Source organism: Barbatula barbatula (assembly GCF_947034865.1).
Source record: "Barbatula barbatula genome assembly, chromosome: 23".
NCBI lineage: Eukaryota > Metazoa > Chordata > Actinopteri > Cypriniformes > Nemacheilidae > Barbatula > Barbatula barbatula.
This window is the reverse complement of record NC_136786.1, coordinates 6,143,331-6,215,419: the sequence shown is the minus strand read 5'-3', so window position 1 is coordinate 6,215,419 and position 72,089 is coordinate 6,143,331. Positions and strand designations below refer to the sequence as shown.

At 39.6% G+C, this 72,089-nt stretch overlaps 2 protein-coding genes across 2 annotated transcripts; one reads left to right on the top strand and one right to left on the bottom strand.

The window, feature by feature from the left end:
• Positions 1 to 8,329: 8,329 nt before the first annotated feature.
• chst2b (carbohydrate (N-acetylglucosamine-6-O) sulfotransferase 2b) lies at positions 8,330 to 9,601 on the bottom strand (the record flags this gene model as incomplete). The annotated part of the gene is made up of 1 exon (XM_079447333.1): positions 8,330 to 9,601. The coding sequence occupies one exon, from the start codon at positions 9,599 to 9,601 to the stop codon at positions 8,330 to 8,332; it is 1,272 nt and encodes a 423-aa protein (XP_079303459.1).
• A 10,571-nt stretch (positions 9,602 to 20,172) lies between these two features.
• Positions 20,173 to 61,357, top strand: dipk2ab (divergent protein kinase domain 2Ab). The gene is made up of 4 exons (XM_079487535.1): positions 20,173 to 20,709; positions 33,006 to 33,887; positions 54,685 to 54,988; positions 59,582 to 61,357. Exons 2-4 carry the CDS (start codon positions 33,234 to 33,236, stop codon positions 59,911 to 59,913), a joined length of 1,290 nt encoding a protein of 429 aa, XP_079343661.1. The 5' UTR covers positions 20,173 to 20,709; positions 33,006 to 33,233; the 3' UTR covers positions 59,914 to 61,357.
• Positions 61,358 to 72,089: the final 10,732 nt, after the last annotated feature.

Sequence of the window (72,089 nt, the reverse complement as noted above, 5' to 3'; positions counted from 1 at the left end):
CTCAGAGCTTCTGAGGCTCTGTGTGCGGTCCAGACCGAGGCGCAGCGCGCGTACTGGACACAACACATAAAAAGGTTGGGTCTTCCTCTCCGGAGGGGAGCGCCTGCAGATTCACCACCTGGTCCCGGAAGGGAGTAGTGGGAAGCTTGGGCACGTCGTCGGGATAGGATCTCAAGACCACGTGAGAATTACCGATCCCGAGTTCCAGGCACCTTTGGGACACAGAGAATGCCTGTAGGTCCCCCACCCTCTTGATGGAGGTGAGCGCCACAAAGAGTGCATCTTTCATCCAACTGAGGAAGATTGGCAATACTTAGGGGCTCACCAGGGCCGTACCAAGGCCCTGTAGGACCGCATTAGGGTCCCAAGAGGGTACGGAGCGCGGCCAAGGTGGACACACCCTTCTCGCGCTCCTGAGGAACCTGGTGACCAGGTTGTGCTGACGGGGATACTTACCTGTGGGTCAGCACTGATCCGATCAGGCAACTCCGCGGGTTCTCCTCCCGGGGAGAACACCAGGACAAATTGGCGCCACTTAAAGGCGTATGACCGCCTAGTGGCGGGGCTCTAGCCTGTAAGACAGTCTCCCGGACCGCTAACGGGCAAGCCCTCGTCCCGTCCAGGGGCCAGGCATGGAGGTGCCAGAGGCCTGCGTTGGGGTGCCACAACGTGCCCTTCCCCTGCAACGGAAGGTCCTTCGTCAGGGGAATGGGCCAGGGGGGGCCGTCGTCAGATCTACCAGATCCGAGAGCCAGGTCTGGTTGGGCCAGTATGGCACCACTCACCAGAACCTGATGCCCCTTTCCCTGACCTTGCACAGGACCTGTGCAAGGAGGCTCACTGGGGGGAAGGCGTACTTCCGCTTGTCCCGCGGCCAGCTGTGTGCTAGGGCATCCGTACCGAGGGGACCCTCGGTCTGGGAATACCAGCGCGGGTAATGGGTGGAGTCCGGGGAGGCAACAGGTCCACCTGAGCCTGCCGAACCGCTTCCCATATGAGCCGGGCTGCACGGGGATGGAGTCACCACTCTCCGTGGGGAGTACACTGTCGAGAAAGCGCATCGGCTGTCTGGTTCAGGTTGCCCTGAAGAAACGTGGCCCGCAGGGATTTAACCTGCTGACTCCAAAGGAGGAGGCGTCGGGCGAGTTGTGATAACTGCGGTGAGCGTATGCCGCCTTGCGATTGATGTACGCCACGGCAGTCGTGCTGTCCAACCGGACTAGCACGTGTTTGTCCTGCACAAGGGGCTGGAGCCTCCTCAGTGCCAGAAGGACTGCCAACAACTCTAGGCAGTTGATATGCCAACGCAGTCGGGGACCTGTCCACCGACCCGATACTGCGTGCCCACTTGCACACCGCACCCCACCCTTGCAGGGAGGCGTCTGTCGTTACCACGACACGCCTCGGAACCCCCGCTCGGAGAAAAGGTCAAGTCTGACCAGGGTAACAGAGTGCGAAGGCACTGAGGCGTTACCGTAATCCGCCTGGTGCCGGCGTGCCACGCCGTCCAGGGAACCCGACTCTGTAGCCAGTGCTGAAGCGGCCGCATGTGCATCAACCCGAGAGGGATTACCCCCATCGAGGACGGCATGTGCCCCAGGAGCCTCTGAAAATTCTTCAGCGGCGTCGAGGGATTCTGACTGATCAACCTCAGACAGCGCAGCACTGACTGTGCACGCTCGTTGGTGAGACGTGCTGACATACGGACAGAGTCTAGTTCCATACCGAGGTAAGAGGTGCTCTGCGCGGGGGAGAGCTTGCTCTTCTCCTGGTTGACCCGGAGGCCTAGACGGTCTAGGTGCCGAAGCACAAGGTCCCTGTGCGTGCACAACACATCTCGCGAGTGTGCCAAGATAAGCCAGTCGTCGAGATAGTTTAGCACTCGCACGCCTTGCTCCCTCACAGGAGCTAAGGCAGCCTCCATTTGTTTGGAAAAAACACGTGGAGACAGGGCCAGACCGAATGGCAGAACCCTGTACTGATACGCCCTTCCCTCGAACGCGAACCGTAGGAACGGCCGGTGTCGGGGGAGAATAGAGACGTGAAAGTACCCGTCCTTCAGGTCGATCGCCACGAACCAATCCTGGTGACGTACCGAGCCCAGGATGCGCCTCTGCGTCTGCATTCTGAACGGCAGCTTGTGCAGGTGCTTGTTCAGGTGCCGCAGATCCAAAATGGACCGCAGCCCCCCGCCCTTTTTGGGCACGATGAAGTACTGGCTGTAAAACCCGGACGACATCTCGGTTATAGGGACGGGTTCGACCGCACCCTTTGCCAGAAGGGCGGCGACCTCCTGCCGAAGTACGGAAGCATTCTCTCCTCGCCCCGAGGTGTACAGAATGCCCCGAAACTTGGGGGGGCGCCTGGCGAATTGGATCGAGTAACCGAGACGGACTGTCCTCTCTATCCAGTGTGATGGGCTGGTGCGCTACCAAGCGCCCAAGAACCGCGACAACGGGACCAGAGGGACAATCTGCCTCACCGTGCCGGGGGAGGCTGGTTCGGTGGCTGACAGTACGGTCACCTCGCACAGGGGGGACCCCCCGGGAGGTTGACGGCTCTGTATGTTTACCTGCTTCAGGCGGCCTGACGCAATGTCCGGGGGAGATTGCGGTCGGCGGCCCGATCCATCCAATACACCGTCTGGACGAGAGTGTTGTGGAGGAAAACCCAGGGGAGATTTGTCTCTTTGTGAGTATGTGGGCGTCGGACTCTGAAAAGGGCCCAGACTCGATGGAACGATGCAGGCAGCGTCCTTCTCCGATCCGGCGTTGGAATGGCCGGGATTCGGGCCCAGTAAAATCTCCCCCTGGTTCGTCCCGTCAGGGCCTCTTTAAAGAACCTCTTGGCGGGCTGCTGACGGGGAACAGATGCCCTCTTCCGCGGGGGTCTACGTCTGTGGTGGGTCGTCCTCTGGGAGGTTCCTCAACCGGAGGGCCGCCGCGGGAGGGCAGGGCTGCTGGGAACCAGGCTGTGCCCGAGACCATGCCGACCTGTTGGCGGGCACGTTGCTGCGTGGCAGGATCTGTTCGATCGCCTCAGTCTTCCAGACCGCGGAGAACTTCTTGCCGTCCTCCACGGTATCACCAAGCAGCCCTGCATGTGAGATGGGCGCATCCAGAACGGGCGTTCTGGGCGCCGCTCACCTGCGCAAGACTAAGCCACAGATGCCTCTCTTGGACCACCATTGTGGACATCGACCGACCCAGTGCACGTGCCGTGGCCTTCGGCGCTCGTAGCGCGAGGTCTGTGGCAGTACGTAGCTCACTCATGCGAGTTGGGTCGAACTTCCCGCCGTCCAAATCCTTCAGGACATTCGCCTGAAAAACCTGGAGGACCGCCATGGCGTGGAGAGCGGAGGCGGTTCGTCCAGCAGCACTGCAAGCCTTCGACGAGTGTCGAAGAGCTTACATGCTCTGGACGGGAGTCTAGGTCGAGCCCCCCAAGTGGCAGCTGTCTGCGGGCACAAGTGGCCCGCGACTGCACGCTCCACGCGGGGAACGTCAACATAGACTCTAGCCGCCCCACCAACCAGGGAAGTCACAGCCACAGAGCCCTCCGCCCTGAAACGCGCCAAAACGGGCGCATTCCAGGACTTGGCGAGCTCGTCATGCACCTCCGGACAGCCACGCCCCCGAAACCGCGCATCTAGCCGCGAGCGTTCCGGGGAGGATGTTGTTACACCCTGCAACCCGATGCACGCGGCTGCCCGGGAAAGCATGGCCGACATCTCAGCATCAGTCTCCTCCGGAGCGCGACTGCCTGACGACAGGAGATCAGAGGAGTCTTCCGCATCCGATGCCAGCAGGCAGCTGTCCGACGCGGCGACAGAGATAGCGTCATCATCCGTGTGCGAAGTCTTACCACTATGAGACGGCCGTCTGCCGCTCGTAGGGGACGAACAAGGTGAGCGTGAAGGGGTATAGATGGTCCGCGAGCGTGAAGCTGACGGAGCAACATCTATCGGCATCCCTAAATCACCCCCGCCGCTCACCAAAGCGGTCAACCTCGCCGAAACGGCAGCTGAACACGCCTGGGAAACAGACGGGGTGGTGGCAGCGCTCGAAAGAACGTAGCCAACCGTGACCGCAACACCCTGATTGCTATGTCCGCACACACGGGACATTGCATCAGTGAAACCTGCCTCAGCATGCTTGAGCCCCAAGCAAGTGACACAGGAATCATGGCCGTCAGACTCCGGGATGAGTCTGTCGCACCCAAGGATACAGCAACGAGACATGCTCGTATCCAGAGGGACTTACCTCTTAAGGTCTGTAGCCTTCTGCCGAAACGCCCAGGGGAAGTCCACCGAAAGGAGAAGTCCGCTGCTCCGCGTCATAAATCCAGCAGGTTAAAAGTTTTCTCGAAGTCGAGTATCGCGTGTAGCATCAGCAAACACACAGGTTCCGAAGAACAAAGGATGAGTGAATGACCGCCGCCATCTTCCTTTATACCCGTATGTATGGGGCGGAGACTGGCGTGCGCGTGCCATTCGCCAAGCCCATTGTTTTTTTATAAATAATTATCTCGGAGAAGGTAGGTTCTCAAGATCAAACCCCAGTCAGTCTCTCACAACGTCTCGTTCTCTCCATCAGGGAACGGAGGTTACAGACGTAACCGAGACTATTTATTCTGCTCCTATAGCAACAAGACGACAGACTGCTAACTGTAAGTCCTTCCAGTGAAGCAAGCATCTGCTTATTCTTCAAAAATTAAGTTATAATTTGTTTTGTTCTGCTAAACATAAAATATATTTTTAAGAATGTAGGACAGCAAACAATTCTGGGGCACTTTTGACTACCGTCGTTATTTTTCCTATGGAAGTCAAATAACTACAACAACTGTTTGGTTACAAGCATTCATCCAAATATGTGTTTACCCAGACAAAGAAATGTAAACACAATTGGAAAAACTAGATAGTGAGTAATACATTACTGAATTTTCATGTTTGTGTGAACAATCCCTTTTAATCGTGTACTATACAAAAAACTGTCCTGGTCAATAGTTGCTTGCAGTGTTTGCTAATGTGGAAACTACCAGACTAAGACGAATGCAGTATACTCTATGTGGTTTTTAGTTCATGGCAATTCATGTTGTTAACTAACATTAGACAATAGCTGTACAAATCTGTTCCCCCTTTTTGTGCAATATTGGGTTTGGTTGTCTTCTTATAGATTTACTGTAACTGGCTGTTCAGTGCTAATCACTTTTTCACGCATGCAAACTCAGCAGCAGGGCTTGAGTTTTTAAAGCACTCTTATCATTATACTAATGTAAATAAACAATGTAACTAACAACCTTACCCTCGTTCCAGCTGGGAGAATAATCAAACATTATGTACCTTTTTGTTTGGTTTTGTATGTTAATATGCGTTGTACTGTAGTTTTAAAGGTTGGTTGTGTTTGTGAAGCACCATGACAGTTTAAATTATATTGCCCCAAGGGGATTAATAAAGCTCTAAATTGACATGAGCCTTTTTCGAAAGAAACCCCCACTCCCAGATTTGGTGTTTTATTCAGGACATTGAGTTATTCTCATTTACAGAAAGGAGTTCCTTTGAGTATGGGTCATTGGATATGGTCTGTTTGACTTATGTAGACTCATGTTTAAGTAAATTTACATTTGAATGAGTTACATGCTGGATGCAGTCATGCTTTATGTATACACAATAAAACAGTCTCTCTTGAAACCAGCAAAACACAACAAAATAAATAAAACCCGATTTAAAAAAAGTTGGGACGTTACACATTCCAAATAAGTCTAATCCTTCATGAGCAATGATGGACCAAAACTTGCCAACTTGCGCAATGATCCGGATTCAAAATTTTCAGCACTTTCAGAACAGCAAGATTTCAGACATGTATCTCTCTAGAATCAAATAATTGTCTCAATTATATTCCGCAGTATATTTGACCCATCTGTAAATGTTCCCTTAAGTTTCTCTTGATATTCAAGACCAGGTCCAGCGATGGCTCATCAAATATCACAGAAAAATATCACCTTTTTTAAGGATGTCTACACATGTCTTACTGAAAAAAAATACGGATTTATCTTCTATTGCATGATGTTAAAGGGTACATGGTAACAAATCTAGTTTCTTAAGTAAAATAAAAGTATGCTTTCATTTAACTTACTTCATGTTAGTTGACAAATGTGCCTAAAAGCTTAAATTGTCTCTCTTTGTATTTATTTAATTATTAAACTGGAGAAACAGGTCAACATAACAGAAAATATACTCTGTGTCAGACAAGGTAAAAGTATTTTTTAATGTAAAACTAATTAAATGAAAATTTGTGTTGTTGAAATGTTGTTGCTGCTGTATAGTCGCACAACGTGTAGCTGAGCCATATGCATTTGTAATTCAACAAGAAATGTAAAGTAGCCTACAAAGCATACCATATATGAGGAAATTAAACGTCTTCTTAGACCTTTCAATAAGTACTTATAATACTAATCTTTCTGTCTTTAAGTCTCCACCACCTGCTTCCATAGCTTCTACTTCATGCACAAATAATACAAATAATAGCTGCACCTTCTTGAGCTGTTGTCATGGCAACTGCACAAGACATTGTGTAAGGCAGACACATATGGTGTGGGTTGTGGTACCCAGTCATTATGATGTTCCAATGTACACCAGTGTACATTATACCTTTATAGGACAGCAGTATGTGTTTGTAGCAATCTTGCAAGATGTGCGATGCTTTGAACCTTACTATCCTAAAGGCTCACTCTTACCTGTCACTACAATGTTTGTTGTAAAAATGCATCCCCAGAGGAAGAACAAGGGTAAATTAGAAACACTGCCCCCTGAATTATGACTGCACTTAAATATTTCAAGATGAACATATTAACATTTTCACTTTTGAGCAGCAAATAAAGATGAGCGCAAAGTAAAAATAAATTCCATAATATATACAAAAAAAGTAGACAACCAAAAGTGTAAATCTAACTGATGGCTGGAACCAATGGCTGTATATATGGCTCCATTAAATGCGGAGATACTGTTTAGAAGTTTTGCCAATTAATGAATGATACTGAGCCCATGTGTCACATAAGAAAATATGTAACAACTTAATGATGCTATCTGACACCATGCCATAAGGGATACTGGTTAAGGTTATTGATTCTGCTTTAACTGAGAGGATCATACATTTTCTGCTTAATCGTTTGACATTCCATTAGCAGAAGCTTGCCATTGACATCAGCTTGTAGAAGATGAATTGTTTCGACTGTTGCAGTCGAATAAAGAGGGAGATCTGGTTCAGCTGCACAATACTGAGAATGTTCTCTCTGTAACGAAGCTCATGGGTCATTACTGTTATATTTCCATCACCAGTCAAAATCTTCCAAAGATTTACATCAGCTAAATATGCTACTATCTATCAATCAGTATTTATCGATTTGGACATTCTGTCTGTTGACTGTGTGCAGTTTAGCAGATTGTATTATTTATGTAATTTTCTGTAAGGTAGATATAGTATATTGTGCACTGCTAGCAAAAGTACTTAGCTACTTGCCATTAAAAACTTCAACATATTTTTTGTTATTGCAGAAAAGGGCACTTTTTTAAAGGCTTTCTTTTCATTTAGTAAAATGAGAAGTGTAAATAACACATATTGTAACACTGGCATTCATGTAGTATGTTAAGTGTGTGAAGTTTAATGATTGTCTTTTAATTGATTCAGAAGTAAAGAAATGGCATTACCCACACCTAACATCTCAGTTTTACAGTAGTGCTTATGTTTCTATTATTTTACCAAGGCTGTTAAACAATAAATCATGATTAATCGCATCCAAAATAAAAGTTTGTGTTGACTTAATATACTGTATGTCTGTGCATATTAACTTTGTATTATTAAACATGAACACATACATGTATACATATTTAGGAAATATTTAAATCATAGACAAACATTTATTACTTTTAATATTTAAATTTTTCTCAAATATATGTATGTGTTTATTAATACAGTATTAATATACGCAGTACTCCGGCATATATAATGTAAACACACAAACATTCTTGATTCGATTAATCACGATTAATCATTTGACAGCCAGACATTTGACATTTTCATCATTCACCTTTTCAGAGAGCCAATAAACTGAATATCAACCCTTGTTTCATTTAGAATTTGGTTTGAACAATAAAAAAAAGATTCAAATACTCTTAGTTCATAGTTGGTGCTTTTTTAAATCTACCGAAAACAATCGTGCTTGCATTGAATGACCACAAATTAAACAAAGTTCTATGACATTCCATAAAGAAATATTTGAGCTAAAACAACTCCTCAGTTACTGCTCCATTTCTTCTGTCGAAAGAACTGTATCACAGTTTGGAGGCAGTCAATAAAGGTTTACTCAGGTCCTTTAACTCCGCAGCAGTCCTTACACGCTCATAACCCAAGATGGCCATCGACTGATAGCAGTACTCCTCTACTTGTTTTATCTGCTGAATACTCAACACTGTTCTCCATGCACTGGCAGCCTGAGTCGCATTCCTGGCCGACACAATAAATGGCTTTGAGGAAGAGCTTGTGCCATTGGTCATGTTGAGAGCGAAAGATTCAATGTCCAGATTAAAACTCATATTGGCAAACTGATAAGCGTTCCGGAGTGCTTTCACAGGGTTATCCACTAGATCCTCATAACGCACCGCCATGTATTTCCCTTTCAGCCAGCCGGGTGGATTTAAGGCAGTCCTTAAACTTATGTACGTCCGATCGCATATCACCTCCATAGCCCCAACCGAGTGATAATCCGCTCCATCCTTTTTGCTCATTTTGTGTCCGGGATCGGTGAAGGGTATCCGGCGGAGTTTCGGATCCCTGCTTCGCACCACCTGCAAGTTCTCACGAATCAATCCGTGCCTAGATTTTATTCTGGAGTTAGCCACGGCCCGAGGGTCTCGCACGAGGTGAATCACTTTAAGATCCAGAGACGGATCCTCCATCAGGGGGACCAAAACGTTGACATCCAGAACACGCACCCCTTTAATGACAATAGTTTTGTACTTGAGGCATTCTTCCTCTAAGAGCCTGAGGCTTTGCGGAGGGCATTTTTTACACACTTTGTCATCCACCATCCCGACCACATCCCTCCTATAGGTGGAGCAAAGAGGATACGAACAGATTACTTTATTAAGGGTGGCCCCAAAAAGTCCAAGAGTGGTAAAGTTCTTGCCCCCGGGGCTGTTGTACAGCTGAAAAACAGATAGATCGCAGCGGTACAAGGCACTGAGCATGTCCCTCGCTGCTCCTTGTAGGGACACAGCATCACCCGGGTACAGCTTCTGCCAGATGTGCCACATAGGTTCATACAGAAAGAAAACCTCAGGGTGTTGATTGAATAGCTCACCAAAAAAGGATGATCCTGATCTCCACGTCGTCAAAACATACACAAGCTGTCTCTTCTTAGCGATGGATGGTCTGTAAAGAAATTGGATGTCTGGTCTGCCCTGATATGAAGTGCTTCTCATCTGAAGATTACACTGTTGAGGGTCCTTGGCCCACCTGTAGTTAGCCAAGTTCAGCATGGTGAGAACCAAAAGCAGAAAATATGCTATAAAGAGAACGATTCGTTTTCTCAGCAAAACTTTCATTGCGATTCCAGGCTGGACAATTATTTTCGTAGTATGGTGTGTTTTGAGTTTTCTGTCATAAGCAGCATTCTTGTCCCCCAATGCAAGAAACAGTTTGTCTCTCATCTGTTGTTGGAAGACAGAGCGGCTTTGGCCACTCAATCACATGAGATGAGCAACAGCATAAAAGATCTCGAATAAGATGACATTGGCGTGCAAGCAAACTGTCTTAATACGGATATGTCGACATGTATATTCTGCCGACATGTTTTCATCATCCGTCACATCCACAGTTCATGTGTTGATGGATGCATTGCGTTACGGCAGTGCGCAAGGCTCTTCCCTCAGCCCGCGTGAAAATATTACAAACGTTCACGATATTATTAACGTTACCTTACATATTAAACATCGGCGACGTCCGTGAAAAAAAATGTTTTGTAAATAACGGGTGCTTTCGATATTGCTGCCGCTGTAGACCACAATCACAACAGCACAATGGACGTTAATAATACATTCCAAAAAAAGCGGTGCGCTCCTCGCCGTCATGAATGAGGTCAGGATGTATGAAATACTCGCGTTTTATTCCTTGTAGTGCTGTGAGATTCTGCGAGATTCTGCGTCTGTTTTCCCCGACGATACTATTGTGTATTGATCCGTCTGTAGATTACTGTACTGAATTGAGTCTCATGCGGGGGTAATAAAAGACCCTCCCCTTCTCAGCCAGTGAAAATGCACCGGCGCGTCTCCCCTTTCGACTCCCTGCACCCGTTTATTAAAATAGCTGTCATGACTTGTGAAAAACAACAAGTGTCACGGTGATATACACAGACCGTTAGAAGGCATCAACAGGGTAATTTACAGCCAAACATTCATGAAGAAATCAGTTGAAATATTTCATAATTTCATTCCTAAAGAGATTTAAACAAGACCCTAATGGATAAAGTTATTTGTTAAAATGTATTATTATCAGCATTGTTTTTATGTTTATTAGGAATAATGTTTCTGCTGTGTTGGAAATGTTGTTCACATATTTATTCATACATGCACGTGTTTGTTTAAAAATATTGCGTAATGTCATTAACCTGTGAGTGACAATGCAGGTAGAAACAGCATTTTAAAACACAGCGGCCGACAAAGATGTCTTGAGGGGCATATTTGTACAATGTTTGCTCTCAATGATCAAAATATTTCATGCATTTAACAAAAAGGCCAAAACACTTAACTTTTTAGGTATTTAAAGAGCCTTGTAAATTATATTTCTCACAAATGTTTTGTGATTACCAAAATTATCTAAATCATGTATGAATGACTATATACACAGTACCTTTTTGCCACCATGTATCAATAAATAGAGAATTCCAATTCACACATCTGTTATTCCAAATTGACAAGTTATGAAAGCTAAAGTTACGCTTGAAAAACAATTTCCAGTAATCATTATAATAATAATTGCTGGTGAAAAGCAGACAGGTTGACAGGGGATTTTTAAATTTCAAAGTCACATTGTAATATAAACGTTATAGACCCACATTTTTTAAACAAAGACGTAGATATTTTAAACCAGTATGAGAATTTATTATTAACAAACGATTGTAGCCATTTGAGCTTGATTACTCCATTCACAATGTCAAAGTCAATCGCTTTAAGGCCTCCTTCTTCATAATCCTTAATCATATATGTTTAAGTATGTATTGACTTAGACCTTTACCCATAATCAAAGTTTTTTTGGAGGATTACAAGGATAATTAAATCTAGAAAGACTCTCCACTTTCGTCAATAAAATTCTTCCAGAAAAGGGTTATATCTCTCGAAGGCCAAGCAACTGCCATGACAACTGTCATGACAATGTGTCACATGCTTAATTTATATGTTAACTATAAGTTACCTGTTCAGCTCCCGTATTTGGGTGCCCTGCTGAAGAAAAGTAGAATTGATAACAGAACCATAAACTTTCTACCATTAAAACCATTACAATATTCCTTTTTCTAGTGTTTTGGGGATTATTCAGAGTTTACATCTGCCACAGTGGAGACCATAGTTTCCATCCCAACCAATACAATTTCTATTATAAGCAGTTAAATCCAATTGAATTGTTTATTTTTTTTCAGCAGGGGTATTAAAACATGTCATAATGGTGATCATATAGTGATAATAGTCATAATGTAGTTTAATCTCAGATAGTAATATGATTTATTTTGCTGTACTTTGAACTGTAACCTTTCCTTTTTCAACAGATGACAGGCTCTTCTACACCAGCCCTAAGAGGCAGTACATGCTTCTATTTGTCCTGTCAGAGGCACTCAAAACAGGGTTATTGCTGGCTACTATTAAGGGCTCGGCATAGTTTTTACGTAGTGTCTATTTACACGAAGTACAAATAGCCCGCCAGAGACTCTTTACACTAGCTCCGCCCACCAATATGTGATTGGAATAGTGTGTAAAGTCTGAATAGCGCAGCATAGGGGACCCGGAATCTAATCCCTCCGAAACCCCTCATTAACCTTTTTTACTTTACAGATCATAAAGACATTTGTTTTCAGTAAAATTGATTTAAGAATTAAAATTCATTATTTATAAACTTTAAATTTAGGGTAAGGTTAAAGGTAGGTATAGGGCTTTAATATCTCAAGTTGCCATCCTTTAAATCATTTTTATAAATATAATGATTTAATGTGTTATATTGCATAATGATTAATGCACAACAATACTTAGGTGCAAACAGTAACGTTATCTGCCACTATTTATAAGTAAAAAGCATCTTTAATCCAAACTACTTAATCCAAAGAAAATAGGCCCTACAGCTATTTTTGGTTAGTGTAAATAGAATATGCTGCTTTTTCTCACTAAGTGTAAACAGAACTTACTACTATTTAAACAGTGTAAGGGACCGCTGCCTTTTTTATTTTACTGTAGACCTTATCTGAGCTCACCTGCAAGAATTACTGCATCACTGCGGCGTGGCATGGAGCAAACAGTCTGTGGCACTGCTCAGGTGAAATGGAAGCCTTGAGGTCATCTGCATTGTTGGGTCTGGTGCCTCTCATCTTCCTCTTGACAATACCCCAGATGTTCTATGGGGTTCATGTCTGGCAGGTTTGCTGGCCCATCAAGCAAAGTAACACCATGGTCATTGTTTCCAATAATGTCAGAAGCTAACACTCCCGTCGTCTGTCGATCAGCAAACTGAAGCTCCGCCCGCACCAGCGATCTGGTCTTTTCTCATGGAACAGCTGTCGTTCTTTACACTGTACTCTCGCCGACATCGGCGGTACGTTTTCACTGTAGCTGCACTGATCCAATAAATAACGGCCACGGATCATTCAGATGTGTTCTAGACTTTTATTTCACTCTCTCTTTTCTGTGTCGTTCCGAAGATGTCACGGTCTAGGAAAGACTGTCAAAACTACAAAATAAAGATAAAAATTCTTAAATTAAATCTTATTCATCATTCACTTTCACAAATCACAATCCGTTAACAAATAGTCCCGTTAATCTCTGTTAAACATTCTTACAATACGGAACATATTACATTACACACGTGAAAGCAGATAAATGATGTACTATTGCTCATAATTGATTGCCTACCAGCAATCTCTGAATGGGGGAGATTTTTCAATTAAGATTAACAGAATTGTAGACTAGAAAGGAATATATCGAAATATCCCATGGAGATTATTACCACGATACGTAGGACAAAGGACATGACTCGGTAGGCTGCAATGAAGATGTGAAAGCCTTGATTGTCCACGACATGCTACAGAAGCCTCTATAACCTCTATAGACCACAATATGAGAATGAAGGCCTCAATGGGCCAGACAAATATAACAATGGCCTCGATAGGCCGCAACAATAAGCAAAGGCCACAGCATAGAAATGGATCTGCGATACTCCCATACAAAAACTAATGAGTAATAGAACGTTTAACTTAACGCTTTCATTCTATCAAAACTCAGAGGGCATTTAAACATTGATGAAATTAATTCCATCAGGGAATTACAACAACAGCACACTGCCCATTCATAAAATTTTGGTCTATTTTGTGATTGGAAGTTGTTTCCAGACACACTAAATTCATAAAGTATGCTTATCCGCGTCATCTGGACTGTATGTGTCTCACTGTTGAGGTCAATTTGGACATTTTCGCTTAAGGGTGAACTGACTTTTGTTGCCAGCGCTGAGTGATTTTGAGGGGACAGCTAATTTAACCTGGTATACAAGCTATACACTCACTACTTTACTTTGTAACAAAGTGTAATTTCAAAAGTGAGTGTCCCTGCTAATCTTAACCATCCAGTGGTGTGGTAAGGCATCAATTCATGTGATCACAATGAGAGGCTCTTCCTATCGGCCGCACAGGTGGTGGTCTTGTTACTCTAAAGGCGAGATGGCCGCCCAACACCATAAGGAGCACTGGGAAGTGCTATATCCTCACTGATGAAAAAGCGCTATGGAGACCACTTCTTACCGCAGGGAGGTGTTTTAGTGGAAACACGAACATGGTCCGCCCGCAGGGGAGAACTCATGGGAAAAATGTGCGGCCTATACCCTGACAGATGGGAGCCCACCTAGGGGAGGTCATGGGCAACCAACATCAACCAGCAGCCCTGAAGTGAGTCGTCACTGACAGTGGGCAGGGCCTCGGAGCGGTTGGCCAAAGTGACGGCATCCGTAATTGAGTGCACCAGTCTCTGCTTAGAGACAGCCTCCTCGCTGTATTCCAAGACAGAAAAAGAGCTGTTCAGAACATCTGAGCTCTGCATCCGGTCCAACAGAGGCACAAGGTTCGTGCTGGACACCATAAGTGAGGGTTAGGTTTTCCTCCCCAGGGGGAGCACCTGCAAGTTCTAGTCCCCGAGGGGGGTGGTGGGGCTTTGGGCATGTGGCCAGGCTGGGGTCTAACCTAGCTCTAGGCACTTGCTGGACACAGAGGGTGCATGCAGATCTCCCACCCTTCTAGGGACCGAGCACCAACAGGAGTACCGTTTTCATCGTGAAAGACGAAGGTCATGTCCTCCGAGGGTCTTGAACGGGGCCTTACGCAGGCCCACCAGGGCTACGTTAAGGCACGAGGGTGCGGGCGGACGGGAGGATTTTACCCCCCTGGCGCACCCCTTAGGAATATGCAATCTGTTTGGGCCATCCAAGATACTTACCTGAGGGGGACAGGGCAACACTGACTGCACCCCCAGGGGGAAGCGCACCAGTACAAGAAGAGGCATCACCCAAGCGTATAGCCACCTAGTGGTTAGTGCTCTGCCTGAGTGACCGTGCTCCAACTGCGGGAGACAGGTCACTTAGGATCTCCTCGTCCAACTACCGAAACGCCCAGGGGAAGTTGCAAAACACCAGAGGAGTTTTCTTTATTTGTTAATTGTTAACATAATAACCCTCGCCCTGTACATATGGGTATAAAAGGGAAGATGGCGTGCCCATTCATTCACCTTTTTGTTCTTTGGAACCTGCAAGGCTTATGCCGAGCGATTCTTCCTACTGGATCTACGACGAAGAGCAGCGGAACTCGTCCTGGCATTTGCGATTCCCCTGGGCACAATATCTACGTCACATGTCTGGGTCTCCGGCATGCTGAGGTAGTGTTTGTGGTAATAGTATTGCAGTCATGGCTGGCAGTGTTCTTTTGACGAAATAGCAGACGGAGGACATCAGCCTCTTCAATGCGACCCGGCCCCCGCCAGGGCGTAGAGGCAGAAGTCCCAACCCTTTCCCTTGGCCTTCAGTAGGTGCCCTCGCTCTGAGCAGCTCTTTGTCTGTGTCAGGGGACAGCAGGGAGGCTGTCTCCAAACAGAGACCGGCTCACTGGATCGTGGATGCCATCCCTTGGCTTAACGATCTCAGGCCCCTCCCCACTCCGCCGGGGCGCAGGCTCCTCATAGACACTGGCTCAGAGCGCCTCTCTGGCAGACATCTGCAGAGCTGTAGGTTGGGCTGCATCCAGCCGTTTTCGCACAGGCGTCAAACCTGTGTCGGACCGGGTCTTGAGTTAGACTGACGGAGGCTGGGCGTACACCTGCTAAGCACCTTCTCCCCTCTTCAGGTCAGTGAGTGCACTATTTCAGCCTCCCTACTTCCTCCACTCAACAAAGTATAGGCATTCCATCCATCATTATAATCACATGTATAATTAATATTGTGTTGGTAATATTGTTATAAATTAAAAGTTATCATCTTAACAAAACTGTAAATTTGTTATTTACTTTAAATTTGAGGTACGTTGAAAATGTACAATTTGCAATGATTCAAAGCTGTTGGATGACCATCAAGGTGGGCTTGAGCTGGGTCTGTTGGCCTTGGGTATCCCCGGGAATAATACATGGAGACAAAAAAAAGAGGGATTTAGATAACGTCTCACAATTTATTCATTTATCACATCACACATTGATTTACAATAAACCAAGTATAACATAACAGTGCATGGTGTTTTATTCACTGCTTTACTTAGAATGCTTTTCAATGTCAATGAGTATTTTTACATGTGCAAATATACAGTAAATAAAAAATATCTTAATTATACTTTCAATATTTTCAAAAACAGAACTGAATACGCTAAAAAAATTTATTACATTATAGACAATTTATTTAACATGGGTAGGGAAACCATTTAACACAAACAACGAGTTAATAAAAAATTAAGCACTACATTCAGGAAAAGTAAACAAAGTGACAAAAAGTCATTTAATTGTTATTTAACACAACCTCTATTTATGACTTGTGTTGAGGAAAGATCCGTTATTTTGAAACCATTCCCGCCTTTTGTGCAACGTATGAGAGCAATCGTACTGCAGCCGCCTCATACCACTGACAGATGTTTGACAACAGACAGATGTTTGACCACAGACCGATCAGTGTTTGACATCAAAGTACAGTGACATCTATTTGTGAACTGATCTGTATGCTTTAGAAATGCAGTATGCTTTATTTTGTACAGTGCTGTGGAGGGCGAGACTGTGCTAAAAACACACTGGAAAGCAGCGCTTTGTTTGGATGGAAAGCACAAAAATCAACGTTTACATTTTTCAACAGATTTCAGTGACTTGTATCTAAATTACGTGTAGAATAAAAATGTTTTGTATCCCATTAGTATAATCATAATAATAATAAATAACCTCCACTTATTGGTTCCCCCAATAACCCCATTAAATTTACATTTTACATTTATGCATTTGGGAGATGCTTAAAAGCAACTTACATTGCATTATACGAACTTGTTTCCAAGTATGTGCAATCCCCTGGGATCGAACCTTCGTGTTGTTAACGCCATGTGCTTACCACATTTTAAGGATTTCAATGTTTGACAACACAATGTCTGGGTGAATAAAACATGCCAATGACACATTGTTAAACTGTAAATGTCATTCTTAAGGTGTGTGTGAGATGCTCTGTGCATTTTAGGTCTAGCAGAATTCATGTACATGATTCAGAGTGCCCCATTAACATGCATCTAACATATTGCGATACTATACTTTTGAACATGACCCCTTCACCATCAGAAAGAAAGAAATAAGATGATAGCATCAAAATCGTTTGATTTTCTGTCACTGAGAAAATGGTGAACTGGGTAGATTCTCAGTGTTTTACAATAAAAGCTCAAATGAAGCGTGCTCTCTTTGGCTAAGCATTCATTCAGTTTAATTGCTCTTGCCTTTGAGAGCAGTTTGAACTAGGTGACCTGAGCACTCAGCCCTGGTTAGAGAGGCCAGAGGAAAGGAAATGAGCAATGTTGCTACTTTAATCTGGCCAAATGGCATTGTGTTCAAACTGTACTGTGTATTTTGTCTTGTGGCTTGTCTTGTCTACTGTCCTAACAAAAATGCATGACTTCACCCACTATCTACGCAAGCCAATCGGGTAACTTCCGGTATCTTTGACCAGTTATCATATTCCACAATACTTCCTGTTTGCCATATGCGAAATGCAGCATTTTACAAACGCAATTGCCAATTTCTACGAAACTCAGTATGGTTCATCAAGGTCATGTTCTGAGAGGCAGCCCATGGAACTGTATGGTAAAAAAGTTAGGAAATTTGACACACTGATAGAGGACAGTATTACCATTAACCACGGCAATTTGGAGTATATGACTCAAACATTTTTGCTCATAACTTTTAAACCGCAAGTCCTAGAAACAAAATTATTCTTCCCTATCAACCCTTGGCTGATGCCAAATCAAATGTACCATATGACGTCATATAACGTCACAGAAATATACTAAAATTAAAATTCTTATTTTTCAAACTCGTCCCAGAGCGTTTGTCCGATTTGCACCAGTTTTGGTATTTAGCATCTGAGACAGTTGCTGACCAAAAGCACCAAGGATATTTTTTTGGTTGGCCAATCCGTTCTCGAATGGTGTTTAATTTTTTTTAATATTTTATGAACTCAACAGCGTCTATCGCTAAGAAGCTTGTGTCATTAGTCATGACCACTTTTAAGTCAGCGCCCCCTTGTGGTCAAGCGATATAACGAAATGTGTTTAATTGCTTATATCAAATAAGCAATTCAACAATGTTATGTGATGACATTAGCATATTGGATGGCTCAAGCCATACTTGTCATATACCACAATACTTCCTGTGAGTCATATGGAAGAATCTACAGACACTCCTGACAAAACGTTATTGAAAGCTTTTTGATTGATCAATCACTATGAAACGTGGTTTGCTTCACCCAGGCAGTTTTTTGCCACCTAGTGGTAAAGAGATATAAAATTTATAAAAATGCTTCTAACATAAATAGTTCAATGTAATGTTATGTGATTCATATTACTAGTCAAGTACTTTGACATCAAATTTAGCCATGTTCCATCATACTTCCTGACCAACATACTGAATTTAAACAGTCCAATAGGTGAAAATGTTGGTATATATATTCCTGGCAAAAAGTTATTGAAAGCTTTTTGAATGATCAAACAGTTCTCTCCTCAATGAATTTAATGGAAAGCATGCCATGGTTGTATATTTGCAATACGATGGAATAATGACACGAAACTTTGTCTACAACATTAGGAGAACATCTTGTTCGCCTCATATGAATTCTACGACAGTGCTGTGCAGTGTCAAAAAGTTCAAAGCAATTTCTCTGTGTTCTAACAGCCTTTCCCTGTGTTTTTAAACTTGGTTTTCAATATATGATCAGCTGACATGTCCAAAATATTTCCCTTTCGGCCGTAGTTGGGCTTGACCCTGTGATTGCTGCTTGCAGCTACATTTATAGTTTAGATTTTTACTTTGTCATTTTTATTAATATTTTAAATGAGCTTTTATTTCGAGATTGGTATGTCAATTTTAGTTAAACATTTTATACTAACACGCTGTTGGATAAACATTAGGCCTACATGCCTTTTGTCATTTTATTATTTTTTGTTCACTTATTATGTTTCTCATTAATATGAATTAATATTGGTTTTATTTATTATTATCATTTTCGTGTTTTAAACTTAGTTCCATTTACTTCTAAGGCAATTTCTATTTTTTCTTAGTTTATTTTTTCCAATAATTTTAAAGCCAATATTTAATGTTTTAATTAAAGTAAACTAAAATCTTCGTATAGATCTATTGAAAATCCTGCCATGATAAATAGAAAACATGAAAACAGTGCTTAACCTTCAACTTGTCAGGACATAAACCTGCCTTGCCTTAAATATCGCTCACCCACCACTAGGTGACAGCACATACCAACTGCTCAAATTTAGAATCACCGTTTAGATTAGATTAGATTCAACTTTATTGTCATTACACATATACAAGTACAGTGTAACGAAATGTAGTTTAGGTCTAACCAGAAGTGCAGTTAGCAAGTGCAGGATATACAGTTAGAATACATACAGAATACAATATTGAGAAAATATTATACAGTTTTGAAAAAAAAGTTCCAGTAGGTATGTTCTATGAAAATATGACAGTAGGTATGTACTATGAACAATATATAGAGATGACTATATACTATGAACATTAACACTATGAACATTAATGTTATAAAATGAATAATTCAGAGCCGGTCCCATCTCTGTTTCCCTGTTTCAGCAGATGATTCTGTGTTTTTGGGAACAGGTCCAGATCTGCTTCTGGCTCTCCTGGCTTTGGCCCACATTCATCCTTAAGGAATATGGCCACATGCTTTTACAGACATCATTTGTGAGGAAATGAGTTTCAGGCCACGACTCAGAAGTACGACTCAGTTAGGCGGTTTGCCAGCAGAAGCTCTTCTTTCTCCACAAGGCCAAACATGGAGACTAAATATCACCCCAAAGAGACACTGCTAGCAGACATTTTCCTTGCTTTTATATCATTAATGCCATCCAATTTCTCATACGCATATCCTAAGACTTCTTTCTATCTTTCATTCTTTCTTTCTTTCTCAATTTATAGAGCACTGCATCACTAAGGCAAATGTCCCATTCACACGAATGTACTGTGGGTGAAAGCAGAAGCCAAATGCAATAATAAATCTAAATGATATTTTTTCCAAAGTTATTTGTTACAAATAATAACTGTCATTATGTATTTCACTGTCTTTTCATACATGTACAAGAAAGAATTAAACAGTGATAAAAAGAGGGCACTGCAGCTCTGTAACGGGAGGTGGGAGCGGGCACCATGACAACGCCCTCAAACCAATAACGTAAAGCGACGAAGGAAGTCGTAAATACTAATGGTTCGCTGTTGGAAAGAGTCGGTCGCTGTAGATCGTTGTTAGTGCTGGAGAGCATCAGCAGTGGCGGGTATGGAGACGGCGCTCGATCAAACTCCTGCCCTCGATAGATCGACACGAGAAACGGACTCGGACGCTCCGCTAGTCTTACGCAAATAAACGACTGATGCATATAAGAGGTTGAGAATTAGACGAGTTAAGAGGCTTAATCGCTGGTTATCTCTCTGGCTAGGTGGCTAACTGCCTCATCTTATGGAAAGACCTTCGGAGTTTTTTTGATCCGTGAATGTGAGCTGCTGTGCGTCTGGGATACAATGTTTTTCGCGTTTCTTCCGTCGGAGCGTCTTCTTACGCGCTACAAAGTAACATCAAAGCAAGCCATCCGCTCCAGTCTGAAGAATGAGACAAAGTAAACCATCCAAAAGAAACACTCCTGCGAGACCAAGTACAGAAACTCTCTGAGGTTTGTTGTCACCTTTTTCTTCATTGTGCTGGTCACATTTCATTGTAATTGATGGTTGATGTGATTTAAATGGAATTTAATGTAACGATAATAATATATCCTACATAAAACATCGAAACACGATCATTTCAGGGAGTTTTACAACTGTGAAAAGTCACGGAAATGTATTACACAGAGTCGTAGAAATAACTAGAGGAACCAACGTTAATAAACGCGATCGCAAACTACAGGAAAAATGTTAAATCTGAACTAGTAAAAATGATCTGCTTCAAAGTAGCCATATGTTTTCTATTTATATGCACATACTTGCTCGTCTAGGAATTGGGTCAAGTGTAACTCGATTATTTATGCTTATTTATTAATGACAGACGACTAAACAGTTATGGAAATTCTGGAATGACGTGAAAGTCCCTTTTTATTGTTTTGCCTAAGGAATATGACAGCGTGTGTGTGAACACATTTCAATATAAAGCGTAAGTTTTGAATTATTGTCACAAATTGTCTGTGGTACAGTACATGACAAGCATCTTGTATTCTGAAACCGCACAACTCAGGGTATCATGAAATCGCTATCGGATTTCTTGGCACAGATTTAACACTTGAAATAACAGGATAGGATTTAGCTGCTGACCTCAGACCAGTCCAAACGAGACCCGCATTAAAAATGAATATGCGCTGTACTGATCATGAAGACCATACATTTTTGCTTGGACCTTTTTGAAATGTGTCAAGCTTGGAATATATACATACGACTGATATTTAAGTGCATGGACATCAATTTTAAAGCAAACAAAAACATACTTTTTATATTAAAAGTGCGTATGCTCCAATCTTTCAAATAACGAAGTTATGTCCGGTAGGCAAGGTGTTGTCAAAACGGTTTTAGACTTTGAAATTGCTTGTCACGTTGCAGGCCGTGTCGTCTTTACAAACATTTCTCAGGTTTACAACGAAGTACTGTTTTTTTAGCACCTAGCAGTATTGTTTGAATGAAGGAAAAACATATCTTGCACATGTATGTCTGATGTAAGGCGATCATCAGTTTGTCAGGACAAAGATTGCTGAATGCGAGAACACCACATCTGTATGATAAACTGTGAGGAAAAAGCAGCAAAATCAATTCCACAATCGGGTGTTAACATGTTTTATTAAACAATATTTTTTAAGATGTCGGCAAAACATAACCTCTAGCAATACGAACAACAAGATGTCAAGCTTTATCTTGCACTTTCAAAGTGTAGATTGAAACTCACAAAACTGCCATAATAAACATTGTTGATAAAAATGAATGTACACTTTTACTGAAGCATAGCTCAGCTGTGAATCTTATTGGTGGCTAAAAGAGAGCGTCTTGTTTCTCAGTAATTGTGAACACAAGGTGAACATTGTGTCGAAAAGAACCGCAGAAATTGTTCGATTGTGTCGATACAATGAGCTTATTCGCCTTAAGAACTCTCTTGAAAAAAGATTCTCAATGTTTCTCTTCTGAAGTACAAACTTGGGGTAAAAGCATCTAGATCTATGAAGCTTCAGAGAAACTCGAGACATTGAGAAAGGAATCATTAAGGGAAAGTTTCAGGTGTCACATTCGAAAGCAAATGCGGTTAATCAGTTGTTTAGCGTGTTTGTATTTGTTAAACGTGTGAACGAGAGAATGTGTTTCCATTCATCATTGTCTGTGCGGTTTGCTGGACAGAGGCGGCTCGGTTGTGGATGGCTGTTTTTGTGATCAAACATTATTGACTCCTGAAGTCGATAACCTTGGCAACTGCACTTCTTCACCCGAGCGCCTGCAGCTCAGCATGTGTGAAGCTAATGACAAGGCTATTGTGAAATGCTTACCATAATGGGAATAAAGTTAGCTGAATTTATTCAGTTCTCTGTCAAACTTGGGCTTGAAATTGTATTGACTAGTCTCTGTAACCCTCATAGCCTTCAGAGAAACAGTTAAAACTACATAAACACATGTTTTATGCTAACATTGCACATATGTAAGATACAGATGATTCGTTTTTTATAGGTTTGCCTGTGAACTTGCAATTGCTATACTCTACTTGTGGTAAAGTCAGCTATATAGAAACTTTTAAAACTATTAAGGGCAAGTTTATGCCTTAAATTTTCAATCCGATCATTTTTTACAGTGAAATGTTCAATGCAGTTGTTTGGATAAAAATAAAAAAAATCCAGTTTCAACATTAATTGTTAATCAGAAATTAAGAAATGAAGCACCAGCTTTTATAAAATAATTATCATGAATCCATATTTAGAAGATCCTCATATCTCTAGGACTGAACCTTGTAGGGTTTTTAAAATGTAGTTCCCAAAAGAAAGTTGGTGAAGTACAAGAATTTAAAAGGACATTACAGAATCTCTAACGGTCCTGGAGTTAGAGGCATGGAAATTTAGCAAAAAAGGACACAAAAAATGCCCTTTATTCATTTTTGAGCTGTCCCCAATGGCATAACATGCATCAAGGATTGCCAACATGATCTGATTTACTAACAGATATACCGATCTCTTTAAAATAAAATGATGATGCTGGCATATTTCTCATGTCATTTTTACCTCCCATTTTATAGTGAATATTGCCATTTTTATCTCCCTCTTCAAAATAATTGATTACTTAATAACTATAAATCAGTGGCGCTTAATATTTTGGCTTTCACCACTACTGATGTTGGTCTTGCTTCTGTAAAAATAGAAAAAACGAATCTAAAATTCGAGCCTGGTTGAGTTGACACTAACTGCTCAGACGAAATGATAGTCAGTCCAAGTTGTTGAAAGAATTAAGGGACATTTGTTTATGTTGATTTACATTGAATAAAAGAAGCAGGTCTTACTTAAACATTTCAATATTATCCTGCAGAAACATTCATGAACAATTTAAATGCAGACACAAATGGAATATTGCATTACAATAAAATAGAAAGTTCATACCGATTTAATGGATAATAATACTTACATCTGTATTGTATTGGAACATTTTGTATTATTCATAAAGAATGTAAATTAAACTTAAAGTTAAACTTTTTCCCCAAGGTAGTAATTTTATTTAGGTAAATGTTTATTTTCTCCTTGAAAGCAGATGTTCTGTCAATGAAAGCCTTTTTGCAATACAATCTGACGATCAGCTCAAACTTATAAGACGATCTGATCAGGGATTTTAAGGAACAGCAACTACTCTTTTCCATTGTTTGTTCATATCCTTCTGAAGGATCCGAACGGAGACAAGTGCTACACTGAACCAAAAGAAGCAAAAGGTTTGATGGACTGCATTCACAACAAGAGAAACTAATGGTAAGTGTCAAATGCAGTGAAGAATAACGGTATCTCTTTACCTGTATCTGTGACTGGACACTTCTGTCACTCAGACATTGTTGTGTCGATATACAGTGTATCCGGTTTTCAGAGTACAATGTTCTCTATGAAAAATATCAAGACACAGGCGGTTTCATCGGACACGCACGTGCCCTGACTAGGGATGCAGCGATTACTGAGGTTCACTATTAACCGCACTTAAAAACGTCACGGTTAATTCATCATAAAGGCTCCATTACGCCATTGCACAAAACGGAAACGTTGCAACTTGCACAAAATGAAAACAAAGTTACACTATTTTAAAGAGCCGTGCTTAGAGACACGGAGGCCGCAACACCCACAAAATGAACTATGGCAGAGACACCAAACAGCAAATCTTACATGTACATTCACAATCAAGGCTGTAGCGGTGACGCTTGGGCTGTCAGTGCAACATAAACAAACAAAGCGGCATGTAGGCTAACGGAGTAGCACACCAGACAAGAAGCGTCGTGAACAGCTCACAGGATGCACAAATTCTACTCAAGTTGAACCAATTTAACTTATTTTGTTATTTTTTAGCGAATGGGCTTTATATTACGTTGATCAATCCATTATAGTTAGCTGTAAGCGAAAAAAGCATGTGATCTGTGGGTTTAATGCTCATCAAACAACCAAAAAAACAAATACAAAACAGACTCCCTGCTCCTGACTTATCCACTTTAAGAACTTGAATATGGTTTGATCTATATTTCAGTATACTGTGAAGACAACAAAGTGTTTAGTAAATTATACATTTTCTGTACCTAATAACACAACCAACATGAAACACCTAAAAAGCTGTGTTAAATGTATTCATGCTATTGCTCATAATTTGATCATTTGTTCTAATTTACTTACTAACTGATTGACTGTTACTATTAGTTAGACTAATAGTTTTATGGTATTATGAGCTTATTTATCAAGATTGACTAATAACTAGACATTATTATTTATTACTTTGTGGCGGGTGAGTATTATGGCCTTTTTGTCAGGGCCAGTAAAAATGTTGAAATTTAATGTATGTATAATCATCGTCATAATCGTGCAACCGTGATTATTCCAAAGACTATAATCGTACCAACAAAATCTATAATCGTTGCATCCCTTGCCCTGACCCAAAGTTAACTTCTGTTCTGTGTCTGTTTAACAGTCGGGCTACTGGCTAATAATATAACTATACTTTTACATTATAATAATTACACATTTAATGTTCAAATTAATGTAGAAACAACATATTTCTTTAACAGCATCACATTATGAATGAATGCCAACATTTTGATATTAATACTGCAACCGATGTCTCCAGTAAAGTGATTTATTTATTTTAACAATAATTGCAGCCATTCAACTGTATAATTGAGAGCTATCATGTCTAACAGGTAGGAAATATAAAGAAGTTCTCTTTGAACTCTTTTCATGCTAAATTCCAAAACACACTCAATTCCTATTTTTTGTTATATTAAAATTGGTGACAGCAGCTGGTTAAAGAATGTGTTCTCTTTGAACTCTCTGGTAGCCTAGCAACGTAGGGAGTGACAAGCTAACAGCCAATCGTGTAACAGTATCAAGTTTGGTTGCGCTGTTTCGTTGTCTCGTGCTGGTCTGCTGGATTCCTCTCAGAAACCGGCGACTGATAAGCAGAAAATGAGTGCCGCGGCGAGCGAGGAAATTGTAAATAAAAGAGGAAAAGTCAGCTCGCCAGTATGGCAGTTTTTTGGATATTACAAGTCTGACCGTAGTCAGACCAATGTCGTCTGCAAAGTATGCACGACCGTTGTCCCCGCCAAGACTGGTAATACCACAAACTTGTTTTACCATCTTAGTCGCGCTCACCCTTTGGAGTACAGCCGTATTCAACCAACAACTTCTGCAGCTGCTGCAACACCGCACAAGCAGCAGACGATCATGGAGAGGTACTCTGCATCAGTGCCTTATGACAAACAATCTAAACGGTACAAAGATATAACGGAGGCAGTGGCATATCATATAGCCAAAGACATGCTTCCGCTTAGCACTGTCGAGAAGCCAGGTTATAAAAAGCTCATACCTTTGCTCCACCTTTTCCGCTCCAGTTTGCTGAAAGTTAATGAGGGGGACACTCAGCTCACAAAAGAGCTGAAGACAAAGATTATGACCTATCTCGATGAGAAATATGCTGACACAGATGATCTCCTTGACATGGCTACCTTCGTGGACCCTAGGTTTAAAGGCCAATACGTCAGACCAGAGAAGGTAGGGGCCATTCAAATGAGAGCTGTGTCTGAGATCATGGATGAAAACCAGGGCCAATCACAGGCAGGGCCTTCTGAGGGAGCAGCAGAGCAAGGTGCAGAAGGAGGAGCTGTCAGCGGACCACCTCTGCCACTGGGCGTAAAGAAGCAACGCAAGTCATTGGGGAGCTTTTTCAAAAAACAGTGCCAAGAAGATGATGCTTTGCCTCTCACTGAAAAACAAAAAGTGGAGAGTGAGCTGGAAAGGTACCTGATGTGCCCTGATGCAGACAGTGAGTCTAACCCTCTGGACTGGTGGAGGCTACATGAACGCAACTTCCCCAGAGTGTCTCAGCTGGCGAAAAAGTACCTGTGCATCCCAGCCACCAGCACCCCCTCAGAAAGAATTTTTAGTACTGGGGGTAATATTGTAACATGCACCAGGGCAGCTTTAGACCCAGAGAAGGTCAACCAGCTGGTGTTCCTAGCACAAAACCTGGACTGAAAACATACTTTAATAGTTCAACTTCAAGTATTATTAGAGGAAGAATAACTTGAAGACTCGTTTGTTACTTTTTCATATTTCTGCAGGTTTCTAACAATGTTACTGTACTGTATCAGGTTTGTTATTTATGTTACAGATGTACATCAGTCTACCTCAGTTTTCTTTGTTTACAAAACATTGTACATATTTTAAAAAACTTTATTCACCAGAAGGTGAACAGCTAGTGAACTTCCTAGCACTAAGTTTGCACTAAATTCTCAGGTTTTTCTTTATTTATATTTAACACTTTGCACTATTGTATTACACTTTATTAAGCATTTCTTACATTTTATTTTCATTTTGCACCTTAAATGTTAAGAGATAATTGTTAAGTGTTCATTGTGACTTTAGACTTATGTTTACATTTTAATTATTTGAGTTTTGCATGATTGTGTTGACATTTCTGTCTCAATAACTGAGGGGATTATGATCAGAGGAAGTTTAAGTTTAAAATAAAAATGTTTAAATGTACAATATTTTTCTCCTGGTCCTTATTTTAAACGGGTCATAAAAATATCAATAATTATCGATATCGACCGATATGAAACACTGATATCGTGATACAGTTTTCAGCCATATCGCCCAGCCCTACGTTGAAGTCTGTGCTTACGAAACTGCTAGACAAAACAGGCTTTCTGGCATAATCTTGTGAGGTTTTGTTACTTTTGAACTTAATACTGGTACTGTCTGACAGTTTCTGACAGAGATTCACTGACGCAGCCTTTAGCCGGTGACACACGAGACTGGACCACTGTCGCATTGCGTTTGGCCGCGTCCCACAGCTAAAAGCTGTCTATGTACACTGAACGCGTCAAATCAACTGTTTGCGCTTAAGCCTTAACATGAATAAGAGCGTGATTATATAATATAGCGCTACATTATATTATTGCGTATTATTATATAATTGCGTTAAATATTTTTAACACGTCAAACTGAAAAAATGTTTTATCGCATGCATGAAAGCGTTAACAGCTAATTTTATTTAATTCATATTAATATTTTATTGAATAATAATTGCATTGCGCCTCCCTCAAAATAAGGACATGCAACACAAGCACGAAATGGGTGTTTCTTTATCATAACCACGCAAAACAATAATGCAAATGAAAAAAAACAAGCAAAGACGACACGAGTATGCAAGCAGAACGTTAGCTCTTGGAAAACAATGTCACTCAAAAACCTCTCCATTACCACAGCTTATGTTACAATTACATCATATCTTACAGTGTGTTCTCCCCAAACGTGAAGAATCACCTTCCTTGCTCTATAGACGATTTCAAAATGACAACATAAATAAACGTTACTGTGAATGGGCGTGTTTGTGGACTGCCCTTAACTTCCAGTAAACATTCAGAAATAGTAGAGTGCCTGTATATTACTTCTGATATCAAGCAAAACAAACTGTGAATAACCGTTACTTAGCTAAACTTGTGTCTCCATTATTTTCTGCGATACAAAGCTCAACTGCTAGATGTCAATGTACGTTATGGTTTCTTAAATGCGACCAAACTTGTTTATTTAATAAATGATTATAGAATAAAATAATAATAAACAATAATATGAACATAAATTAAACAAAATAGTTAAATTATTAGACACAAGCCAACCACAGACCAGAAGTAAACTGTAGTCCATGCGCGCATGTGCGATGAAATGGTCCAACTTGTGAGATTTCTTTCAACGCCACTCTAGTCAAACAAATACCTAATGCCACAGAGAATGTCTTGGCACATCTGGATATGTCGAAACATAGTAGTCAGTAACTCTTTACATGAATATCCTGCTCAATTAGAATTTTTTCAACTTGCTTGGAGAACGCAATTGAAGCTAATATCCCACATTTGTGGCAATCACGCCACCCAAAATTCATGTCATTCATGTTGCGAATTTGCGTCTATCTGCGTGTTTGCATTGAATTTGTATGTAACTTAATCACCCAAATAGTTCAATTTGCTCTTGGTGTAAACACACCTATAGTTCTGTGAAAAAGCAAAACGAATGTTACTGGCATGTAAAGTGGTAACGATACCCAATTTTTGTCTTCAATACAATACCCAAGAAAAGTATTTCGATACCAATACTAAATCTAAACCATGCAAGAAGAACATACAGGAAGTAATTAAATAATAAATGATGAAACAAATAATTTTATCAAGTATGTTCCTGCCTTGCTTTTTGAGCATGTCTTCCCCCGTATTTAAAAATAACATGTCACCACACAGACCTACATATGAGTGTCGGATATCAATCTTAAGGTGTACCTGTCTGCCAAGGTGAAACGATAAAATAAATCTTAAAGCATGTTTAAATTAATTTAATTCCAAACATTAAAATTCATTAAACACATTAGGCCTAGATAATGCCTTCTGACATGAACAAATTAATAAATGCTGTAAAAAGAGATTTATTGTTAATCTAACTTGATAAAAATCTAGTTATTTGTTCATATTAGTTCATCGATAAATGTTAACAAATACAACTGCTAATATTTTAAATAGATTTAAATATTTATTAAATCTAATTTTAATCCATTGAAATTAACTATTAAGATGATTAAATGCTGTAGAATTATTACCCATTATATATATTTTCTGAAAAGCGCATGCCATTAAATTACTGGTACCAAATAAATGAGAAATTGGTATCGTTTTAACAGAAGAGTATCACTGTACTTTTCTAGTACTGGTCTATCGTCCAACACTAATTGTATCTTGATGTCAATCATAGCAACCTCAATGGTACCAGCAAAATCATAACATGTATAACAAACATTCATTTGGCTCATTCACAGTAGTGTTCCTTTTCTTCGCCTGTTTTGTGCTGGGCATACCTTGTTTTGGCATGTTATGAGCTGTTTCTTGGTGAAAGGAAGCGTTTTGGTGGCTTCCAGGCTTGGGCTTCCTTCTATCCTTCATCACCTCAGCAGTGGGTGGGTTAGCAGTAGATGCTTTATGGGTAATGGAGTGGTAATTAAAAACCGAGTCCTGTGGGCACTGGCAGGATGAGGTTGTTTGATTATAAAAACATTTCTTCCTAGAATAAAGAAAAGAAAGTTAGTCTAAATGCATCTGCTTGCGAGTGAGGCAGATCTGGTTTTCCGCATCTGGTGAAGGCTTTCACTTGGCTCTCAGCTGAAATACGAGCAGCCAATAATTTACCAGACTGACTTAAACCATTCAGAAAGCTTGTAAAGATTGTTTGAGAAAAGGAAAATCTAATTCCGCTGTCATTTTCAGTTTGCGCGAGTCTTGATCTGATTCGCACCCCCGCCGGCTTATCCCGCTGAAGTCTGAAATAACCCTATAAATGTCAAAGTGAAAGAATCAACAGGAACCTTTATAAAATGCGTTCCTTTTCCCCACCGAATCTTTCAACTTGTCACTCATTTAAAAAAGGCCCCAGAGTCCTGAACTATTATGATGGAGTTGCCGTGACTGTGGGTGGACATGGACCTGACTGCTGGAGCGAAAACTCTCTAATTTGCTGTGGTGTGAAGCCGGCAGCTCATTCAGCAAAGCTTGTTTGCTTACTTTCTGCCAATCCTTAGTCAAGAGTAAGGCTGTGCATCACAAGCAGGGACTCATTGTGAATATGGCTTATAGAACATCACAAATATTGCAATCACTTTAAGTGACCATTTAGGTTGCTGAAGGCTTTTAAAATCATTCCTTAGTTCACAATTTCTTGAGAATTAACATTAACATTGAGAGTATGTCGGTAGCAAAACTCGAGCCGTTTAATCTACCATAATATACTGTTACTATATTACACTGTTGCTGCCTCGATCTTGTTAAATATCAGTTTGTCTTGTGCTCTTTTTTATTCAAAAGATAAGAGAGAATTTTTGATATCACTCAGTCAAACACACAGACCAAGGTTTTCCTTGACTACCTCATGTTTCTTGAGATATGAGCGTTGTTATCTTCGTGAGTGAAAAGCAAGGAATGTCATTCTGTTAAATGGCATGCAGAGATCATATCACGCTCTGTTGTTCTAGGAACGTTCAGTCAATCTCAGTCTCTGTAATAGACCGTATGCACGGTGTTCTTCGCAAGATATGCGTTTGTTTCATTTCAAATGAGATCCAGTAGTCTAGAATTGAATCAATCATGTACTTCAATACTGACCCAGTCTTTGTTTTGCCACTATTAAAATCTGCAGCTGTATTCAAACAATATTTCTTGACCTGCTTTAACCCAATACTTACTGCAGTGATTGTATCAATAATATCATGGTTATTTGTAGGGGAGGGCCGATCAGCGTCGATACAGACATTTTTGCGGGGTGGTCCAAAATCTGATCCTGTGCGCAATAATATTATTATTAAGCTTTAAGAAGGATAAGCTATTAGGAAACTGCTGTAAGAGTTTTCATATGCTAAATTTGAACATTTTCTTATGTCATGTGGTAGCTTTATGTGAGGAGAAAACAAAAGATCATGAAAAGTCTGCTACTTCTGTCATCGGTCACCCCTCATGCAGCATACTCTAGTGTTCGGTTACAGTCATGACCCTCCCCTTTCCAAGATGTTCCAATGTTTGAAATATTCTGCTAAATCAATCACTAGATAAAAGGCTTTGGTTTGGTTTAAAAGGATTGTATTTTGCTGTAGTTGGTAATCACAAATGGGTGTCTTAGATTAAAGCATTGGAAGCGGTCCGAGTAAAACGTGTCACTCACACACAATAACTTGCGTAATAAAGTTAAATATTGTGTATATATCACAGGCAATCTCATATTAAGCATTAATACTACTGAATAGGTACTCAAGATATGATGAACCAACCCACTTTTATAAACGGCTGGTCCAGGGCTAAATAAGATTTACTTTACATTGCAGAAAATAAAGCAGTGCTAATTCTATTGATAAATTATTTATTTTTGGTCTTATTTTTAATTTCAAAAATCCAAAAGAACCAATAAGAATACCGTTAAAGTACCTTACCGATACTACGTATCGGTCATAGTAGTATTACCATTAAAATATTAACGATACTCATCCACCCTTTATGTTTGTCACTTTGGTTTTGCATATATCTAACCAAAATAACATATTTTCTGTCATTACTGTCATCAATTTAGTCGTCAATTTGTTGAGTGTTTATGACCTAAAGTTTTTATTTTTCTTCGATATAACACTAAAAAGTACTGACCTTGAGTTCGAATCAATCCAGATGGAAAGCCTGGTATAGATTATCTCTTCAAACATCGCTCAGGACAATTAAAATGCACAGCATTTCGTCAGCATGCCCGCTTATCACACAGACTTGTCCACTAATGAGCAGAGCCCTCACAAGCCATTGCTTTCAATAGGCATGGTGTAATGAGCTTTAATTGAAACGGTCCATTTGCATGGTAAGTGGCCATATAAAAAGTTTGCGCCAAGGGTCTTATTTATTGAAAGGAAACTTAGTCTTGGGTGGCCATTTCATAGTGGTTTTAACTGTAGTAAGTAACCCGTGTGTGTTATGTCTGTTGGGTTAAACTCTCCAACACGGGTGTCCACCTCTGATGAATCGTTTGAATGACCATAGGTGTGCTTTGGGTAACAGTGACACCCTTGCGTCAGATGGAGCCACACGGTGTGCTGTAAATTGTTGTTTCACCTCCCCACATTATCGTCGTGACACCAGGCATCTTCAAAGAGAGTTTAAAACTAACCAGGGCAACTCTGATCAAAGGTTAAACTACCCTCGCCATGGTTGCAGGTGGTGGGAATAATCACAGTGTATTTCTTGTCTTTTCAGTAGCAATATGGTGAACTATTTCTAGCTGTACCGTGTTTCAGAGGGGTCATTAATACTTGTCACTTTTTAAGTTGGAATGTACAGTTTTGCCTCCGTTTTAACAATATTTTTATCTGTGGTTGTTGAGAGTTATTCTGAGGGATATGTGAGCTAGCCGTGTGTTACAGGGTGTCTTACTGTTTATTGCCTGGCGGAAATCCATCTCGTTACAGTTCGGAAAGCAATGCATTAGCTCAAATGACCCAAACATTTCCAATTTTTAACATTTCGAAATGACACAAAAACTAGGTGTTTGCTTTAGTTCCTTGGGACCGGAGAAATTTCACGCCAGGGAAACAGAAGCTAGCTTTTCAAATAGTTTGGAATTGTCCACAAGTTGGTTTTGTAATTAGTTTCAGCCCTGGTGAAATGCAACTTCCTGTAATATGTTTTTTTTGTTCATGTGCTTCTTTGCAGGCAGGCTTCTATGCTCATCCGGACCATGTGCACCAGTGCAATTTTTGTGGAAATGTCTTAGCCCAACAATTGCTCACCAAGGGGGGACTCTGTTGGTTTCGCCCCCTCCAGGAACTCCGGGTGATGAATCAGCAGCAGAGATGGAGATCCATTGAGTCTTGTCCCTGACATCGACTGCCCTTTTCCCCTTCACCCTTTAACCCTTCCCTGTCTGGCACGTGCACGAACATGCTGCGCTTCGTCCCTCTCAAGCTTGGCCGTTTGTACCGGTGTTTGAAGCTTCTCTTCGTCGTGGGTATCTTCGTCATCTTGCTGATGAACACACACAACCTCTTCGCATCTTTCCAAAAGAACGAACTCACTGACCGGCGGTTCATAAACCTCAACAAGTGCCCGGCCTGCTTTGGCACCAGCTGGTGTCGTAAATTCATGAACGGACAAATATCCTTTGAGACGTGGGGCCGTCTTCGTTTCCTTGATGTCTTTAACGTCAAAAATGTGTTCTTTGCCCAATATGGGGAGCCCCGGGAGGGCACGCGCAGGATTGTGCTCAAGCGTTTGGGTTCGAATCAAGAGCTTGCCGATATCGACCAGAAAATTTGCAAGCGGGCGACTGGTCGACCTCGTTGCGATCTCATCCAGGCCATGTACAAGACCGAGTTTGCCAGACTCAACGGGGACGTCAGACTCTTGACCCCGGATGTTGTTGAAGGCTGGTCCGACCTTGTTCATTGTCCGTCCCAAAGACTGCTGGACAGAATTGTCAGGAGATATGCAGAGACAAAGGACTCTGGAAGCTTCCTGTTGAAGAATCTTAAAGATACAGAAAGGATGCAGCTGTTGATGACATTGGCTTTCAATCCAGAACCCCTAGTGCTTCAGGTAGGTTGTATCTACACACTTGTCTCTCTCTTACTGTAATATATTATACTCTACAATCTAAATCATAACATATGCACTTGAATTGCCCTTGATAATTCTGCCAGCCAAATAGAATTTGGTTGGTGTAAATTATAGGGTGTGCTACTTTCCCTCCCTTCTATTGATGGTTGCATGTGGTTTGTAAGCCACAATTCTTGAGTTTGAAGTCTCTGTAATCTTTTTAAAAGAGCTCAAATGTGAAGTGTTTAATTGCTGCTTATCCATGTTGATGGGTTTGTCTTTCTGTGATTCATATTTTATGTAATTTTGTATTATTTAAAAACTGAAAACCGTTAATGGCCATTACTTTTTTAATCTTTTAAACTGCACTTATCGCCTTTATCATGAATGCATGTCTTGCAGAATAGCCTGGATTCCCATCAACCTGGTTAACGCTTCTTACTGACACAGTATCTTCTCTATCCTTTATATCCAAGTTTGTACATTGTTACATGCCAGGCTTTTTTACTGTGTTGACATGGCATCATAATAACGACAGCTGTCTGGCTGATTATTCAAAACCGATTTACAATTGGCAGATCGATTCCAATTTCAGCTGTCATTGACTGCCTCTGATAAAGGCGCAAAAGAACAGAAGGCTGACCTCAAATCCATCACACAAGGTCTCAACACCCTCTGGCATTTAGTAGACAGAGGGGAGATCAGCGCAATCTATAAAATCTGATTAGGTGTGTGTAGTCCCTGTCATCGGACACCATACCCTTTGTCTGTCAATTTGTTTTTCGTCTTTACTCTGCTAATCAGTTCATTCCATCAAATTTGTAATTTCATTACATATCAGTTTAATGTGTTGTGTGATTTATAATGCCATTCCTAAAACCATTTTGAGGACATCTCATCATTCATTCTGTATACCATCCGGCTCATCATTATTCTGTTTGAGCTGTTCCTGTATATTTTTTCGACCCTCATAAATAGTTCATTCTGCAATGAACTTGTGAACCAATAGCATAGGGAATCCCTCCCCATGGGGTTAACTCTGGATAATTTGAACACTTGTGAGCTCCAGAAGATCTTCCAGGAGACCTTGAAGGGTGGCATGAGTGCCTTTGGCTGTGCTTTACAGAAGAAACACTAATGTTTTAGAAAAAGTGGGAAACGAGTGGTTGCCAAGCAGATAATAAATAATTAATGGCATATATGGTTGTGTCTACGAAGTTGAAGTGTATTTGGTTTTATAAGGAAAGCTGGAGTTGTCGTAAGTAAAACAAGATGTTTTATGGAGGCGTGGTGATGTTATCTGATGGGAATCTCTCAATATGATTATTATATTCCAATGCGAAGTTACTTAATCCTAATTTACAGAAAGTACAGTCCAGTCTTTCAGTGAACTGCTACACTACATGACTTCTGAAAATTAACCATTTCTATAGTAAACACTTTATTTGGTTTATTTGTAGTCAAACCATAGTAACCACAAATTTGCCACAGTAAATTTGTGTAGTAAATAGTTTATTCATGATATTTGTAGTTTATCTGTTTATCTGTATTACAAATACATACAGTCCACCCAAAAATATGGTCAATTTACTTTTACTATCATAAAACATAATATACCATATTTAACTTAAAGTTGTACTAACTAGGCCCAGGCTGGCTCGACAGTGGGGAATCATATATTCTGGCCATGAATGTTTAACGATGTTTGTGAAACCAGGATAAAGCTAAAAACCAAGTACAAATTAGCAAAACACGCATACAACCCCTACACTCTTCATATAACCATTTTTAAACTAAAAATGCAAAATCAACAATACTGCTATTCTCTTTAATACCAGTTATATTGCATTACACTTTTCTTGGTTTTCTTAGTATTGAGATTTAGTTGTCAATCTCTTCATTTTTAAGAATGTAATGACAGCAGCACTTATTTTCTCTTACAAAACTTGCCTTGCCTTGTCTCTCCCATTATACACTCTACTTTGGTTAAAAAGCATGACACCATTCACTGCAGTTTTATTTTCTAGCTCTGCTGTGAGGTTTCTGGCAGTAAAACACAGTTTTCCTTCAGCTGGGTGAGAAAATGAAACCAATCCACAGTGCTCCTGTGAGGTTGGCCCACAACATGCTCCCTTTTTTGTGTCACAAATCACTTTAGTACAAAAACATTTTCTATATTTTTAGAAAGCAATATATGGCCTGAATTAAGGAAACTCGTGTGATATCCCCACTTATTTACTTTGGTTTAAAGGTGCCATAGATTGGAAACGGTATATACCTAGGCATAGATTGATAATACGAGGTCTGTACATGGAAATTAAACACTATTGTTACCTCCTTCTCCCACCGTTGCATATAACTGCCCATGTTCTTGGCCGGCCAGACATGCACAGCCGAATCATTGGAAGTTCTGCACATATTGTGAATGGGGTTGGCCGAAGTCTACCAAATTGGCATGAGACGATGTCTACAGTGAAACTTTGAGATGAACGATTACACCATTGTCTTTAGACAAGCCGCAACATTATGAAGCGAGGCGTGTCTAGACGTGTCTTCTTTATACAGTGCTAGCTGTGCAGTTATTAAGTCAGGTGTGTGTCATCTGTACAGTGCGAGCTTCTCAGTTATATATTCATGCGCGTCTTTATACAACACAAGCTGTGCAGACACGCGTCTTCATATAGTTATAAAGCTACATTAAGTCATTTAGCAGACACTTATCCAAAGCGACTGCGTTCGTGGAGCGATAAGCGATATGTCATACAAAGAGCAATAATAGAATAGGTGCTAATACAAAGTTACTAGTTTCAACAAAAGCTAGACCACTACTTGTTGAGAGACATTTTTTTTCATTTGTCTGTCAAGTGTTTGCCGTAGAGGTGTGTTTTAAGTAGTTTTCTGAAGGTTGTGAGATATGTGGTTGACCGGACCGCATTGGGAAGAATGTTCCACCAGGAAGGAGTTGTGAAGGGATTTAGTGCCCTTATGAGAAGGCATTACAAGGCGCAGCTCGTTTGCTGAACGCAGGGTTCTTGATGGAGTGTAGTAGGGTGTGAAAGTATGCCGGCGCAGATCCAGTGATAATCCTGTATGCAAACCTCAATGACTTTAATCTGATACAGGCTTCAACCGGTAGCCAGTGGAGAGAGATGAAAAGGGGCTCGCATGAGCCCTTTTGGGCTGTTGGAAGATGAGGCGTGCTGCTGAGTTTTGAACCAGCTGATCGTAAGAGGGTCTACGAAAGCTGAATGTCTTCTTTAAACGGCTGTCTCATAAAATCGATATCATCTGTATAGTGTGAGTTTATATGCCCCTTTAGCCTTGTTCGAAAAACTATCCCTAATATATACAAATATAAACATGAGACAATATCAAGCAGGCTTCGCTCAGCGTTTTGATAATTATTAAAGAAGGGGGCAATTCCGACTATTTTGCCAAACCCCTACCGCAAGCTGTGATTTTATACACATCTTCCATTTCACGCCTGACAGTAGCGATCTGTTTGCTGTGTGAGCTACTGGCATGAGCCGTTCAGCGAAACAGCCAATCAGAGCAGAGCTCCACATTAATGACCCTTCCAAATAAGATGTAACTGAATCCAAGGGACAAATCTTAGGGTTATATATGGACATGTAAAACAGTTTCTGGATAATTTCTGTAGATATCAGAATAATTTTACATTGTATCTATTCTTACATTCTTTGTCACCTGTAAGGCGAAAGTCCTTCTAAAAAATGCTTGATCCAGCAGTTTCTGTAAGTGTTCATTTTTCACTATTCTGAAAAAACACTACAATTTTACTATCTGAATAAGCCAGATTTAACCAATAAAACCTTATTCTGCCATTTGCTCATTCTTGAACTTAAACTTTGTGGTGTTGAGATTTTTTTGACCCACATTCTCTGCAGACTGTTATTAATTCCCTCTTTCTCGAGCTAACTGTCCCTGCATTTCATCTTCTGTCTGTAAAGCCATGAGGTAATGTTCGATAGATGAACACGCTGGTTTATGTGACCTTGCTCAAATTTAGCCAGGAGCGTGCAACTTTGTTAACAGCCCCCGCATCAGAAAAGGCTCTGCCTGCTCAGCCAGCTTGACAACATGACATGACAGGCCTGTGGGGTTAACTCAGTCAAGGGTGCAGCGTTCGCCTCCAGACTGGAATGGCCGCTTGTCGACACACCCCTCCCTCTCTACACCTGACTCAATGTTTGAGTTCAGATGCCGAAAAAAATGGCAAAACGGTATTGCGGAAGTCTCCCTCTGGGTTGTTGAGTCAAATGAGGGCTGTCAAAGTTAAAGAGCTTTAAATAAAAGTAACAAGAAATGAGTTTTGGACACAGCCCAGCCATGTGGAAATGAAAGGGCAATGACTGTCTATATTTTTTCTTTGTGTATGTCACAACGTTAAACATAAATCTCACTCAGATGCTTCAAGTCCACCTTTTACACTGACAAAGTGTCAATATCATTACAAAGTCTGGTTCACACGTTTCCATCACAGAAAAGGTGGAAAGTACTATCAGAACTCAAAGTATTGATTTTATATACCACTTTACATTAGACTATTCTCAAATGGCTGGACCATGCATAAATAGTGGTATTTTCTGCATCTGTGGTTGAAAAAAAATCTACAATATGTCCCCAACTAATCGGAGTTTGTTTTTTTAAACACTGTGGCACTTTTAGAAGAGTTAAATTCTGTGAAAAGCACAAAACAATACTTTTTAGTGATTCATAGGATGAACTGTTGAATCATTTCCTCATAATTACTTATGCGTCTTTTTGACATTTTGTTTTGATTCGAGAACGTGATTCATCTTGGGGATGGTATTTGGTTTGGTTCAATGCATAAAACAATATATTAAAGTTTTCTTCGAATGCCTGTGGAGAAAATGAATGGAGAAAGTTTCTCATCTTCTGCTCTGGTGGTCACTATTGCCTCCCACGGTGACTCATATTGCTCTTTTTCCATCCTGCAAGCTAATAAACTCACACTTTCCAGATAGAGATGTAGCCCGCTTAGATGCTGGGTGGCTGTAAGCCAACTGCAGTCTTTTCTTTGGCTCTCCAAAAGAGATAACGGAGGTTTACTTATCACCACTGCTGTATTTTAGACAACTGACAATATATTTCTTATATCAATGTTCAACAAGACGATGTCTTGGATTAAGAGAGTGTGTGGTTGAATTTAGCAAAATGGCATGAGCATGCAAAACTGTGAAATATTATTTGCCAAGCTTATAGACGCCTGGTTTGTCTGGATGGCATATTGACCGGCAGAAAAGACCAGTTTGACCAGGTTAAGACCAACTAAGATGAGCAAACTTTTAAAGTCCTTCAAAAATGTCTACACTAACAAATCACTGTAAAAACTGTAATTTTTACGATTTCATTTTACAGATTCTTTGAAATACAATAAAAAAGTCAAGAATTTGACTGCAACTTACAAATTGACTTATTTTTCAAATCTGGAGCAAAATAACAAAAACTTAGTGTGAATTTAACTTTACAAAAACGGTTATTTTACTGTATTTTTCTGCTGCCCCAACTTGCCGGAAAATTACGTTTTTTACAGTGTAAGGAGACATGAATAATAATAAATAGTCAAATTAAAAAAATGAATAACAACTTACACATCATCGATCTTTGGTTCATTACTTCTAGATTCTCTCATGACTGCAACATGATCTTTAAGATGGTGTTCATCCACTGGTGTATTGCTTTTTAGATTTATTTTCCACTCGTCTCATTCGGTCCGATTAAGTTGATGTTTGAAAAAATGCCAGTGCAGGTAAAGTCAACGGTTATTGTGTAAAGTCTGCGTTCGTCTATGTGCGCTGATCAATGATTCTATGTGAATAAAAGCTGAATAAAAATGCGTTAACCATATACATCTATTAACTAACATTAACAAACAATGAAAGTTTGATCTGTTCAAGTATTAATTAATCTCTTTTAAACGTAAGTTAAAAAATACAACTATTTATGTAAGCTCTGGCCCATTAATACTTTTATATTAACAATTAATAAATGTAACCTCATTGTCTAGTCTTGTTCAATTGAACTTTAAATAAATAAAATCTAGGGCCTTAATGTTATGGCTGTTTTTCCCTGTGGTATCAAAAATCAATATATTTGTATGTATCGAAAACAAAGATAGAAATTCCAGTATCTTGACAACACTAGATTACACATGTCTCTTCTCTCATTGTCTTCAATGGTCTGTAGTCTATGATGGAATGTGGAGGATCAGATTTTGGGGGAAGGGGTAGAGAAATGTCTGGCAAACCGTAGAATTAGCACAGCACCCCGCAGGGATGAGCGTTCTCTGCAGACTGGCTGGGTTTTAAAATTTAATGGCCAAGCAAAATGCCAGACACGGGCTGTTCTGCTTTCACGGTTGTGTGGCGGACCGTAGGTCAACGATGGAGTTTGAGGGAAAAGGTCAGGCGATTAATGTGAAGAACAAAACAACTTATGTAGTTCTCCCTCCACTGCTCTTTAAATTGGCTTATCAGACTGTGTAATGCGTGTTACACAGCAAGTGAGGTCATTGTGGTTTTTTTTATGGTGTTATCCTTCATCTGAACTGAAGCTAGACTCTTGTCCTGACGTGATCGTTGCGGGTTTGAGGGATTGTGGGGCGGGAGAAAATGTGGAGAATTTCACCACACCCTGCCGGAGTGTTTTAAAGGAATTGTTCACTTTCAACATACATTTTCATGATAATTTACTCACCCCTGTTGTCATCCAAGATGTTTATGTATTTTTTTCTTTAGTCGAAAAGAAATCACGGTTTTTGATGAAAACATTCCAGGATTATTCTCCATATAGTGGACTTCAATCGACTCCAAACGGTTAAAGGGCAAAGTTTCAGTTTCAGTGTAGCTTCAAAGGCCTTTAACCTGATACCAGATGATGAATAAGGGTCTAATCTAGCAAAATTAATTTATTTGTAAAAAAAAAAATTTATATGCTTTATAAACACAAATGCTCGCATTGCTCTGTTCTGCGAAGTGTGTTTACGTATTACGTAATTACATAATCAATTGAAATGGTCACGCTTGACGTACGTAGGCGGAATCCAGCATACGCACACGAAATGACCATTTTAAACAATAAACAGACACAAAGACTTTAAATGCGTGTCATTAAACATACAACAACTTTTGAACATTCTCCACATTTGTAAACATCGACTTGGTACTTCCGCCTCCGTCAAGCGTGATTTTTTTTCAGCGTAATTACGTTTTACGTGAAGTCCTGAACACGCTTCGTAAAACAGACCAAGGCGAACATTTCTGTATATAAAGCATATACATTTTTATTTTTTAAAAATAAATAAATTTGGCTAGATTACACCCTTATTCATCATCTGGTATAGTTTAATACCCTGTGAATGTGCACTGAAACTAATTTTTACCTTCAACCGTCCATTGAAGTCCACTATATGGAGATTAATCCTGGAATGTTTTCATCAAAAACCTTGATTTCTTTTCGACTTAAGAAAAAAATTCTTTAGTCGATGACAACAGGTCTTGGATGACAATAGGGTTGAGTAAATTATCATGAAAATGTATGTTGAAAGTAAATAAGAAAGGTTGGCTGATAATTGCGGTGTAATGTAGCGGTTTATGCTTTAGAGCTGCGTCAACATCTCTTCTGGTATTATTGTATTAGTTCAATAATTCAATATTTCAATAAACCTCTTAAATAATTGATGGAGGGACACATCTAAAGACTTGCATTAAAGAGCGATGGGCTTTTGGGCTAATCATAAGGAACAACCTACAGTAGCAACCACTCAGAACACCCTAGCAACACAGCATTGTCTTGGCAAATTTTGCATAGGCATCTCATTCTATATGACTTTCAACGTTCAACTTTGCAGATTATTTTCTTCATCGGACGCAAGATACCATCTGTCCAATGTGCAGCGGAGAGTTACGGTTTGTTTTAGGTTTTTAGCAGGTTTACGTGAAAAAGTTTACCATATTGAGACTGACAAAACAAAACGCTCCCTAAAAGTTTACATGAAAATATATATTTTTTGGTCTTTTCTTCACCTTCATGTTGTTTTATATAAATCTGTTCATGACTTCTTAGGCAGCTATTTTGAAAAATAAGTAAATGGGGTTCAGGGTTCGTGGAATACCAGCATTCTTCAAAATATCTTCTTTTGTGTTCTTCAGCAGAAAGTCAGTCATACAGGTTTGAAATGAGACGAGGTGAAAAGTTAAAGTATTTTGACATGATCACATGGTTATTTGGATAAATGCAGGTGTTGGTCGATGGAAGGACAACATTGTATTCAGGAACACAAGCAGTTTGTGGTTAAAATTTGGTTGAACAAATGATTCTGTGTTTGATCCAGCTCACTACAAGACTGAGAACTAATATAAACATCTGCTTAATGAAATCTGTGCCTTGCTGTTAAATTAAATATCACATCATATTTTCGGCCAATTTCACCTTTGACATTTTACCTATTTGCATTTCATACAGAATGGTTAAAAGGGATGATCACATCACATAGAAATATCCGGATCTTTCTCACACACTAATCATATTTGCCAAATTGACAGATTCTGGCATTTCTCATTAAAAGTTGTTCGCATGTCATCAGCTCTTTGTTCAATTGACCAATGTAATTTTGTTCAATTGCCTGGATTCTTTACAAGGAATTTATTATTTCATACAATATCAGCCTTTTACACTGTTATAATTGAAGTTCTGTCGAAATCGAATTAAAGTGACGGCTCACGGTGATGTATACATTTTTATTGAATCGCTGATTAGAGATTTAATCCAATCATTACATTTTTTTATAAATTAAATATGCAATTCAGTGACAATGCACATAATGCTTTGTGAAAATATACACTATGAAATTTAAAAGTGTCTTATAGTGTGGACTATCCCTTAATTTTCATAAGGGACGGAAACAAAGGTTTTGAAAACATTGACCCATTGTTATTCATGTGGAGCCATGTGACCCATTCCACGTAAAGCTATAAGCAGCATGGGATTTATTCTGTGTTTATTATATTATTACTTTGACACAATCCTTTATTAAGTTGTTTTCTTTAGCATGATTCCCAGTCCACATTTTCTCTTGCTTTATAGTCTTGTCCATTTTTTCAAAACTCTTTACGATTCACTCCGCTCACGGTGTGAGGCGATTCACGATCCTGGTCTCACAATACGATTTATTCACGTTTTGTTGTTACGATTTGTAATGAAGTTCCACAGAAGGAAAGGAAGGAGGCGGGAACCGGCGGACATTTAAACAATACAACTTTAATTAAACAAACAATTAACACCGAAGCAACCGGCAGCCACCTCACGGTAGACTGCCGGCCATAAAACAAACACAAACTTAACATTTGTCCGGGCCCGGTCCTCTCTCGTCAACAGTCCTGCCGGTCATCCTTTTAAGCTCCGATCTCCTCCGTGAGAGATGCGGGACCGGTGTGCACACAGCTGTTGCAACTATCACTCACGCCACCGGCCCCGCCTCACGGCACTCGTCCCGCCTTCCTCACCACACGATTATTTCTCAAATGCTGCACATTTCTTTGTAAAATCAAAATATATTGTATGTCAAAAAATACTACTGCAATTTTAAAACAAATTCCAAATAAAACAAATTACCAATGCAAAAGTATATTTAATACAAACAAATTTAGACTTTTGTCTGTGCTTTTTTATGTATTTTTTACCGTTTTCAAAGTTTGCAGTAAATACAGAATCCCCTGCTGTTCAAAACATGTATTGTGATTCAAATAACATCTAAACCGGCTTGAATTGCCACATTTTAATCGATTTTTAACCGGCTTATAGTGATTCGTTCCATCCCTATTTCTGCAACATTTCAAAGAGGCAGAGAGTAAATAAATGCCTCTTATATTTGCGTACTGCAATAAAATGTAAGCATTTCAAACGTTCCATTGTAGTTTAACAACCTTTGGCTAACGTTTAAAAACTTGAATGTTGGACGAAGAGATTTTTTAAACGAAAACGGTTTTCAGATGTTTTTGAATTTGTGTAGATCAAGCTTCAGTAGGTTTTGGAACAGAGTCAGTGTCACGGTTTGGTAATATTTAACATATGATAGGTTTCTGTAAAGCCAGCACTTAACACTTCACAGAACATTAAACACAGAAAATATTCAGTTAGAGCTGTGTATGTACGCATGGTTAATGCTTTAATGCTTTTTTCTTTAGTGAATAACAGAGGTCAGACAATTTCAATCTGTAAACGGTATGAAAATATGCATGTATTTAAACTTACAGTTAATCTATTATGTATGCAACACACAGATATATTTGATCGACGAAAGTGTACTGGCTACACAGCACTGACTCTATGGAAAATGACTTTCAGGTCAGTCCCTTACACCGGTCTTAGGCCATCATACCATGTATATTGTTTAAACTTGGTCGATGTGATTTCTGCAGCATGATTCTGTCAGAAGGCTGACCCCACACAAACTGCCATAATGGTTCTCTCACCTACTGACACATACAAATAGCTTTTCTAAAGCACAGTCTTAACCGTCTCACTTGTGAACTACAAACACACAGTAAAGGTGTTCTCGCACGGGTTACACTGCATTGTAAAAATGCCAGGTTTATGCTTCCTCCTCTCTTTTAGATGGATAGTTATTTTTCTACAGCTGCGTCTCATTTTTTACAAGGGTGAGATTCCTTTTTCATTTTCTGTCTTGGCCTTCAAGGTGGGAAATACACATTCATAGAGCAAAAATAAAATCACACCCACAGAAATGTATAATTATAATGGTAAGGTGTGATAGATTGCTACTAGTTACCCAAGCCTTAAAGAGCCCACCCTAAAATGGAACCTAAACAAAAAGGTCTCTAGATTTGGTTCTGGTTCACATTTGAATGCAAGTTTATTTCATATTTTGTGTTCTATCGCAAATTCACAAACAGTGGTATGCACCTAAGCCTAATAACTCCGGGTTGCAGATCTTTTAGGGATGATAAGGCAGACATAAAAAGAGGAGATTTACATGTCTAGGTAAAAACAAAATTCCATCTCCAAAATCTGATAGTTAAGGAGTATGCGCAGAACAATTTTGCTCGCTTTTTTACACAAAAACATCCCTTCAGTAGAATGACGGTATAACTGCTTATAGCAGTCAATCTAAAGACCAACAGAAGATGGTGAATTTATTACAAAAGTGATGGCTGTAGCATCTGAAAGGATATGGCACTCTTTAGTGTAATCGCTTATTTTATTGTGATTTTAAATTGTATACTTTATTTGTTTTTGTTATATTTTGTTAAGTGTTTTTGATGATGAAATTCATGATATTATGATTATTAATAGTGATTTACTAATAATAATTTAGATCTTAATCTCAACATTAGCCTTAATAGGGCTATTTTCAAATTGTGTTTATTTTTTCTGGATTCTGTGTTCTCGGACTTTTACTGTTCAATATTATTTGTATGTATTTGCACACATGAAAAAAATCAGCATAATATAGTATTCACTTATAAGCTTTATTAAAAAAACACTTGTGCATCACATTAAAAGCCTACAGTAGGTTCTTGTTCCACACAGGAAAAAATGGGTTAAATCGGGCATTCTGTACGATCAAGACGATAAACCAGTTTCTCACCAGCACATTTTTTTATTTAGTTTTTCTTAAATTTCAGTAGGCCTACTGTTGTTTAATGTAGTAATATTTCTTCAATAATATGTACTTATTTATTTTCAAAGTGTTTTTTACTAGCACGTTTACTTTAGATAACAATTTAACATATTAACACAAATAATAAGGGGGGAGTTGTAGTGAAATGTGAGTGTGTTTAGCACGTTCATGTTAACCAGACTTTTTTGACAGCTCGCTGCAAAGGGCCTTTGTCAGTATTACATTCATTATAGATTATGTGCCATTCTGCGTTATACAGCAATTACATTTTTATTTCTGGATTCCGTCCGTGTTTTCCGTATTTCGAAATTCACATGGCTTTATCCTTAATACAAAAACCTAAACTAATCTAATCTAATGGAGTAGTCTGATCGTAGTGGCCCAGTATCCCTATAGTTTAGTTGGGATTGGTAGAGGGTGGAAATGGCCATAGTGTAATTATGACTTTTTGGTGCTGGCTGTCATTTAAGGGGGGATTGGGGGAATTTTAGGTTGAAATGAAGATAAACCACAGTGAAGCCACTTGTTATTGTATAAAAGAATGGAAATTTCCCTCTGATCATTCTGAGAGGCCACTGTATCACTTCAGTTTGCTCTCTCAGCACTTCTGAATGCTACTGAATTAACAATCTCTCTCTCACACACACACACACACACACACACACACACACCCACGTGCTTAGGTTAAAGAACGGGAGCAATTTCCACCCAAGCAGTTTTTTATATTAGAGTTTAGTCAAAGTTAGGTGATTTTTCCACTATAGTGCTGCATCGGTGACCTTAATAACTTTTGGTTCCTGGATTGGAGTTTACAGTGCATGTTGGGGAATGTGATTGGTCGAAGAAATTGAACAGCCTTCTCCATGGGCAAAAAAAATGCATTTAAATGTGCGTTGAGACAATGTTAATAGAAAGTTTCCCCTCAATAATTACTTTATATTTCTTTTCTACAAGCATTTCTGGGTCATTTTAGTGATTGTTCATGATTGAGAACATGAATCCCTACAGGAGTGAGTGTTCTGAAGAAATGTCATAGTATGAATCACTTTAAATCCAAATAAGAAATTGTGATGTAGTGATTTTGCATCGATTTAACTGGAGCCACTGCAGTAATTCACATTGATGAGTCCTGCTCAATGTACATCAAATTTTAACTTAAAAACATGCATCTAGACATCTGCATTCTGTTATATTCCATTGGTCTTTGTCCAGCTTATAAACACAGAAACATCTCGCACTATGTGGATTTATATGGAAAATGTCCCGTATCGGGGTCAGGTGAACCCAGCACCAGTCCAATTATTCAAGACTTCTTTAACAACACTGCGTAGTAGACTTTGAAAATATGGTCAGAATGAACTTCTACACATGCAGTGTGAAACAGCTTGGGGGTCCCGTAGGTCTTTCTATTGTAAAGGCCACTCTTTCCCTTATTAACAGAGCCAAGACATCAACAAAGCCCAGCACTAAAGCTTTTGGCTTGCTGTTTCTCTTTACAAATCTCTCTCTTTGAGGTTAAGAGTACCCCGACACACACACACAATGGATTTTAGCCCGTTCTCTTGAAATCTGCCTGAACAAACCCACGCAGGATGTGTGCTGGGAGTGAGCAGCGCTGTGAGACCAAGCTCCTCTCTCCCGATTGACCCGGTTTTTCTGTAGGGTATCAACCGTCCCTAGCCACAGACCTCCGGCTCACGCTAATCACTAATATTAGACTAGACTTATATTGTTATTACTGGAAACTGCGTTTGATGGTGCTTTGGAACCAATTGGATTTGTAGACATAGTTGGCAGTGTTTATCATGGATTAGAGGGGAGCGCGTTTTGTGTTTACTGCTGGATTTGTTGGCCTAACTGGAGCATGGCCTGATAGTTTAAGTCTTATCTCATCTGTCCTAGAGCCCGACCGAAATGTTTTTTTGGGGGGCCGATACCAATATTAGGGAGTAAAAACAGTCCGATATTGATATATCAGACGATATTCTTTATGTATATTATAGTACAGTATCAGTCAAAAGTTTGGACACACGAACTGGAAGTGTTGTAGAATACAGTATAAAATCTTCATAACAGAATATAAATAAAAAATGTTATTTCAAATTATGTGAACAAAGATATGTAATGGTGGCAGGGTATTTAATTTGACAATACACTGATTGATTTTTCAAAAATATAGTAGGGACGCACCGTTTGCAATTTTCTTGGCCGATTCCCTTTCCGATTTATTCATGAGTGAAACCTGCAGATTCCGATTTTTTTCGATTCCGATTTTCTATCCAAAAACTAAAATTGACAGTGTATATATATATATATAAACACCATATTTACTTTTCTTCAAAGCACATTTATTCATAATAAATTTAGTTTTCATAAGATAAATGATTGAATATTACAATTTCAAGCTGCATTAAACTCTTAAATTGTGACTGAAAAAAAGTATAAATGAAATGTGTGTGAATTGTAGGCTACTCTTAAGATTTATATATATTTGCACTTTTTTGTTAGTAAATAACTGAATCAGATATACATCACATTAGGGCTGTGCAAAATTATCGATACAGCTAACTATTGCAATAATTTTTTTCACGATAGTGTATCGATAGTCCAACCTATAGTATCGATACCTTAAATAAGTCATGTTTTGAATGGATTCAAAATGACGTTTCATCGCATAACCATTTTTTCCGTTCCTGTTAATGTCGCTGTGATTCGCTGTCATACGTACAATGTCTCAAAAGTAAGCGGGTGCGAGAAAGCAAATGGCGTAAAGTAGATTCATTCATATAATATCACCAACAAGCTTCCGTATATCTTAGCTCGTGCAAAGAAAATAACCGAGTCGGTGGTGTATTTTATTTGTAAGGATTTGCGACAGTGTGGTTGAAAACCCCGGCTTCGGGCATATGGTGAACACTAGCTGTGTTATGTGATTCCGATTCGCAGCCACATAACGGACGTAGAAGTATCCGGGATTTACGAAGAGGTAAAAAAATCCCTTAGCTCGGTAGAGCGAGTGACCCTGATTTGCAATGCATCGTATGTTAGGATTACATCACAACCACAGACACGCGCAATACATGAGACGAGCCATACTGGCATAAACATTGCGGAGTTACTGAAAACTGCACTGGTGGAGTGGGATATAAAAGAGAGTCATACTGACAATTTCAGTTTTATGAATAGATTGTAATGTACTTTGTTTTTTATTAACAACATACTGAAAAAAATACGTTTTTTGTGGCATTTGCATTTAAATGTTTAATGACTAAATATGCACTTTAAACATTATATGTTCGCTGTTCAGTAACACTGTGTAAGCAAGATGACAAATACCTCTTATAAATAGCTTTGTTAATAAAATTGAATGGAATCGTTTGTGTCTGCAGAGTTATCACTATAATGTGATGAACATACCAGCATACCATAGATTGTACACACCAACATGTATTTTTAGCTCACTCTTAATTTGTATTTATTTAAAACAAATTATTGCAATATATCGAACGTTTGTATCGTATCGAATGTATTGTGATATATTGTATCGGGACCCATCTATCGTGATATGTATCGTATCGTGAGGCCCTTGCCAATACACAGCCCTACATCACATACAGTAGTGTTTTACACCATTGTGTAATATTTTGGATTTTAAAAACAAGTAGAAGTGTAATATTAACTAAGTGAAATGACCATAGTTAACGAAACAAGCAATCAGGTTGAATGGAATTTACATTTGTTTTGGCCAGATTGAACGACTTGAACATGAGTTAAGCATCACTGTTAGAGCCCTAATGAAGCCCTAATGAATATTTTCGCTAAATTCGAATAGCGATTTTATTTTTTGAATAACTATTGCAAGATCGAATATTCAAATTTTCTAATATTCATGCACACCCCTAGTTGGCGGGTGGACACCGTGTATCGCCAGTGACAATAAACCTAGAACTGACAAAATATACTGATGAGACCGAAGTGATGGCATTTTTAAAGGACGGTGTAAATGTTATATTAAACTTGCATTAAATGGGAAATGTGTTTTGGTGGATCACATAACAGAGCGAGAACATTGTGCATTGCACATTTTTCATGAATAAACAAAACTAAGGACTTCCGCCGGCAAATTTGATGTTGTGTTTCCGTGTATGCGGAGAGTCCCCAGTAGCAAACAATGAAGTGCACTCTTCTGGACAAACTAAGTAATTACACCATCTAAAAGCATTTTATCAAGTGTGCTATAAAAATGTTTACATCGGTGGCATATCTGCAGCATATACGTCGATGTGATATATCTGCGACATGCTCATATAGGAAAACCGATAAAGCGGTCAGGCTCTAATCTGTACCTTTTTAGAAGCCTCAGATAAGGTGTCAGAGGCTTAAATGCGACATCAAAGCCATATAGCAGCTGCATGCACACTGCAGATAAAAGAAAATTAGGGAGGAGGACTGACAGATTACAAAGAGAGCGAGGAAGAAATTGTTAATGTGAACACTGTGAGTGCACCTTAATAGTGCATTTTATTTGTTTGTGGGTCACAAGAGTGGGTGTTTTGAAATGCAAAAATAGACATTGCATATAATGCATTGTATACTGCATACTATAAAATTTGTAATGCATTTACGCATTTGGCAGACGCTTTTATCCGAAGCGACTTGCATAGCAACAAATTTATAGGACAATGCTAAGTATGTGCAATCCTCTGGGATCGAACCCACGACCTTGGTGTTGTTAGAACCACACTCTTACCACCGAGCTACAGGAACCTTACATAATGAATGAATATCTACATACACTGCAGGTCCCGTTACAAGGAATTCAAAGTGTTGTTTCAATAGTAGTTCTAAACGGACAAACTGCTCTACAGATACTAGGGCTGAACTATTAATAGTGTGAGACGATGCGATTTGCAAATCACAAGCTGCTGCAACGTGGACACGATGTGAAAAATATGAAACTCGTCCGTTCTGCTTCGAGTGGCATTCAGAAGACTGCGCGCCTCGCTGAAGATCTGTTAAAACTTGACGCGCACACCCAGCCTGTGTCATACTCACGCATATCTGCCCTGTGCGGCACGTCTCCTGGACATGCCATTTGGACGGCAAGTCTCCACAAGCGCATCTGGCAATATGGACGAAACTTGACACGCGCGCACCCTCTGTCAACTCACGCTTGGCTCCGCATTTCAAACAATTGTAAATTCTATATAACGGTTTTGCTCATTTCTCTTGGATGAAATGAACATTCGACACATTTTCTAATTGTTTTTAAAATCCCAATACTTAAAAATGAACAAATGTATATGTAACTATGTACTAATAATAATAATAATAATAATAATTCACTTACACAATAGAAAACTTTATGGATTTAAGGGTTATAATGAGAGTTGAATTTTGTGCCCAAAACACACTTCAAAGATAATTTTTTAATGGTTTTAATGGAAATAATTAGAATTTCTAAAATGTTTTTTATTGTTTTATTTCAGCAGGGTAACTATACCCATACTGTGCTTCACACTATTGACAATATTGAGCTGAAGCTTGTCTTAATTTAAAATCGCAATGTCTGTCCAAAAAAAATAAAATTGATATTTTCCCAAATCGCACAGCCCTAATAAATACGTCATCTCATTTGGGAAAGAACTGAAAACGTGACGACATCTTAGCCCTGTGTCAGCCAACGTAGTACTTCGAAAGGGAGAGGGGGATGGAGTGAGCCATTGGTTGCAATTCGTAACCTCAACCCCTTAATAGTAGTTTTCTATTACAACGATTGAACGTTTCTTTGATCACTTCATTTCTGATAAGTGACACCAGGCTACTATGTTCGTCGTGAAATCTTATCGGTCAAAATTGACATTTAACTAACATTTAAATATGAAACAACATCTGATTGGCGGTGTAGCTCGGTGGTTCAGTGAATAAATGAAAGAGATTGTAGATTATTAGTAATTATTATATTTAAGACACTGTAAAGTTGAAACAAGAGTTTGGAACGGTTTTATGAAGTGGCTAATTCTAAAAAAAGATTTGCCTAATGCGTCGATTATTACATACACCTAGTATACACTATGTAGTGCACTGGGGTTGGATAATGTGCATTTTTGCTAAATATTTTACTGCATACAGAAAATGTGCATACTTGTGTACTCTCTACATACTGCACAAAAGGTGTTGTTCACCCTTTCTAGCGCTGTAAAGAAAGGACTGAGCCATTTTTCGTACTGATTGTGTGTTTTTAAATAATATGTGTATAGTGAAATATTAATGAGATTCTCCATTAAACTTTAATCAGATTCTGAGGCAGATTAAACTAGACTATTAGATTTCTCCAACTGTGAAATAAAAGGGAATTGGATTGCAGTTGTATGCCTTTTCGAGTGCGCGGTGCGGTCTGTCAATATCAATGAAGCTTGTGTGAGCAATTTGAGCAGCTCTGAGAAATAACACGGGTAACATTATTGCGGAATATCAGCCATGCGGTCCCATCAAAAACAAGACGAAGGTTTGTACGTTTCATATATAAAACATTAAAACAGAGTGATGCTCCCGTTGACTAAAGCAGGCCGTGTGCTCCACATAGAAAATGTGTTTGGTTTTCCTTTTATTTAGCTTTAATTTGTACTCTTTCATGTCTAATTGCCTTTGCTCTTCCACACAGCAGTAGATGAAATGGAAAGAGAAGCCATAATGAGACATACCCACCACACAAAGCCCTGAGAGACCAACCCAGATACTTGGGTACAGCTGCTTTACTCGCCTCATTTGTGTGTCTGAAGAGGCTCACCGAGAAAGTCACAACTATCAGATGCCTCCCTCAGATCCACCATTTTTTTGCCCAGATGTGACTCGGACAACAAAAGCACCGCATTCCATAATCTGCTGACTTGCATTCGATTGATGTTGTATGTTTGCCTCTTGAAGTATACCTCCTACCCATTCGCTTAGCATTCATCAACAAACTTTTACTTCTCTGTTTGGACCGCTGTCAGACTAACACCATTCATAACTCCCCCTTTCTCCAATTTACTGTTATTTCTTTAACTTGGCCAGTATCAGTTGTCTGTTTTGCTTCCACATCGGGTTTACTTTAGTTTCATATTTGCGCTTTGTGGTCAGGAACTTTTCGCCTCATGTGTCATGTGTAGAAAACCGTGCATTTCATGTGATCGACAGCTAATATCATCATTTTTCACACATTTCTGAAAGTCAGGTTGCCAGCAAGCATATTGTTTTTACAGAACAGTTTTGTTTACAAATATGCAAATATTTAAGAAATTGAAAAACATTGAAGTATTGTCAAGTGTAAAAAAGAAATATGTGAATAAGTTTCATAAAAAAGTTGCATTTTGTTAAAGGACCAATATGGGATTTTAGGAGGATCTATTGACAAGTAGGCTATGCAATAGAATAAACAAAACTACAGGTGTATAAAGACTTTACGTAATAAACTGTTACGTTTGCATTATATGTAGATAGAAATAGCTCATTCTAAGTTAGAGTGAGTTTACATACATGGAATACGCTATTTTGCGCCTCCATGTTTTTTTACAGTAGGCCTAAACGGACAAACAGCTCTACAAAGCACGTTTCCTCTCCCTCTAACATGCTGTAAGTAGTCTGGTTCTCCCTGACTTTGTAAAGGGAGAGAAAAACATCTAATATTCTCTACACTAATGCGTTTCATATGAAAACAGTTTTCGTTTTCAAAACGCTCTTCATCCATACTAGTGTTTTCAAGCGTTTCCCAAATGCTTCCCATCCACACTGAAACGTCTGAAAGTGCTTGCATCCATGTACTGCTTATGAGTTAAACCTTTCTGCCTTATGTCGTGACAATGTGAAGCAAAGACACAGTTATTTTGCGCAGTATTTTGCAACTCATTTCTACAAATTGTTTATTTAAAAAAAATGACATTGAATAACATTTTATAAAAAAATAACCTTTTTATACAATTAAATATGAATATAGTATAATATAATCATATATATATTTATATATATAAAATAAAACCTAAATAATTATATTACTAGCCACTAGCCAGACCGATCAACAAACAAACAAAGGAAGTTAACGACGGGCCAGGCGTGTGCATCTACTTGACAGACAAATGGCCAAAAAAACCACTAACCCTCTTCTCTCAACAGGTAGTGGTCTAGCTAGTAACTAGTAACTTTGTATTAGCACCTATTGTATCATAATATATATATTTCAAAGATCTAGGCTGCACTAGTTAGATCAACCGGAACCAGGGACCCTTCCAATAACAACTGATGCATTTGTTGCATCAAAGAGTGCAGAACAGTACTCTACTCTCAGCCAGTCTTGTCTCATTGTTCCAAGGTTACCACAGCGGGCAGGACGCAGTCCAAGGTTACCGGAGCGGTCAGGGCGCAATCCATTCCCAGACCTGACAAATGCTGGACGAAGGACGTGGCGACTACTAAACTTCAGTCGCTATTAGATTATTAATGATAATTTTAAATCTAACTTTGTTTTTTATTTTGCCTTGTTGTGCAAGCACTGTCGAGCTTGTGCAGAGGCAGCAGTTTTTGCCAGAGGGGAACTGGAATCCCCTGGTTAGGCCTGGTCTCCCTCTGAGGTTTTTTTTCTCCTCCAATGGAGTTTTGGGTTCCTCGCCACCGTTTGCATACTGTTTTGCACTGTTTTGCCTGGCCGGGGGGCCGCTTGAATTTGATAGTCTTATTTAATTAACTCTGCATATAGGAATTTATTGTGTGTCTGATATTTGACCTGTGTTTTGACTTCCATAACCTTTTGTTTTACTTATAATCAATGTTTTCTTGTACAGCTGCTTTGTAACAATGAAAAATTGTAAAAAGCGCTATATAAATGAAGCTGACTTGACTTGACTTGATTGTACTATTGCTTTGTATGACAAATCGCTTATTTGCACCCCGAACGCTTTGTAAGTCGCTTTGGATAAAAATGTAAAATGTAAAAATGTAATGTAAATCTGATGAACCCGTTTGTTACCGTGAAAACACACTGTTTTATAAATGATGCTTGTCAATGGTTTGGAAACCGTTAAATGTTGCTAAATATAAACTCCTTCATCTTTGTGATTTTTTTTTTTGGCTTCTCAGAGTTTCCCATCCGATGAAGGCTGGCCTTTCGCAAAGTACCTGGGCGCTTGTGGGCGGATGGTGGCGGTGAACTATGTTGGTGAGGAGCTTTGGAGTTTCTTCAACGCACCATGGGAGAAGAGAGTAGATCTGGCCAAGCAACTGATAGACATTGCCGAACAGCTCACTAACAATGACTTTGACTTTGCTCTCTACCTGCTCGACGTCAGTTTTGATAACTTTGCCGTGGGCCCGCGGGACGGGAAGGTCATCGTTGTGGATGCAGAGAACGTGGTGGTGGCCGACAAGAGGCTGATTAAACAAAGTAAGTGAATAAAAAAAGAGCTCCTTCCCCCATTTGATCTCATTTATGGTCAATGAGTTAATTTGTTTATTACTTATGCATGTGTCTTAAATTGGGTAAAAGCCCATAAATAAGTGAACACTGTTTATATATGCATCGTGCTGAAAACCCACCGGAATTGGTTTCACATATGTCTCCTTTCCTCCCACACCCAAACATTGTTTAAAGTTGCACTCGCGATTGAGGAAACAGTTTATTCAGACGTGTTTTTCTCTCTGAGACTAGAATCTTTCATATTAGTTAGGACACTGTTCAGCGCTCAAGATTTGTACCTAAAAATGCAAATAGATTACGTGTATTTGTGTAGGGGGTGACTAAGAGACCCCCACATGTGAGGACTAAATGACGCCAGTCCATTCCCTCTTCAATGGCTATTTGTCGCTGTGCCAAAAGCTTCACAGAAGAAGGTCTGTCATTGAATTTGGAGAGACCCTTTTAGGGGATGTTGTCCCCTTTACACGATAAATAGCTCCGGCGGGATGAATTTAAATGGGCTGAACTCAGTTTTTAAGGGAAACTAAAGATGGCTTGGTTTTTACAGCAAGCTTAAGGACATTGTATTCCATTTCAGTGGACAAGTTAGCATTACTTTAAGAATTCGACATAAAAACTACATTATGCACAAGGTAGAAAAGCCCTTTGTGATGAACAAATGATGGGACAAAGGTTGCTGGTCAGGTAGACTGCACGTTCAGCAGTGTTTAAAGAGCACAAAGCAACATTGATCCGCAGGTCCGTAATGAAATTATCCGCAGTGCTTTGGAGAGCAGACATCTTGGATACAGGATGTTTATCTAACTCAGCCATGCAGCAAGAGCCATGGACTAGAATGAATTTAGATTTGCAGCGCCGTGCCGCTCCGCTCCACTGACTCACAATAACATGCGTCTCCTTGGCCTACTAAAGATGATCAAGTAGTTTCCTTCCACCCTTTCAATGGCTGAATGTCTTGTTTTCCCATAATACACCACGGACTAAAATGATGCATGTACAGACTGGAAAAAAACTAATTTTCATAGAAATTGTGGATCTGTTATAGGACCTTATTTAAATAAGAATGAAGACATTTCATGTTTTAATATAAAAATGTAAGGAATATTTCTTGGAAGTTAATTTAAGGGTACATTTATACAACAAAAATATACTAACAATGGAAGTTTTGCGTGCAGATGACAATGTTGTCAAAAGATCGGCAGTAGTTGGGGATGTCACTTTGTTCTTTTACAAGGCGTTGAACTTTAACTGTTTATTACACATGCGCATGATGTCTCCATTTTGACAAATTTGGTTTCGTAGTTTACACTAGAGGTCTTCACGGGTCCAAAAATGTGGACCCGAACCCCGAAGGGACCCGTGATTGTGCTACACCGACCCGACCCAGACCCGTCCAATATTTTTTAAGTTTGACCCGAACCCATTAAGACCCAAGAAATGCCATAAATGTGCTATGCGGACCCGACTATTATTTGAAAGTTAGACCCGAACCCGGCCGGAATGAGACCCTGGACACGATCAGCACAAATTCTTCAGCAAATTGCTGTTAAGTCAGTAAACAAGTTGCAAACATAAAAGTTGTCGTCTTACCTACTAACGTTACTCCCTCGTACCGGATTGTGATGCAATTCATTACTAATGTGGTCTCCATGTTATTCCTTTCTTGCCGATTGATCAAGCAGCATTACTTTACCATTATCTATGTGCTCTGAGACGAGTCTGAACAACAATTTAAGATATAACAAGACGCTTCATTTATATCAATATAAACATGAAATGGGATAAGTTGCAATGTGCGCTATGGTGGAATATGTCCCGCCTTCTAAATAAAAGAGCCTATTGTCACTGCTTAAGCTCCGATTGCCAAAGTTATGCTGATTTCCGAGTCTGAAAGGTGACGGCTGCTGCTGACTGAGCTCGCAGTTTTCTTTCATCTAATTTTAAGAGTTAAAACAAAGTTACAAAACACAAACGGTGCTGAATTTTAATTTCCTCGGGTATTATCAAGAATATTAAATAGACCCGGGTTCTCAGTGTAAACCAGACGTCTTCACAAAGACCATAATGTTCATTCATGCGCAAAGATACAGATGCACACGTGCTGATGCTGATGATACGCAACTTTATGTTTCCTCGAAGCCTCATGAAACACAGCAATTCCATCGAATAGTGGAATGCATTGTCGATATAAAAAAGTGGATGAGTAGCAATTTTTTATTACTGAACTCGGACAAAACTGAAGTGTTACTTATCGGACCGAAAACCGCCCTACGTAACAACCAAGAATACTGCTTAACTATTGATGGATGTTCCATAAAACCCTCATCTTCAGCTAAGAATCTTGGCTTTATATTCGATAGTACTCTGTCATTTGAGAACCAGGTCGCCAACACCTGTAAGATTGCGTTTTTCCATCTTAAAAATATATCTAAATTACGTCATATGCTGTCATCATCAGATGCGGAGAAGCTTATACATGCCTTTATGACATCAAGACTAGATTACTGTAATGCACTATTAGGTGGTTGCCCTGCAGGCCTATTACAAAAACTCCAACTGGTCCAAAATGCGGCAGCTCGAGTTCTTACACGTACAAAAAAGTATGAGCATATTAGGCCGGTTTTGTCAACCTTGCACTGGTTACCTATAAAGCATCGCATAAATTTTAAAATCTTGCTTATTACCTATAAAGCCTTGCATGGTTTAGCTCCTCACTACTTGAGAGAACTTCTTACGTATTATAGTCCATCACGTGAACTACGCTCTCAGGCGTCAGGTCAGTTGGTAATACCTAGAATTTCAAAATCAAGTGCAGGCGGCAGATCCTTTTCTTATCTAGCGCCTAAACTTTGGAACAGTCTTCCCTGCAATGTCCGGGAGGCGGACACTCTGTCAGTTTAAATCTAGACTAAAGACGCATCTTTTTAATCTTGCATACACTAGATTATCATAATACATGTATTTCAAAGATCTAGGCTGCACTAGTTAGATCAACCGGAACCAGGGACACTTCCAATAACAACTGATGCATTTGTTGCATCAAAGAGTGCAGAACAGTACTCTACTCTCAGCCAGTCTTGTCTCATTGTTCCAAGGTTACAAGAGCGGAGCGGGCAGGGCGCAATCCATTCCTAGACCTGACAAATGCTGGACGAAGGAAGTGACGTCCCTACAAAACTTTAGCCACTATTAGATTATTAATGATAATTTTAAATCTAATTTTTTTTATTTTCGCCTTGTTGTGCAAGCACTGTTGAGCTTGTGCAGAGGCTGCAGTTTTTGCCAGAGGGGAACTGGAATCCCCTGGTTAGGCCTGGTTTCCCTCCGAGGTTTTTTTTCTCCTCCAATGGAGTTTTGGGTTCCTCGCCACCGTTTGCATACTGTTTTGCACTGTTTTGCCTGGCCGGGGGGGCTGCTAGAATTTGGTTGTCTTATTTAATTAACACTGCATATAGGAATTTATTGTGTGTCTGTTATTTGACCTGTGTTTTGAATTCCATAACCTTTTATGTTTTACTTATAGTCATTTTTTTCTTGTACAGCTGCTTTGTAACAATGAAAATTGTAAAAAGCGCTATATAAATAAAGCTGACTTGACTTGACACGTACACATTCCTTAGATATTTGATATGAGGCTTATGTAATGAATTTGAGAATTAGCACAACAATATTCACTGTTGTGAGTTTTCAATGGAATGTTTTTTTTCTCGGTCAGTAGTAAAGCAGGTATATGTGACAGGCTTGTCACATGTGTAACTCTCTATAAATGGATTCTGTGTTCACCTTGGTTCTGTCCACACGGACAGAATGGTCTTTAGTTGTGATTGACTCCGTGCATGTGTCTGGGGCCCGGGGCAGAATGTGATGTTGGAAAAACTTGGATTGAGTGCATTAAGTTTCTCATACGTAATTATGGTTTGGCATCTCCTGGGCTTTTTTACTCTGAACAATTTGATCATTAATGCGTCTCTAAAGAGTTTCTCATCATAGAAAATGTTATTTATTTGGTTATCTGGTTGTCAGGTCTTTGAAAAATAACTGTGGAGATGAAGGTTGTATGGATCATGGTTGTGTAAATAGAAAGAGGCTCATTTGTGTCGTCCTATTAGGAAACAAGCTTGAATCCAGAATTGGACAGTTAATTTCCTCTGTGCTACTATGAAGTAATATATTGCTCTCTTGGTTCAATAACTGATATGTTCATTTTGATCAAACTGTATGAGTGTGTTCAAATATCACGATTTATTAAAAGCAGAAAAAAATTCTCACCCGAAATAAGGAAATCGTTCTACTCAAGACAAAGCACGAAATTGTGATGTTTTTTTAGGTGGCACTATTTATCATTAAAATGGCCACAAAGGATTTTTTTTAATGGAAATCAATTAAAATTGGAAAAACTGAGAAAACATTTCACATTTTTATTTATTTAAAGTTTTAGTTGAGGCAGTGAAATTATTAACTGAAAATAAAAATTTAATTCAACTTCAAATAACTGAAGTACAGTTTTTGGTATATTTCCTGCACGGCTGGTTTCTTACGGTTGTGATATTGTGTTTGCAGATAAGCCGGAAAATTATGATGTCTGGTACGAGAGCAAGTTCGAGGAGTGTGACAAGGAAGCCTGTCTTTCCTTCTCTAAAGACACGTTGTGTTCACGGGTGACGGTGGACCATAACTATTACGCCATCTGCCAGAACCTGCTCTCACGATACGCTACGTGGCGGGGCAGCTCCGGCGGACTTCTTCACGACCCCCCGCCGGACATTGTCAAAGACGGCCAGCTCGAAACTCTGTTGGAAGAGTGCGCCAACCCCAAAAAGCGGTATGGCCGCTTCCAAGCAGCTAAAGAACTGCGTGAATATCTAACCCAGCTAAGCGGCAGCGCTAGGTAATGACCGTCCATGACTGTCAGGGCTGATCGTCAGCCCATCAATGTCTGATGACATCTTCAGGGTTCGGGGATCCCTGATGGACTTGGAGGTCTTTCATCACTAAGCTTAATTGTTTTAGACCAATTGTCCATTACTACCATTAGTCATGTGTACATTTCGTTTCACTTACATGAATTGTTAAATTATTGAAGAGTCTTGGGTTCATTGTTTTTATTCCGTGGTTTATTTTGCAATAAAGGCAGCAGTTATGCTGTTATTGTTAACATCCTGTTTTCTGCTGGATGTCAACTGACAAGAGCCTGTTTTCTGCATAATTGACTCACTTACATTCCAGTAAAAAAGAGTTTGGTGTAATTTTGGAAATCTGTACATAATTAGAGCAGATTGGAGAGGAAATGAGTTGGAATTGCTTTGCATATACCAAAGAGTCTGCTTTTATGTACCTCTGAACTAAGGGAACAGAGCTGTTCTGTACAACTGAGCCTGTTCAACCTAACAATTCACCCATAGAGCGTCCACGCCAATGCGTTGATGCTAGTGGTAAAGGTTTGTGTTTGTATCATCAAGCGAAATCCACAGAGGTCCAAAATAGATCAAAATGATGCATCATTATTAAATCAGAGCCGGGCCCAGGTGTCTAATTGGCCATTAACTATAAATGATGTATCAGACTTGGAAAGGTGCATCCACACAGACCAAAATCAAACTTTGTCTTTAAAATCCATCGTAACGTTTAAATTTCACAGTTCTGCAATTGAATTAATGGAAATGTAATGAAATGTCTCTAACACTTAAGATCGTTTAACTTGGAGACATCAGCCTGCTGGTTTTTTTCTCTTCCCTGGTTTGATTTTGCACTTGGTGGACCAATCAATCAGATCAGTATGCTAATGAGAGCGCGTGAGATAATGAAAGTATCCGAGCGCTTGACTGACAGCATCACTCCATTGAGCCTGGAGTTTGAAAGCCAGCTAATCGCTTTCAACTTGATGTTGCCGGAGCGAATTAATAAAATGAATTAAGATTTGAATCTTTTCATTTCGATGTTTGGCCTTTCAGACCCTGAATGGTCAAAGCAATAAGTGTTTATCAGCTGAAGATCCCCTGCTCTTGTTAATTCCCACCGCTAAACGGATACATGGCCTCTCTTTGGGCACGCGAGCGATTCTTAGCCGCTTTTGTACTGTAATTATATTTCAGTTGAGTATTATATCAGCTGTGTCTGATTTTACTGTGCCTTTCATTCAGAAGTTGTATTTACAACTAAGTCGGTTTAAATATCAAATAAATGAATATATATCTATATATACTCAAAGTGTCTGTTTTGTTTTTGCTTCTGTTGCTTTGTTTAGTAAGTGTTAATGGTCAGTGACGTGAGATAACGGTTGCTTAATTGACATTAATGCGAATCAATAAAGGATGTGCAGTAAAACCTGGAGAGAGCAAAATAACTATTCCCTGTCAAGTTTTTCTGCTGGTACACACTGCCCTGTCATATTGCGTTTTCATCACCGGAGACGTAAAAGTCATGAAATTAACCTCTATTGAATATCTATATTTGCCGTATAGAAAAAAATGTCCTTAGAAAAACATACAAATCTTACTACATTAAAAGAGCTTATTCGAAGACTTTGCATGGAATTCACACAAAAAAGTGATCACACGGTTTATTATTGTCAGTTTTTTTCAGTGTGTGCTAGGTTAGAAGCATTGTGGACTGTTATGATGTTAAATTCTGGCTAATGTGAAGCATAAGCATGCAGAAATGAGTCCCGGTGCAGCAACTCAGACGCCCTGACAGCTATTAAGATCCGCTATATTACTGCGACACACGCTTCTCTTCCTTTGATGATCAACTTTTTTTGCATTGGTGCAAGTACAACAATCTTCCACCATCTAAAAAACTTTATCCCTTGGGCCAAACACACTTCAAAGCATTAAGGAGAAACTGTGAGGTACATGTAAGCAGCTAAATGATGTGTTTGTGTGAAGACAAAAGCCACATACTGCACTTTTCTCTTACCGTCAGTCTATAATTACGCCTCAGTTTTGACGAACGCCGTTGTCTGTCTTCATCATAACACAGACGCCTTATGCACATTGTCGTCTTAAGGTGTTTTATGGAGCAGAATCATTTCAATATTGTGAGCTTACAGGGGAACACAGCAGGAAATGTTTCTGACTTCAGAGGCCCCTCTCATCCACATTTGTTGAAATAAACATGAACCTCAACCAGCCCAAGTGCTTTTATCGATAGAGGAAAGCCACTGGTTTAAAAACGTCTGCAATCTCCCACTCTTTTGGTACCCTACCACTGTGCTATGTACCCAAACGAAAAGGTTCAAAAACAGCAAGGTTCGCTATTTTGGTAACATTCACAACCCCTGACCGTAATGCAAATAATTGTGTACCATAACGTATAATACCCAACCGTTCGGTATGGTAGAAAGGAGTCATTATTGAACGTATACTGATATATTGTGTACTTTTAAAGCTATAATTAAATTTTCAGGAATACATTTTTACTTTGCGATTAAAGGTGCACAATAGAGAATGTGAAGCTGACGTCAAGCCCTATGTTCCATGTTGCAGTGGTGGCGCCATTTTGGGAGGGTCATAGTCCAGTGTTACTATTGTTTTGTTATGTACCGTTGCTTGTTTTGTTTGATATATGGAGAAATTGTAAGTGACCGAGTTTTTAACACAGCAAGACTGACCTACCATAGTTATATTTCCTAATCAAACAAAAACAAAACACTGCATTTAACACACTAGCAGTGATCCTCCCAAGATGGCCCAACATTCAACATGCTTTGACATCGATTAACAAGCTCTATAGGGACCATCACAGCACATGAACACATTTGTAGTTCCAAAACTAGAAGTACCTGCTAGAAAAGCTTGATAAAGACTACATTTTAGCAAATTCTAAGCGATAAAATATCGCATAGTTTTGATTCAATTACTTTTTTCTTAAAATAAATTCCATTTGTCCAACAATTTGAATGCATTAACTATTCTATTATTTACAATAAGGAGGTGATCGCAAACCTTTGACCATAAAGACAATACAAAATGGCAAACTGTGGTTAGTTGTTCAACATTTCTGTCAAATGGCCTTCATTGCAACAAAAAGCTGCAAAGTGCACCAGACTTTATGCCAAGAGTCAAAATTCTCCCTCTGCAAGAGTAGTTTCCAGAGAACTGTGTTGTCAGCGGCAGGATTTAGCTGCTGTAAATGTTCTGCTTGTCATTCGATCCCACCCCAGCTATAACAGCAGGGCAACTAAAAGCTACCACCTCTGAATCACGTCTTTCTGGCTTATCAGCTGAGCACTTTAAATAAAAACTATGCTGGGAAGGTCCTGGGATACGTTATCTTAATCTGACCATAACTCCAGTTTGGCCTGTCAGATGGCAGGTCTTGTGTTAAGGTCCTGATATCTCATTTAGACCAGAAAGTGAGAAACCTCCCTTGTTTCCATTATGCAGCCAGAACCCAAAGAAAATGAATAGCGACAAAAGGAAATGTTCCCAACACACCGGTGCTCCGCCAACTCGATAAAAAGTCCATTTACTGTATGCTTTCATACGGGGCCAAAGAAAAATAAAATTGTTGGGAAAAATAGCTGCGGCCGGCTATTTCAGAAATCGTTTTGCCGTTTAACCACGCTAGATATTAAACATTGGGGTGATTTATTTGCAAAAGAAATTTTACCCGTTTAGTTTTTCGTATTTTCTCGTTTTAGAATTCTTTTCTAGAAAATTTATCTTGACTTAAGTTTTTTTGCTTTGTTATTTCATTATTATTTTATTATTTTAAGCACCATATACTGAAAGAATGGAGACTTCCAGAACATCAAGAATGTTTGTGTATGCATGTCTATGTCTGACAGATGGTATGCAATAGTTGATGGGGTGATATACCCCTAGCAGGTGGTTAAATGCTTGTGGCAATGATCTTTCCTGTTGAAATGCTCAGGTGAAACAAGGCATGAGAGCTGTATTTAATGGTCTTCCTCAAAGTGTAGCTGATAATGGTATTATACACCAATTCATATTCACAATGGAAATGTTGGTAAAATTATATTATTTTTGGTAGTTTTATTGTTCACATTGCTTAATTAACAACGGTTTGTGAGTTCTAATAGCTCCAACCACTAGAGGGAGTAAGTGTTGCAGTTTCCATGGTGATGCACTGTTTACCTCAGAGGCTAATGCGCCACTTAACAGTATTGTGCTTTTGTTTATATTCTTATATTTAAGGTATGTGTTCACTAGGGATGCACCGATACCAGTATCGGTATCGGGCCCGATACCAAGCTCATGCACTCTTACTCAAACTCGTAAAAATTCCCCGATACCAAGGACCGATACCTTCCGTGACGTAATTCACAGAACGTTCCAGCACACAGAGACACTTGCCGCAGCAGACACAATGTCAGCCTCGTAGTGTGTTCACATCAAGCGCGAATGAAGCATTAAGAGCGAGTGATTTACATGTTAAGTAATAAATCATTAAGAGCGAGTGATTTACATGTTAAGTAACATGTTAAAGACGCGATAGACCTACTTGCGGTGCGAATTTCATGATGTGTATCAAACTACATGTTTGTAAAGTAGTAATACGGAGTGTAGTGTGAAGAAATTTTCAGTAGAGTTCAAATTGAATTGAATTTATTCTGTTATGTATATAGCGCTTTTCAAAATGTGCATTGTTCAAAAGCTGCTTTACAGAAGAAAAGAAAAACACAGAAAAGGATCATTTTAGCAAATAATATCAAATAAACGCAGTATCCCGGTGAGCAAGCCAACAAGGCCCTGTGGCGAGGAACCCAAACTCCAATGATAAATCAAATTATAAACCTTGGGAGAACCCAGTCTCAGCAGGGAGGGCCAGGTTCCCCCTGACGTGTCACAACTGCACTCAGTTACTTCGATTAAACTGGGAGAATGTTTAAGAAGGATAGGGAGAGCTTATTACTTGTTTTAGAAAATTTCATTTGTTGAAACCGTTTAAGTCTAATTTTGTGATCGATATATCAGACAACAGAGGAATGTTATGAGCAGGGAAAATAGTAATGGCATAATGTAACTGTGCAGCTATGTGATGTAAGTTTACCATTTAATACCAAGTATTGTAAATTTGTCATCAAGGTGACAAGTAGTCCGCTCTTGGTTGGTGATAAAGTTGCCTGAGCACCTAAATGACTAATAGTAGGTCTATAGATTAACGTAAAATCTGATTGTGGCTACATATTCCCATGTTAATAATAGTGAATGTGTTTCAGTATGAGTATAAGTGAAAGATGTCATTTAAGAGAAATGTGTAAATTTAATGATAGATATATGTTATCTAAAATGTAAATAAAATCTGTTCACAACAAAAAACTTAAACACTGACAATTGTAAAGTAGTTACTATGAGGAAACGTGTATTTATTTTATAAAATAATCCTCAGGAAACAGAAAAACAAGTTTGAAGACTTTATTGTTGTAAAATTATACAAAATGTGAAAACAAGGACTGAATACTGATTATATGCGGTTGTACTATTTATTCCACAAACAATTAGAGACATCCTCCGTGAACAACGGACTAAACTCAGGGCTGCTGAAAGGAAATGGCGCAAGACCAAGAATCCTGCTGACGGACTACAAGTCACTACTCTCCTTTTTTTCTTCTAGTGAACACAGGTAAAACATTTTTATACCACCAAGGTGAACAATGCACCTAACACTCTACAGCTTTTCAAGACATTCAACCCTCTTCTTTGCCCACCCTACTCCCCCACCCACTTCATCTTTGACTGCTGAGGACTTTGCTGTATTTTTCACTGAGAACACATCATCCATCAGCAAACAGTCAGCACCTCAGACCTCGGTAAACTCTACTCTCACGTCAAACATTGAACTCTCCTCTTTCGCCCCACTGACGGACACTGAAGTCACCAGACTTCTCTCCAGCCACCCCACCACCTGTCCACTTGACCCAATCCCCTACAATCTTCCACTAGGCCATATCCAGAACACTCAAACACATCAACGCCTCCATGCACACCGGCACTTTTACCATCCACGTTCAAACAGGTCCAGGTCACGTCCATACTTAAACCCGAAAAATCTCCGGCACTCCTCTCCATTGGTTCAAATCCTACCTCTCCGGCAGATTCTTCAAGGTGTCATGTAGAGGCTCCCTGTCCACTGCCCACCACATGATCACTGTAGTCCATCAGGGATCTGTGCTTGGACCGCTGCTTTTTTTCCCCATCTACACGACATCCTTGGGACCCATCATACGGGCACACGGCTTCTCGTATCACTGTTATGCGGATGACACCCATATTTACATCTCATTTCATACAGCTCATGTGACACCCCTTTTCATCTGTCTGCAGTGGCTACCGGTTGAAGCCCGAATCAGATTTAAGTCACTAATGCTCCCCTACAGGACAACCACTGGATCTGCACGGGCATACTTTCAGACCCTCCTACACTCCATCAAGAACCCTGCGCAGCGGCGTCTTGTATTGCCTTCTCGAAATGGCAGTAAATCACTTTCCCGCTCATTCTCCTTTACAACTACTTCCTGGTGGAACATTCTTCCGAACTCCTTCTGGTCAACCACAGCTCTCACATCATCTCAACAGGTATTGTCCTGGCTTTTGTTGAAACTAGTAACTTTGTTCTAGCACCTATTGTCTTATTGCTCCTGTATGACGTATCACTTATTGCTCCCTGAACTCTCTGTAAGTCACTTGATAAAAGCGTCAACTGAATGACTAAATGTAAATGTAGGTACAACTAGATTGCTCTTTGCTAGGGCATGGTGGGTCGTTGCCAGTGCATTGCTACGATTTAAATATTATATTCCTGAATGATGTAAAAAAATTAAGGCCAAATGAGTGGCTTGATCGACGCAACAAGTGCCAACAAGATTTTGCAATAGGGTGTGTACAAGATGATTTGCATATGACCTCAAAATATCACAAGTGACTCAACAGTACTACTAAAATCACTCTTTTCTCTGTTGCCATTTCTTTAAATTCAAACATTATTGAAAACATTTAGGATAATGCCAGTACACCAGTATACAAAATTTGTAACACTGTGCCAGTGGAGTGTGGATATTTAATTAAAAAAATCTTACATACTGTGCCTTTAAGGTATAAGTTAATGTCAATAGTAATTGTAATACTTGACCTAGCATGTACTTCTAATAATGTAATCTTGAAAGATTCCTCATTTATTCCAATTTATTATATTTTGGTGAGAATGCAGCCTTTTAAGGGGGTTACCTATGTAGACAGTAGACAGCAGGTCAGATCACTAGTTGTTCACATTTCCAGTTAGGAAAAATAAATTATTGTAGCTTTTTATCATCTGCTGTGAATAATTTCCTCTCACTCCTCCCCTCACCTGATCCCCACTTTCACCACCTCTGAGGCAACCACAGTTCTTGGCTGTCTCGTATCACAGCTTACTTGATCCGTCTGGCCGTCGATGAGGGGGGGGGGGGGATGGGAGTCTGGAGCTTACCCAGCAGGGGGTCACAGGCCCCGGTGCAATTCCTTTACCCGCAACGAAGCTTAAACCCACATTATCAACCACACCAGTAGGGTATAAATAGACAGATGATTTGAGCCCACTCACCCCTCCCCCTTGTCCCGTTACTTCGCTTATCTTCCAAGGCACATTAGCGGATGCCTAGCTTTATTATAATAAACATTATTTATTCAGCATGCACTCGATGTTCGTTTTCAGCCAAAACAATGTGGGATTCAATGCTCACACTAGAGGAAAGGCAGACATACGTGAAGTACAATAAGAATGGAAATTAAGGAGATGTAGGTATCCAAATTCTGTGGCAGAGCTAATCTTTGTTAGATATGTTCACAAAGGGTCTCATTACCTGCACTATCCAGTCAGTGAGCTGGATTGTGTTTACAGGCTTAAAGGTGTTAGTCGTATCAACAACTTGAAAAAATCTTGTACGGTATGAGAGCCGTACAAATCAGGAAAGGATTGTTGTGTTGGACAGAGTGACTGTCCGGTGAGGAAGCATTGTAAAAAATGTTTTCAACCCAGTGTTGGATCAAAACTGTTGAATTAGTGAACTCTGAAAATGTTTATCTGGATTGAAACAACCCAAGGGTTGGGTTTGACCTTTTTCGATGCCCAACGCAGCATCCTGTTAGACTTTCTTCTGCAAAACATTTGGAAGAAAGGTGGTGACCAAACAACATTGACTTCCATTGTATGGTCACAGAATCTAAATATCTTTTGTGTTCTAGAGAAGAAAGAGTCACATACATTGTTTCAAACGTCACGAGGGGAATCAATTATGGCAGATTTCCTTCTTTTTAAGCAAACCTTCCACTCAAATTGCTGTTAAAAAGATGTAAATGTGATGTAATGTGTTAATGGCCCCTGTGCTCGCAACTTTTTTTTTCAGAAAGTTCTACGCCCCTTGCTGGAAACTATATGGCTAAACAAATATTACTGAAACCACTGAGACCAAGCCTATAATTGTTGATGAAGAGCTTATTATCAAATGCCAACCACAGCCCATGCGGCTCTCTCAGAGTTCACACTGGTGATGTGATTTATTTTTACCTTCAAGAAGAGAGACACTGTGATGTCACTGTTTATGGAATTTCAATAGTCCAAATATGATTAAAACCTGCAGCTAACAGTAGTTAAACCTGCTTTACTCTGTTACATGTGTAAGGGGACATGATGCCCACGAAAAAACAGACACAAAGGATTACATTATGCATGGCACTGGATCTCAGGAACAGAAAGATTACGGGCGGCATTAGATGAGTCACACATCATCATGAGTGAAACCAACCACTCGCTGGATTTCCTAAATTCTTTCGGTTCATTGTGAAAATAGTTAGTCCAAGGGTTTGTCAAGGTCGTGCCATCCCATCTGGCTGTTCAGGAATGCAATGCAGTGTCAACATTATGCTCCAAAGCTACATTTTGCTGGAGAGATTTTCTTCCTCTGTCAATTATTTTTGAATGATTCACTTAAGGGCTGCTCGATTATGACACAAATCATAATCACGATTATTTTGGCCAATATTGAGATCCCGATTATTTCATACACGATTACACGATACACGATTACACGATACACGATTACTCATTAACCTTAAAAACAACATAGTTTAAAAGCCAAGTTTTTCTTTATTTTCTCTGAATTTAACTGAAAAATAAATGTAAAGAAATAGCACTACGGAAACACTGTAAAGGAAAGGTGTGCGCTGTGGATTTCTACAAGAAAACAGAATCCTTGCAAAATGGAATGCGGCACAATAATCGTTTAGCTCGATTATTTTGTTTTTGTAATTGATGAAGGCTAAAATTGACAATTACGATTAATTTTCAATGAATTGCACAGCCCTAGGTCGCTTTCATATCCATCCATCCATTAACTATTTGACTGCCAAAAAAAACAAATGAGTTAAGGCAAAAAATTTCCATTAATGGGTTGTGCATGGCACAAAACATTCAGACAGCAAGACACAAATATTTGTGAAGTTATCAGAGTTGAACTCTGTGACACAAATGTAAACTTATTTAAACGTGTATTTGTTGAGATATGGGTCAACACCTTGATTTATAGACTGAAAGTGTTTTGCCCAGGTCTTGGTTTTAATCCAGTCTTTAAAATTTACCAGTCTTGAAAATTGTTTTTATAGACTAATATTACACATTAGGGGTGGGCGATATGGACAAAAATTATATCTAGATATTTGTGACAATTTTAACGATAACGATAATTACACGATATCCATTAAAAATGTGTTTTTAAAAGTCTGAGTTACTTAATCACTGATGATAATAATGGGCACAATGTTGAATGAAAATAGTGCTGCTTTTTTTTCTTTAACATGTAATTATTCAAGTAAAAACAATTCAAAGACATACAAAATACTAATTGAATTAGTGTAAGAACATCGAACTGAGTAAACATTCAGTTGTACACCTCTGCTGTAATGTAAATTGTACAGCATACAAGCAAGATGAAATTCTAATATATGATAGAAGTTGGGGAGGGCAGTTGAGCTGAAATAATTTTGACTTGGCACTTTCCCCACCTACTGAATCGGCAGCATTTATTTTGCTATAAACTTGGTGATAGCATTTGTAATGTCTTGCCACTGTTGCTTTTCTTATCGTAAGGCACATTTCCGCTAAACGACTCCGCTAAAGTTTGCTGCGTATGTTGTGCAGCAGGTACCTTAGCCGATGTCGACTTTTCTCAGGCAGCGAAGTCTCGGAACTTTTTCATACTCTCCTTACTATGGTTGGTCGTCGAGCTGCTTTTAACAGCAACATGTTTCCTACACACTTTGCAGAGTGCCGTCTTCTGCGCAACATCAGTTTTCTCAAAACCGAACCACTTCGATGCAAGTGAGGTTGAGCCACGTTTAGCAACTAAGTCATCTGAAGTAGATTGCGAGGCTCTGGGTGTCTGCATGTTGTCTCCTGTCAAATGTTTAGCTTAACCACAGTCATTAACCGGTGTTGAACATGCGTGCGGCCATGTGCTAACCTGTGAGAGAGAGGACGACGTGTATGCATACAACAGCAATCACGTGACGCCCTGCTGCAGCATCTGAATGTGTGGAGTTTTAATGCGTGTTTTGGAGTGTTTTTTCGGAGTAATCAAAATACTCGTTAACACAACAATCCCGATATTATCGCAGACGATATATATCGCCCACCCCTATTACACATACAATGAAAATGCCCTTTGAAAATGCAATTTTGCCATAAACATGTTTACCAGCATTCTCTTGTCCTTGTTGTGTAAATATGTAATGTCATAACAAATATCTACTATCAGTGTCAAAGAGAGGACAGGAAACATACCTTCACCTCCACTTAGCCTGATGCTATCAGCTGGGTGGTGCTTCACTTGACCCACATTCTTCAGACAAGCATCCTCTTACACGATGGATAAAAGACAGAGCTGTGGTCAGTGTGAAAAAAGTAACCCGGAGCTCCATTATATTGTGGCCATATTTATGATAAAGTGCCTTTCAGAAAGGTCCTGGTCTCAGTTCAACCTTTCATAGCGTCATGATTATTACCCCATCCTGACACACCCATCACAATATAAAGAAAACAGATAAAAGTAGGGCTGCAACTAACGATTATTTGTATTGTCGAATAATCGATAGATTATTTTTCCGATTGGTCGACTAATCTAACGATTACTTTTCTGGTTAATCTAATGCTTGTTGTTGGATTACCATATTTTGTTACTGGAAAATTTACCAAATAATTAAGTACAGCTTCTACCGTTAGTATTGTAAACTTTAAAAGTTGTATTAAATCACTTTCTAAAAACATACTTCAATTTAATTCAGTTTATTAAAACAAAAATACTGCCTAAAAGTGCAAAACAGCCTGAAGGGCAACATGTGTATTAAAGGAGCAAAGTACAAAAAAACACTGCCTAATACACCGCAAAATATCCTGAGAGGCAACATGGTTTCAAGTAAAATCAAACAAAAACCCCCCAAACCAGAACCGTACACAAAAATATTGGGGGCCTGTGTCACAAATTTTAAGTAACTTCACAAAGTACAAGTTACATTCCAAAAAGGGTAGTGCATGACAACAATAATTGTATTTTAGAAATTGTATTTTAACGTATTTATGCAATTTTATTATGAAATGTATGAACTTAGAAAGCATGACAAAATGTAAAATGTATACAGTGAAGGTCTAATGAGGAAACGTGTTGTTTACTATCTGTTATCAATTACCGTGGATGTAAGATTAACATCCGACTAATGTTGATGTTTACTGCCACCGTAGGTAACTTACATTAGCACCATTAGCGGTTAACATTAGCATTATTACCATATGTCCTAGCCGACAGCTTCAGCTCTAGGGTGACGTCTATGAGTCATTGACCGTGACAAAGGCTTGTCGTTTTGAGGTCGGAGAGTCACAGGATGTTTTCTCTTGTCGCAGTCGTGCTGCCGTGGTACGCCATTATTTTGTTACAGAGAGAACAAATCACAGTTTTGTTTCGACTCTGTTTGAAGTATTCCCACACTTATGATGATCGTGGTCTGGTATATTTAATATGTTTGTCTTGTTATTTGCACTATGCCCGGGAGCGGAATCCGCCATTACTGCAAATTAACGT

Bases quoted from the DNA above. Each gene is read 5' to 3' on its own strand.
- dipk2ab (XM_079487535.1), top strand. From the start codon at position 33,234: ATGCTGCGCTTCGTCCCTCTCAAGCTTGGCCGTTTGTACCGGTGTTTG. The intron at 33,888-54,684 runs GTAGGTTGTATC...TTGGCTTCTCAG, and splicing joins CAGAACCCCTAGTGCTTCAG to AGTTTCCCATCCGATGAAGG. The intron at 54,989-59,581 runs GTAAGTGAATAA...TTGTGTTTGCAG, and splicing joins CAAGAGGCTGATTAAACAAA to ATAAGCCGGAAAATTATGAT.